Source organism: Eurosta solidaginis, chromosome X (genome assembly GCF_040869045.1).
Source record: "Eurosta solidaginis isolate ZX-2024a chromosome X, ASM4086904v1, whole genome shotgun sequence".
Taxonomy (NCBI): domain Eukaryota; kingdom Metazoa; phylum Arthropoda; class Insecta; order Diptera; family Tephritidae; genus Eurosta; species Eurosta solidaginis.
Genome location: NC_090324.1, coordinates 180,008,446 through 180,080,534, shown reverse-complemented (window position 1 = coordinate 180,080,534; position 72,089 = coordinate 180,008,446). Strand labels below are relative to the sequence as shown.

Here is a 72,089-nt window from a genome sequence, read left to right as displayed (position 1 = left end):
ACAGATCTACATACCTTAACGGATTTTAAGATAAATATAAAATAAACAAGTAAGGAAGGCTAAGTTCGGGTGTAACCGAACATTACATACTCAGTTGAGAGCTATGGAGACAAAATAAGGAAAATCACCATGTAGGAAAATGAACCCAGGGTAACCCTGGAATGTGGTTGTATGACATGTGTATCAAATGGAAGGTATTAAAGAGTATTTTAAGAAAGAGTAGGCCATAGTTCTATGGATGGACGCCATTTAGGGATATCGCCATAAAGGTGGACCAGGGCTGACTCTAGAATTTGTTTGTACGATATGGGTACCAAATGAAAGGTGTTACTGAGCATTTTAAGAGGGAGTGGGCCTTAGGTCTATCAGTGGACGCCTTTTCGAGATATCGCCATTAAAGTGGACCAGGGGTGACTCTAGAATGTGTTTGTACGATATGGGTATCAAATGAAAGGTGGTAATGAGTATTTTAAAAGGGAGTAATCCTTAGTTCTATAGGTGGACGCCTTTTCGAGAAATCGCCATAAAGGTGGACCAGGGGTGACTCTAGAATATGTTTGTACGATATGGGTATCAAATGAAAGCTGTTAATGAGTATTTTGAAAAGGAGTGATCCCTAGTTCCATAGGTGGACGCCGTTTCGAGATATCGTCATAAAGGTGGACCAGGGGTGTCTCTAGAATGTGTTTGTACGATATGGGAATCAAATGAAAGGTGTTACTGAGCATTTTAAGAGGGAGTGGGCATTAGGTCTATAGGTGGACGCCTTTTCGAGATATCGCCATTAGGGTGGGCCAGGGGTGACTCTAGAATGTTTGTACGATATGGGTATCAAACGAAAAGTGTTACTGAACATTTTAAGAGGGAGTGGGCATTAGGTCTATAGGTGGACGCCTTTTCAAAATGTGGCGATTAGGGTGGGCCAGGGGTGACTCTAGAATGTGTTTGTATGATATGGGTATCAAATGAAAGATGGTAATGAGTATTTTGAAAAGGAGTGATCCCTAGTTCCATAGGTGGACGCCGTTTCGAGATATCGTCATAAAGGTGGACCAGGGGTGTCTCTAGAATGTGTTTGTACGATATGGGAATCAAATGAAAGGTGTTACTGAGCATTTTAAGAGGGAGTGGGCATTAGGTCTATAGGTGGACGCCTTTTCGAGATATCGCCATTAGGGTGGGCCAGGGGTGACTCTAGAATGTTTGTACTATATGGGTATCAAATGAAAGGTGTTACTGAGCATTTTAAGAGAGTGGGCATTAGGTCTATAGGTGGACGCCTTTTCGAGATATCGCCATTAGGGTGGGCCAGGGGTGACTCTAGAATGTTTGTACGATATGGGTATCAAACGAAAGGTGTTACTGAGCATTTTAAGAGAGTGGGCATTAGGTCTATAGGTGGACGCCTTTTCGAGATATCGCCATTAGGGTGGGCCAGGGGTGACTCTAGAATGTTTGTACTATATGGGTATCAAATGAAAGGTGTTACTGAGCATTTTAAGAGAGAGTGGGCATTAGGTCTATAGGTGGCCGCCTTTTCGATATATCGCCATTAGGGTGGGCCAGGGGTGACTCTAGAATATGTTTGTACGATATGGATATCAAATGAAAGGTGGTAATGAGTATTTTAAAAGGGAGTAATCCTTGGTTCTATAGGTGAACGCCTTTTCGAGAAATCGCCATAAAGGTGGACCAGGGGTGACTCTAGAATATGTTTGTACGATATGGGTATCAAATGAAAGCTGTTAATGAGTATTTTGAAAAGGAGTGATCCCTAGTTCCATAGGTGGACGCCGTTTCGAGATATCGTCATAAAGGTGGACCAGGGGTGTCTCTAGAATGTGTTTGTACGATATGGGAATCAAATGAAAGGTGTTACTGAGCATTTTAAGAGGGAGTGGGCATTAGGTCTATAGGTGGACGCCTTTTCGAGATATCGCCATTAGGGTGGGCCAGGGGTGACTCTAGAATGTTTGTACGATATGGGTATCAAACGAAAGGTGTTACTGAGCATTTTAAGAGAGTGGGCATTAGGTCTATAGGTGGACGCCTTTTCGAGATATCGCCATTAGGGTGGGCCAGGGGTGACTCTAGAATATGTTTGTACGATATGGATATCAAATGAAAGGTGGTAATGAGTATTTTAAAAGGGAGTAATCCTTGGTTCTATAGGTGAACGCCTTTTCGAGAAATCGCCATAAAGGTGGACCAGGGGTAACTCTAGAATATGTTTGTACGATATGGATATCAAATGAAAGGTGGTAATGAGTATTTTAAAAGGGAGTAATCCTTAGTTCTATAGGTGAACGCCTTTTCGAGAAATCGCCATAAAGGTGGACCAGGGGTGACTCTAGAATATGTTTGTACGATATGGATATCAAATGAAAGGTGGTAATGAGTATTTTAAAAGGGAGTAATCCTTGGTTCTATAGGTGAACGCCTTTTCGAGAAATCGCCATAAAGGTGGACCAGGGGTGACTCTAGAATATGTTTGTACGATATGGGTATCAAATGAAAGCTGTTAATGAGTATTTTGAAAAGGAGTGATCCCTAGTTCCATAGGTGGACGCCGTTTCGAGATATCGTCATAAAGGTGGACCAGGGGTGTCTCTAGAATGTGTTTGTACGATATGGGAATCAAATGAAAGGTGTTACTGAGCATTTTAAGAGGGAGTGGGTATTAGGTCTATAGGTGGACGCCTTTTCGAGATATCGCCATTAGGGTGGGCCAGGGGTGACTCTAGAATGTTTGTACTATATGGGTATCAAATGAAAGGTGTTACTGAGCATTTTAAGAGAGAGTGGGCATTAGGTCTATAGGTGGCCGCCTTTTCGATATATCGCCATTAGGGTGGGCCAGGGGTGACTCTAGAATGTTTGTACGGTATGGGTATCAAACGAAAGGTGTTACTGAGCATTTTAAGAGAGTGGGCATTAGGTCTATAGGTGGACGCCTTTTCGAGATATCGCCATTAGGGTGGGCCAGGGGTGACTCTAGAATGTTTGTACGATATGGGTATCAAACGAAAGGTGTTACTGAGCATTTTAAGAGGGAGTGGGCATTAGGTCTATAGGTGGACGCTTTTTCGAGATATCGCCATTAGGGTGGACCAAGGGTGACTCTAGAATATTTGTACTATATGGGTATCAAACGAAAAATGTTACTGAGCATTTTAAGAGGGAATGGGCATTAGGTCTATAGGTGGACGCCTTTTCAAAATGTCGCCATTAGGGTGGGCCAGGGGTGACTCTAGAATGTGTTTGTATGATATGGGTATCAAATGAAAGATGGTAATGAGTATTTTAAAAGGGAGTAATCCTTAGTTTTATAGGTGGACGCCTTTTCGAGATATCGCCATAAAGGTGGGTGTCTCTAGAATGTGTTTGTACGATATGGGAATCAAATGAAAGGTGTTACTGAGCATTTTAAGAGGGAGTGGGCATTAGGTCTATAGGTGTACGCTTTTTCGAGATATCGCCATTAGGGTGGACCAAGGGTGACTCTAGAATGTTTGTACTATATGGGTATCAAATGAAAGGTGTTACTGAGCATTTTAAGAGAGAGTGGGCATTAGGTCTATAGGTGGCCGCCTTTTCGATATATCGCCATTAGGGTGGGCCAGGGGTGACTCTAGAATGTTTGTACGGTATGGGTATCAAACGAAAGGTGTTACTGAGCATTTTAAGAGAGTGGGCATTAGGTCTATAGGTGGACGCCTTTTCGAGATATCGCCATTAGGGTGGGCCAGGGGTGACTCTAGAATGTTTGTACGATATGGGTATCAAACGAAAGGTGTTACTGAGCATTTTAAGAGGGAGTGGGCATTAGGTCTATAGGTGGACGCCTTTTCGAGATATCGCCATTAGGGTGGGCCAGGGGTGACTCTAGAATGTTTGTACGGTATGGGTATCAAACGAAAGGTGTTACTGAGCATTTTAAGAGGGAGTGGGCATTAGGTCTATAGGTGGACGCCTTTTCGAGATATCGCCATTAGGGTGGGCCAGGGGTGACTCTAGAATGTTTGTACGGTATGGGTATCAAACGAAAGGTGTTACTGAGCATTTTAAGAGGGAGTGGGCATTAGGTCTATAGGTGGACGCTTTTTCGAGATATCGCCATAAAGGTGGACCAAGGGTGACTCTAGAATGTTTGTACTATATGGGTATCAAATGAAAGGTTTTACTGAGCATTTTAAGAGGGCGTGGGCAATAGGTCTATAGGTGGACGCCTTTTCGAGTTATCGCCATTAGGGTGGGCCAGGGGTGACTCTAGAATGTGTTTGTACGATATGGATATCAAATTAAAGGTATTAATGAGGGTTTTAAAAGCGAGTGACCCTTATGTGTATATGTGAAGGCGTTCTCGCGACATCGACCAAAATGTGGACCAGGTGATCCAGAAAATCATCTGTCGGGTACTGCTAATTTATTTATATATGCAATACCACTAACAGTATTCCTGCCAAGATTCCAAGGGCTGTTAATTTCGCCCTGTAGAACTTTTTCATTTTCTTCTACTTAATATGGTAGGTGTCACACCCATTTTACAAAGTTTTTTCCAAAGTTATATTTTGCGTCAATAAACCAATCCAGTTACCATGTTTCATCCCTTTTTTCGTATTTGGTATAGAATTATGGCATTTTTTTCATTTTTCGTAATTTTCGATATCGATAAAGTGGGCGTGGTTAGGGTCGGATTTCGGCCATTTTTTATACCAAGATAAAGTGAGTTCAGGTAAGTACGTGGGCTAAGTTTAGTAAAGATGTATTGGTTTTTGCTCAAGTTATTGTGTTAACGGCCGAGCGGAAGGACAGACGGTGGACTGTGTATAAAAACTGGGCGCGGCTTCCACCGATTTCGCCCATTTTCACAGAGAACAGTTACCGTCATAGAATCTATGCCCCTACCAAATTTGAGAAGGATTGGTGAATTTTTGTTCGACTTATGGCATTAAAAGTATTCTAGACCAACTAAATGAAAATGGGCGGAGCCACGCCCATTTTGAAATTTTCTTTTATTTTTGTATTTTGTTGCATCATATCATTACTGGATTTGAATTTTGACTTAGTTTACTTATATACAGTAAAGATATTAAATTTTTTGTTAAAATTTGAATTAAAAAAATTTTTTTTTTAAAAAGTGGGCGTGTTCTTCATCCAATTTTGCTAATTTTTATTTAGCACATATATAGTAATAGTAGTAATGTTCCCGCCAAATGTCATCATGATATCTTCAACGACTGCCAAATTACAGCTTGCAAAACTTTTAAATTACCTTCTTGTAAAAGTGGGCGTTGCCACGCCCATTGTCCAAAATCTTACTAATTTTCTATTCTGCGTCATAACGTCAACCCATCTACCAAGTTTCATCGCTTTAACCGCCTTTGGCAATGAATTATCGCATTTTTTCGGTTTTTCGAAATTTTCGATATCGAAATAGTGGGCGTGGTTATAGTCCGATATCGTTCATTTTAAATAGCGATCTGAGATGAGTGCCCAGGAATCTACACACCAAATTTCATCAAGATACCTCAAAATTTACTCAAGTTATCGTGTTAACGGACAGACGGACGGACGGACGGACATGGCTCAATCACATTTTTTTTTTCGATACTGATGATTTTGATATATATCTATCTCGATTCCTTTATACCTGTACAACCAACCGTTATCCAATCAAAGTTAATATACTCTGTGAGCTCTGCTCAACTGAGTATAAAAACAGGTAGGTACTTTGTGTGAGGATGCAAAGTTTCAGGTTTTTTGTGGTCTGCGTGTAAAAACTATGACTACGAATCGCGTATTTCAACAATATATGACGTAAGCGTAACTATTTGATTAAATTTGATGAATTTTGAAGCTTCTAGCCGTAAAAAGGGGGCAAAAATTAGAGTTTATATGGGGTATATAATATATATACCACCGATCTCTATGATTTTTTCAGACAACAATATATGCTATATACGTAAGCATATAGTGAAATTTGAAGCGTCTAGCTGTTAAAAAGAGGCAGAAATTGCGCAAAGTTTCTTAACTGAACAATCGGTTGTATGAGATATATACTATATATACCACCGATCTCAATGATTTTTTCAGACAACAATATATGCTATACACGTAAGTATTTGGTGAAATTTGAAGCTTCTAGCTGTTAAAATGGGGAAGAAATTGCGCAAAGTTTCTTATCTGAACAATCGGATGTATAGGATGTTACGTGCGGTATTTTTGCCAGGCGGACGCATGTTCTCCCGATTGCCTCACCATCGTGTTGCATGCCCCAGTCGTCGCGCAGGTATGCTTGCTTTAAGCTCGAGCTAGCTCGCCGGACTACGGGGTGGTTCTTGCGACTCTGAGCCATACCAACCGCACCATACAAGAAAAAAAAATACATACCCGATACTCTCCATGTGCACTCTAGGGATACCACGCTGCCCGGGACAACCCCTCTTGGCCAGAGATGGCGATTGGCCAGCCATTCACAACCCACCCTTCCATGGTCGGCAATGGCTAATGATATTGCTGCCGACCCCAATATGAACGCCCGTATCTGCCCCCTTAAAATTCACCCCCCCCCCCCTTACTGTCCACATGTCCGTCCGTCTCCCCCACATCTAAAAGAATATCGTCACCAAATCTGCAAAATTAACAATTCATGTTTATTATATTAATATGTTATATAAATACGTATGCAATCATATGTAGCCATGATTGCGAGACAAAAACTCACAACTAATTAACCTTAAAAATTATGTACCTAAATATCCCATCCCTTGCCCATGACCATGCATGTGTGCATATATATATATACTTGGGGTATGTATGGTGTGGGATCTATGGCAATACTAGCCGCTCTTTATACGAGTCTTGATACGCACCTTAACTGGTGCAACCGACACCTATTCCCCACGCCCTCCACCTTATACATAGGTCATGCACTTGGGTGCCTTACCGTCAGGCACCACCTCTATTTCGTCGGAATCTTACGTTCTACAATATAAATTTAATCTGAGGTCTAATTCAGTTCAGTCTGTTATTATATTCTATGAGCTACTCGGCTGATATAAATCTTCGACCGGTTCATCCGGGTTTAGCTTAGGTGTACATAAATGCTTAACATATCAACTACTTTGACCTAAGAGTATATAAACGTTTGATTCCTAGCTCCTGTACATATTCTCGATTGTTTATATTTGATTCAATTCAATTTTCATTTCTGGTTATATGGGTTATCCACAAACTTACAAACGTATATATATGATACCAACATTTGGCGTTATCGGGATCTTCTGCTGAGTGCAGTAACTGCTATATCCACACATTGTCAGGAATACATGCGAACGTCGGTTCGCCCTCCCCAAGAAATAAAACACAACGCAAAAGAAACCGGATCGGGTTAGGTTCCTCTAGGAGAACATCCGACGAATAGATCAAATTCCCACCCAGTCCTACAAGACGTCTTGTATCAGGGAATACTCTCAGGGTAATTGGATAACCCCGCGGTGGCGAATTATTACTCTCTCTCGGACCCCTTCCTATAATGGTTATTCACTCAGACTTGAATTATGAATGGGTATTTCGAGGACAAACCTACGTTATTTGCGGTGCTACCAAACACTCCCCGAAATTCACCACCAAATATATGGCTGTGTACAAACGTATATGTGTTTCTACCCGTTACTAAATATATGCCTAAACTAGGAAAACCTGTAACCCGTCCGACCAGAGTACTGCTTTATTAATTGGATGTAGTCCTGCATCTATATTGTGCTCAGACGAATGCTACTGAGGCTTCCTTAAGTGGTTGTGCCGCTTTTGTGTATGGCCCTAGATGCCCGGTGGTGTTACGCTCTTATTTCGGTCCGGATAGGCGACCCTTTGCCTCCCGCCTTTTCGCCCAACAATGTACTCGTAGGTGCCGTGGTTGATTCACCAACCGCGTGGCCCGATCGTCCTGGCGACACGGCGGCTGTTTCGCGCGGCTGGGACAGACTGCAGCTCTTTCCAACGCCGCTGACGAATGTCGCACACTCTACAAAAATGTAAGTGTTGATGCAGGATGGCACAAAAAAAAATTGCAGTGCCGACACGTATAGGCCGTGCTGAAGACGGTGGAATCTGCCCCCAAGCAATTGCCAAACTCAGTGGCCAGTCGGGCGATGTGAATCTTATTTTGCGATCACTAGGTCGCTTCCAAACCGTAAGTGGTGACCCGATAAACTTTGGTGGGAAGAAATTTTGCTGGTTTTGTTCGTTCTTGTATTGAGCGTGTGTATTCGCCTCCGCTGCTGTTGATTAAAAGGGAAGTTGGCCGCGGAAATTGCGCCGATAAGCGTGCAACTGACGTTTGTCATTTGCTGACATGACACGGACATGAGGTTGCCAGACTTATGTCCCGATCCGTCGCACAGGGTGACCGCAACAGGGCGAGCGCTGCTGCCGGCTCCGCTTGGCTAAGCGTTCGAAGGGCTGGTCGCCTTATCTCCGTTCTCTTATCGCCGTATGTCTTTGGCGTGGTAAACCCCTACGGAATGACCTGCTACGTCGCCCAGCTCATATAATGCGTTCCCCCTGACTGCTAGCACCGTGGATCGAAGATACTTTGGAGCCAGCTTAGCATTAAATCCATCCGCCGCGTTGCTGAGCTTGAAGTTCCTCCTATACACAATGTCCCCTTCCCGATATTTAACTAGCCTAGCTCGTGTGTTGTACGTCTGTTGTCCTTTTCTGTATGCCTCCTCCAAATTGCGGATCAGTCTCTCCCGCATGAGCCATGAACGATCATCTCTGTGTAGGATCTCCATATCGCTCTCTCTCAAGGCCCCCAATCGCCGAAGAATTTCGTAGGTGCAGCCATGTTGGACCATTGTCTGGCCAAAAACCGCCTTGTATGGCTCGATACCGATGGCCTCGTGTACGGCGCTTCGTAATGCGAAGGCTGCATGGGAAACGTGCTGGTCCCATCTGGACTGACTGCCTCCCGCGATGTATGATCTTATCGTGGCCAGTAACGACCGGTTAACTCTTTCGGACGCGTTCGACTGTGGGGCATATGCGGCCGTCTTGACATGGTTTACACCGTAGGTTTTGAGGAACCCTGCGAACGAGTCGGCGACAAATTGCCTCCCATTATCGGAATGCAGGGTCTCATGCACTCCGAACACATGAAAAACCTCTTCTTCTAAATATTTGATCACCTCCGACGCCGTGGCCTGTCGCATTGGCTTAATAAATATAAACTTAGTTAAATGATCGAGTACTACGAACACCACCGTGTTTCCAGTCTGAGATCGTGGATAAGGTCCACAAAAGTCCACGTAAAGCCGTTGAAAGGGTCTTTCGGACTGAAATCGATTTACCATAGGTGGTCTTTGAGATAGATTCGGGGCTTTCGAGCATTTGCAGACCTCACAGCGCGCTACAAAGTTACGGACTGCCCCCACCATGCCAGGCCAGAAATATTTGGAGCGCAGCCTATGCAACGTTTTTGCTATACCGCCGTGACCGGCCGACCGATCGTCGTGTGCCTTTTCGATGAGTCCTAACGTAAGTCCCTCCGGTATCCATATCCCCCATGCAGACTCCTCTATCTCTTCTGCGCACCTCGGGCAGATTATCTTATACACCACGCCGTCCACCATCCGTAAATCAGGTAGTCGTTCAGCATTCTGCCCCACGTGTCGTTTCAGCGCTTCATACGTTTCGCTTGAAAACTCTGGTGACGCGACATTGACCTCCATTGTGCGGTCCGGCTCGTCAATCTGCGCCATGTGCATTCGGCTCAAGGTATCGGGAACGACATTCTGCACCCCCTTCCTATGCTCCACCTCAAAATTGAATGCTTGAAGTTTCAAACTCCATCTGGCCAAACGTCCGGAAAGGTCTTTCTGACTCATGAGCCACTTTAGACTCATGTGATCTGTGATGATGGTAAATGGTAACCCTTCTACATACGCGCGAAACTTTTTCACACTCACCACTGCGGAAAGGCATTCCAATTCCGTTATAGTATAGTTGCGCTGAGCCGAATTTAATTTTTGCGACATGAATGCAATGGGTCGCTCATTTCCTTCGTTGTCCCGCTGGAATAGGACGCTCCCGATACCCTGAGTCGACGCATCACACTGTATATAAAAGTGCTTAGAAAAATCTGGGTTCACTAGCACGTCGGTGGATGTGAGGGCTTCTTTCAGCTTGTCGAACGCTGCAGTTGCTTCTTCAGACATGACGAACGTCTTCGATTTACGTAGACACTCAGTCATGGGTGCCGCAATTGTAGAAAAGTTTGGTATAAAACGCCTATACCACCCGCACATGCCCAGAAATCTCCGAAGATGTTTTATGGTTACTGGTACTGGGAATTCGACTATGGACCGAACTTTTTCGGGGTCGGTCTTCAGCTCACCTTGTCCAACAACAAACCCTAGATATTTTAATTCTTTCTGGCAAAACTTTGACTTCTTTAGATTTATGGTTAAGCCAGCGTTAGCGAGACACTCTGCCACTTCCGCCAGGTGAACTATGTGAGACTGAAAATCCGGAGAGCAAACCAACAGGTCGTCGATATACACGAAAACATTTTCCCTTAGGCGCGCCGGTATAACTTTGTCCATCAGTCTGCATAGTCGCTGCGGCGCATTGCAAAAGCCGAATGGCATTACCTTAAATTGGTAAAGCGGCCGCCCTGGAACTGTGAACGCGGTCTTTTCTCTAGAGGATTGCTCTAGCGGAATCTGCCAGAAGGCGTCTTTGAGATCAATCCCCGATATAAAATGTGTTTCTCGCAGCCGTGCTAGGATCCCTTCCACATGTGGAGTTGGGTATGCGTCTTTCTTGGTGCGTTCATTAAGCTTCCTCATATCCACGCACAGGCGCTTTTTCCCGGGCTTTTCCACTAAAACAATCGGCGAACTCCAAGCACTGTTGCTCTCTTCGATTACATCTAGTTCCAGCATACGGTCGATTTCTTCGTATGCGTACTTTTGTTTAACTGGCGACATGGGGTAGTGGCGTTGTTTAATCGGTATTGTTTCATCTGATACTTCGATCGTGTGCTCAATGAGGTGCGTTCTCCCAAGTCCTAATTCAGCGAATGATGGGAAAAGCTTTTTGATGCGCTCCAGTTCTCGGCATTGGTCGACTGACAACTCAAGTTGCCCTGGGTATCCAGTTCTGAGATCACCATCCGTGCCACTCCGAAGGCGTCCCAGAAGTCGATACCCAGATACAGTTCTTGCTTCAGACTCGGGACCAAATAGAGCGTAATTGCCTTAGTTTTGCCTCTCCACATTACGGTCACGTCAATCTTGCCCACGACTGCTTGTGTTTTCCCATCCGCTGTTTTCAATCGCTCATTCAACTTGTGCATCTTATTCCCCATTTTTTCCTCCCAAACGCGCGCCACTGACCCCAGACAGCTTATTCGACGCGCCGCTATCCAGCAACCCTTGCATTCGGATTCCCTCGATGTCCACTTGAGTGTATGGCCGATTATCAACCGAGTCGCGAATAACCGATTCCTCTATTGACCGCGTTTCACTTCGCCGCTTCCGTGCACGCCGGCGTAACTCCGCAATCTTCCGCTACTTCCTACATGGCCCTCGTTCCGTATTCGCCTTCGCCGCGCTTAGCTCCCTATTCTTGGCTTCCATGTCCTTTGAGTCTCCAAAAATTCTTTTCCGCGCCGCGTCATATCGGGCTTGCCGCTCCTGCAGCGTTAGGTGTGGTATCGGTCCGCGCACTGGCTTTGTTTGTCTATTTGTCAAAAATTGGTTTGACTGATTGCCAGAATGTCGTTCGTCTTGGTTGGTTAGATCCGGTATGTCAAAATTGGTTAGTTCTCCGGGGTCTGTTGACGTTGGCAGGGCTCCCCGGTTTTCCCGCCACCCTCTAAGTTTTTCGGTTGGCATTCTGCACATAACTGCCTACTGGGTTGATTACATTTATAGCATATCATGCTGTGTAATCGCCCATCACAGCTAACCGCGTCGCCCTTCCTTACCGTCGGGCCTTCCCGCTCCGTGCCCCCGTCTCCCATGGATTCCCTTCGCGCCGGCTTATCCCTCGCTGGTCGGTGGAAAGCCTCTAATGTTTCCTGCGGATCTTCACTTTGATCGCCCTCCAGTTCATCCACCGCCTTCCTGCGCTGAGGCTTGACTTCGAATTCGGCTAGATGTTTTTCCGCTCTGCGACACTCTTTTCGCAGCTCTTCCAGTGACGTAATTTGGCAGCCAAATATTAGATTTTTGATTCGGGGTCTTAAATTCCTGCGCATGAGGTTCACTAGACTCAACTCCGGAAGCCGCGTCCTCATGGTAAGCTCTAGACCTCGGACTTCAGCGTAGTACTCCTCGAACTTTTCATTATATCCTTGCTTACGTTCGTTCATAGCTTGGCGGATCTCTTCGTCGCAGTCCGCCCGGCGGAAGTGCTCTACCATCGCTGCTCGAAACGCTTGAAAATCGACCACGCAGTCGTCTGGGTGCTCCTCGGTATACAACCAATACCACTCCTGCGCTTGACCCTCGAGCAGTAAGTGGAAATTGGCATACAAATCTTGCGACGATATACAGTGCTTTCTCCGCAGGGTGTCCACGTGAAATAAGAATCGCTCGATTGGAATCGCCTTGGACCCACCGTCGAACTTTATATGCCAGTCGCGTATCGCTTTTGTCGCGCCCCTTTCATACCGCGCGCCGCCCGATTCCCCCCGTCGCTCTGCTGCTCCTAACACTAATTTGTAATTCGCGCTTCCTCTGCGCTCGCTCCTTGTCTGATCCATTTCGTTTGCGCTCGTATTCCGCCTCCTCTCGCCAGGCGTCGCGTCCAGCAACCAGTCCCCGCTCTGCATCCCTGAGCGCGCGTGCGCGTCTGTGTCTTCTAACACCGAGAGTCTTCCCGCCAGGCTGCTCATTTCCTTTTTCAGCGTACGCACCAAACCTTTGACCGCCTCCGTGGTAGAGCGGCTTACCTCTAATTGATGTTGCACAAACATCAATTCAAACTTTTCCATGAAATCGTCGCTTAGACCGCTGGTTGCCGCTACTTTGGGAATGTGCGCGTCAATTGTTCCGGCCTCTGGTGACTGCGATCCTGATTGGGGCGCGTCCGCCTCTTTGTCATCGCTATCGTCGTTCTCGTCGCCATGGTTCCCGCGGTCATGGTTACGCGGTTCGTGCAGGTTCGCGTTTCCCTCTTCGTTGCGTTCACCATCGCGACTGTGTCTGTCGTCATTGTCGTCGGCTTGTTGCTCCGCGTTCTGCTGGCCAACGTGGCCTTCTCCTGGTGACATATTGGAATCGTTGTCTTCGCCGTCCGCGGTCTTCTTTCCGCTTCTAAGTCCGTGCCTTTTGGGTGGTTCAGACATCTACCGCGTTACACAGATTCCGGAATAAATCAAGTTTTGCTACAACTGATTATCGAAGATGCGCGCGCGTCTAGCTATCGAGCGCTGTGTTAGAAATTGCTTCTTAACGTGTCACCGAAGACCGTAGTTGATCCAACTGCGACCGCAACCTTTGACGCTCGAAGATCCCTGACCCTCAACTCCGAGCGTCCGCACCCGATTCTATTAACCCGCGGTTCTAGCGCGTTCCAAGGTATCACTACACCCCGTAAGCTGCGTAAGCACTAGATGAAATGTGTGAACTGGTGTTATGTTCCTAGCTGTCTTATCCTCGGATAGTCGAGGGATAATACTGACGATGCGTACGCCAATGCTAATCAAACCGACTCGCAGTCGGGTAAGTCAAAATATGTCTTATAAAAAGGTAACAAAAAAATTTCGTTATTCGTTTACGATTCGCCAAGCTTCACTTCCGAGAGTGATAAAAAAAATGTATACCCAATGGCGTTCAGCCTAGCTCGGCATCAAATCGGATAATCAAAAAACCAAAAAAAAAAAAAAAAATCCAGAATCTCACAATAATTTCCTGCTTCCGAGACGTTAGGCCTTGTCGAAAATATGGAAAAAATTGAAATAGACGTGGTTTATAGAAGTGGTTAAATGTAACACCTACATACGATTAGATGAATCAAACGCAACTGATTAAATAAAAAAAATGATAATAAACATCGTGACTCATCTAGTAGATGTGGGGTCTGTCCACCCTAATGTCGTCCGTTGATGTCTGTCCCCCCCTAAAATGACTCTGTCAACCCCTTTCTCGGCTGCTAGCACAATCAGATGGCTTCTAAATGACCAACTGAGATACCTAATCAGCTCACCCCAAACCAATTAAAATCCCGCCCGAACACTTTCGTCTACTACTTCTCGATTGGCAAAACGAGCTGCCCGGAATGGGACTCCTGGTGAGTGGTATTTGTCCTCTGACCCTATTGCCCAGTACCTACAACGCCCAAGACAAGCTGCCCGATAACAGAACACCATTCATCATACCCCCCGATATTGGCACTATTGACCGGCTATACCCAAGCCTGATCAAGATCCCAATGCATCGCATTATAAAAAAAATCTAAATTGAACCAATTGTAGTTATTAATTCCCCCAAAATATACCTGAAATCCTGGGGCGAAACCCATTCAAATCCCTTGGGCAAACCTGTATACCCCCAGAGTGTGTCCGACAAAAAAAAAACTCTATTTAAAGCCCACAAGGCTGTGGGCCCCACGTTCGGGCGCCATTTTCTGTTACGTGCGGTATTTTTGCCAGGCGGACGCATGCTCTCCCGATTGCCTCACCATCGTGTTGCATGCCCCAGTCGTCGCGCAGGTATGCTTGCTTTAAGCTCGAGCTAGCTCGCCGGACTACGGGGTGGTTCTTGTGACTCTGAGCCATACCAACCGCACCATACAAGAAAAAAAAATACATACCTGATACTCTCCATGTTCACTCTAGGGATACCACGCTGCCCGGGACAACCCCTCTTGGCCAGAGATGGCGATTGGCCAGCCATTCACAACCCACCCTTCCATGGTCGGCAATGGCTAATGATATTGCTGCCGACCCCAATATGAACGCCCGTATCTGCCCCCTTAAAATTCACCCCCCCTTACTGTCCACATGTCCGTCCGTCTCCCCCACATCTAAAAGAATATCGTCACCAAATCTGCAAAATTAACAATTCATGTTTATTATATTAATATGTTATATAAATACGTATGCAATCATATGTAGCCATGATTGCGAGACAAAAACTCACAACTAATTAACCTTAAAAATTATGTACCTAAATATCCCATCCCTTGCCCATGACCATGCATGCGTGCATATATATATATACTTGGGGTATGTATGGTGTGGGATCTATGGCAATGCTAGCCGCTCTTTATACGAGTCTTGATACGCACCTTAACTGGTGCAACCGACACCTATTCCCCACGCCCTCCACCTTATACATAGGTCATGCACTTGGGTGCCTTACCGTCAGGCACCACCTCTATTTCGTCGGAATCTTACGTTCTACAATATAAATTTAATCTGAGGTCTAATTCAGTTCAGTCTGTTATTATATTCTATGAGCTACTCGGCTTATATAAATCTTCGACCGGTTCATCCGGGTTTAGCTTAGGTGTACATAAATGTTTAACATATCAACTACTTTGACCTAAGAGTATATAAACGTTTGATTCCTAGCTCCTGTACTTATTCTCGATTGTTTATATTTGATTCAATTCAATTTTCATTTCTGGGTATATGGGTTATCCACAAACTTACAAACGTATATATATGATACCAACATTTGGCGTTATCGGGATCTTCTGCTGAGTGCAGTCACTGCTATATCCACACATTGTCAGGAATACATGCGAACGTCGGTTCGCCCTCCCCAAGAAATAAAACACAACGCAAAAGAAACCGGAACGGGTTAGGTTCCTCTAGGAGAACATCCGACAAATAGATCAAATTCCCACCCAGTCCTACAAGACGTCTTGTATCAGGGAATACTCTCAGTGTAATTGGATAACCCCGCGGTGGCGAATTATTACTCTCTCTCGGACCCCTTCCTATAATGGTTATTCACTCAGACTTGAATTATGAATGGGTATTTCGAGGACAAACCTACGTTATTTGCGGTGCTACCAAACACTCCCCGAAATTCACCACCAAATATATGGCTGTGTACAAACGTATATGTGTTTCTACCCGTTACTAAATATATGCTTAAACTAGGAAAACCTGTAACCCGTCCGACCAGAGTACTGCTTTATTAATTGGATGTAGTCCTGCATCTATATTGTGCTCAGACGAATGCTACTGAGGCTTCCTTAAGTGGTTGTGCCGCTTTTGTGTATGGCCCTAGATGGCCGGTGGTGTTACGCTCTTATTTCGGTCCGGATAGGCGACCCTTTGCCTCCCGCCTTTTCGCCCAACAATGTACTCGTAGGTGCCGTGGTTGATTCACCAACCGCGTGGCCCGATCGTCCTGGCGACACGGCGGCTGTTTCGCGCGGCTGGGACAGACTGCAGCTCTTTCCAACGCCGCTGACGAATGTCGCACACTCTACAAAAATGTAAGTGTTGATGCAGGATGGCACAAAAAAAAAATTGCAGTGCCGACACGTATAGGCCGTGCTGAAGACGGTGGAATCTGCCCCCAAGCAATTGCCAAACTCAGTGGCCAGTCGGGCGATGTGATACTTATTTTGCGATCACTAGGTCGCTTCCAAACCGTAAGTGGTGACCCGATAAACTTTGGTGGGAAGAAATTTTCCTGGTTTTGTTCGTTCTTGTATTGAGCGTGTGTGTTCGCCTCCGCTGCTGTCGATTAAAAGGGAAGTTGGCCGCGGAAATTGCGCCGATAAGCGTGCAACTGACGTTTGTCATTTGCTGACATGACACGGACATGAGGTTGCCAGACTTATGTCCCGATCCGTCGCACAGGGTGACCGCAACAAGGATATATACTATATATACCACCGGTATCCATGATTTTCTCACACAACAATATATGCTATACACGTAAGCATTTGGTGAAATTTGAACATATCTAAACGATTTTTAAGATAAATATAAAATAAAAAATAGGTAGGTACTTTGTGTGAGGATCCAAAGTTTCAGGTTTTTTGTGGTCTGCGTGTAAAAACTATGACTACGAATCACGTATTTCAACAATATATGACGTAAGCGTAACTATTTGATGAAATTTGATGAATTTTGAAGCTTCTAGCCGTAAAAAGGGGGCAAAAATTAGAGTTTATATGGGGTATATAATATATATACCACCGATCTCTATGATTTTTTCAGACAACAATATATGCTATATACGTAAGCATATGGTGAAATTTGAAGCGTCTAGCTATTAAAAAGGGGCAGAAATTGCGCACAGTTTCTTATCTGAACAATCGGTTGTATGAGATATATACTATATACCACCGATCTCAATGATTTTTTCAGACAACAAAAATGCTATACACGTAAGCATTTGGTGAAATTTGAACATATCTAAACGATTTTTAAGATAAATATAAAATAAAAAATAGGTAGGTAATCTGTGTGAGGATGCAAATCTTCACGTTTTTTGTGGTCTGCATGTAAAAACTATGAGTACGAATCACGTCTTTCAAAAATATATGACGTAAACGTAACTATTTGATGAAATTTGATGAATTTTGAAGCTTCTAGCCGTAAAAAAGGGGCAAAAATGACAGTTTATATGAAGTATATAATATATATACCACCGATCTCTATGATTTTTTCAGACAACAATATATGCTATATACGTAAGCATTTTGTGAAATTTGAAACTTGCAGCTGTTAAAACGGGGCAGAAATTGCGCAAAGTTTCTTATCTGAACAATCGGTTGTATGAGATATATACTATATATACAACCGATCTCTATGATTTTTTCAGACAACAATATATGCTATATACGTAAGCAATCGGTGAAACTTGAAGCTTATAGCTGTTAAAATGGGGTAGAAATTGCGTAAAGTTTCTTATCTGAACAATCGGTTGTATGAGATATATACTATATATACAACCGATCTCTATGATATTTTCAGACAACAATATATGCTATATACGTAAGCAATCGGTGAAATTTGAAGCTTAAAGCTGTTAAAATGGGGTAGAAATGGCGAAAAGTTTCTTATCTGAACAATCGGTTGTATGAGATATATACTATATATACAACCGATCTCTATGATTTTTGCAGACAACAATATATGCTATATATGTACGTAAGCAATCGGTGAAATTTGAAGCTTATAGCTGTTAAAATGGGGTAGAAATTGCGAAAAGTTTCTTATCTGAACAATCGGTTGTATGAGATATATACTATATATACAACCGATCTCTATGATTTTTGCAGACAACAATATATGCTATATATGTACGTAAGCAATCGGTGAAATTTGAAGCTTATAGCTGTTAAAATGGGGTGGAAATTGCGAAAAGTTTCTTATCTGAACAATCGGTTGTATGAGATATATACTATATATACAACCGATCTTTATGATTTTTTCAGACAACAATATATGCTATATCCGTAAGCATTCGTTGAAATTTGAAGCCTCTAGCTCTTAAAATAGGGCAGTAATTACGAAAAGTTCCTTATCTGAACAATCGGTTGTGGGGGATATATACTATATATACGACCGATCTCATCAATTTATTCAGGCAACAATACGTGCAATATACGAAAGTATATGGTGAAGTTTGAAGCTTCACTCTGTTAAATTGGGTAAGATATTACAAAAATCCTCTTTTTCTGAAAAATCGGTTGTATGGAGGATATATGCTATAGTGGTCCGATCCGGTCGGTTCCGACAAATGTCTAATCGGACACCCAAATACACCCGCTCACCAAATTTTATCAAGATATCTCAAAAATTGAGGGACTAGTTTGCATACAAACAGACAGACGGACAGACGGACATGGCTAAATCAACTCAGCTCTTCAACCTGATTATTTCGGTATACTTAATGGTGGGTCTATCTATTTTCCTTTAAGGACTTACAATTTTCGGTTTCGTGACGAAATTAATATACCATTTCATTTTCATGAAAGGTATAAAAATAGGTAGGTCATTTGTGTGAGGATGCAAAGCTTCACGTTTTTTGTGGTCTGCATGTAAAAACTATGAGTACGAATCACGTCTTTCAAAAATATATGGCGTAAACGTAACTATTTGATGAAATTTGATGAATTTTGAAGCTTCTAGCCGTAAAAAAGGGGCAAAAATGACAGTTTATATGAAGTATATAATATATATACCACCGATCTCTACGCTTTTTTCAGACAACAATATATGCTATATACGTAAGCATTTTGTGAAATTTGAAGCTTGCAGCTAGGCATGCTTAACCAACGAACCGATATCATTTCGTTACGATAATTAACGTTAATATACGAAACAAAGTCATTTCGTTTCGTTTATTAACGTTAAGAACGTCAAATTAACGAAATGATTTTGTTTCGTTTTCTGCCATATCAAAACGAAATCAAATCGTTTATGTTGATTATTAATTTCAAACTATGCTGGCAAAGCTGATTGATGGCGGAGTCATTAAAGGTGATAGCATTAGCCAAGCTGATTGCAACTTTTCTCATGAATTTTGACAGTACGAACATTTCTCAGAGTATTTTTGACATTACCACCAACGAATTACACAAACAAATTACATGGAGTTTGTGTGTATATCCGCTCACTGTTACCACCTTATACTAGGTTCAAACACACACCAAATTGGCAATTTATACTCTTTGGGCAATTTATTACGCAATTTGTCATATAATAAATTGTAATAATAAATTTCGAATTTAAAAAAAATTGCGTAATAAATTGTTTCAACCTGCAAATGCAACATTGTAAAGTGTGTTTATTGACTATATTTAAACGTCACTTACGCATGGCTGAACTATATGGTTGGCTCATTTCATCAGCTGATTTTATGTCTTTCATTTCACTGGAGTAGGGACTGTCAAAAGAAGATGGCAAAATCAAAATGAAAACAAAACACTGAACACATTTTCTTACAACACACAAAAATTTCAAAGTTTTATGTTTTCATTCCATTCTATTCACCTAATACCAACACACACATTTTGACAGTCTCAACAAAGATATGTTGTTACTGTAGAGATGAGCCAACCAGCTATCAAATTACTATTGTGTAAGCTAAATAGAGTTGTATGAACACCACTCAATTTAAATCGAAATAGCCTCAATTTATTTTTCTGTTTGAACATAGTATTACGGCTTCACCATGGCTATAGCATTGCCAGCACAATTCAAACATAAAGTATCACGTTTTTGTTAACGTTTTTCACGTTAACGAAAGCTTTTCGTTTCGGTTAAAAACGAGATACAATTTATCTTGATAATTTCTTTATCGATAATATTTCGAAGTGTTTCAATGGAAACGGTGGAAATTTTTTGATAAACGATTAGCTTAACGTTAAGGTGCATCCCTGCTTGCAGCTGTTAAAACGGGGCAGAAATTGCGCAAAGTTTCTTATCTGAACAATCGGTTGTATGAGATATATACTATATATACAACCGATCTCTATGATTTTTTCAGACAACAATATATGCTATATACGTAAGCAATCGGTGAAATTTGAAGCTTATAGCTGTTAAGATGGGGTAGAAATTGCGTAAAGTTTCTTATCTGAACAATCGGTTGTATGAGATATATACTATATATACAACCGATCTCTATGATTTCTTCAGACAACAATATATGCTATATACGTAAGCAATCGGTGAAATTTGAAGCTTATAGCTGTTAAAATGGGGTAGAAATTGCGAAAAGTTTCTTATCTGAACAATCGGTTGTATGAGATATATACTATATATACAACCGATCTCTATGATTTTTGCAGACAACAATATATGCTATATATGTTCGTAAGCAATCGGTGAAATTTGAAGCTTCTAGCTGTTAAAATGGGGCTAAAATTTGCGAAAATATATATATATATATATACTATATATATATACTATATATACCACCAAATATATACTATATATACCACCGATCTTTATGATTTTTTCATACAACAATATATGCTATATACGTAAGCATTCGTTGAAATGTGAAGCCTCTAGCTCTTAAAATAGGGCAGTAATTACCAAAAGTTCCTTATCTGAACAATCGGTTGTGGGGGATATATACTATATATACGACCGATCTCATCAATTTTTTCAGGCAACAATACGTGCAATATACGAAAGTATATGGTGAAGTTTAAAGCTTCAATCTGTTAAATTGGGTAAGATATTACAAAAATCCTCTTTTTCTGAAAAATCGGTTGTATGGAGGATATATGCTATAGAGGTCCGATCCGGTCGGTTCCGACAAATGTCTAATCGGACACCCAAATACACCAGCTCACCAAATTTTATCAATATATCTCAAAAATTGAGGGACTAGTTTGCATACAAACAGACAGACGGACAGACGGACATGGCTAAATCAACTCAGCTCTTCAACCTGATTATTTTGGTATGCTTAATGGTGGGTCTATCTATTTTCTTTTAAGGACTTACAATTTTCGGTTTCGTGACGAAATTAATATACCATTTCATTTTCATGAAAGGTATAAAAATAGGTAGGTAATCTGTGTGAGGATGCAAAGCTTCACGTTTTTTGTGGTCTGCATGTAAAAACTATGAGTACGAATCACGTCTTTCAAAAATATATGACGTAAACGTAACTATTTGATGAATTTTGATGAATTTTGAAGCTTCTAGCCGTAAAAAAGGGGCAAAAATGACAGTTTATATGAAGTATATAATATATATACCACCGATCTCTATGATTTTTTCAGACAACAATATATGCTATATACGTAAGCGGTTTGTGAAATTTGAAGCTTGCAGCTGTTAAAACGGGGCAGAGATTGCGCAAAGTTTCTTATCTGAACAATCGGTTGTATGAGATATATACTATATATACAACCGATCGCTATAATTTTTTCAGACAACAATATATGCTATATACGTAAGCAATCGGTGAAATTTGAAGCTTATAGCTGTTAAAATGGGGTAGAAATTGCGTAAAGTTTCTTATCTGAACAATCGGTTGTATGAGATATATACTATATATACAACCGATCTCTGTGCTTTTTTCAGACAACAATATATGCTATATACGTAAGCAATCGGTGAAATTTGAAGCTTATAGCTGTTAAAATGGGGTAGAAATTGCGAAAAGTTTCTTATCTGAACAATCGGTTGTATGAGATATATACTATATATACAACCGATCTCTATGATTTTTGCAGAAAACAATATATGCTATATATGTACGTAAGCAATCGGTGAAATTTGAAGCTTATAGCTGTTAAAATGGGGTAGAAATTGCGTAAAGTTTCTTATCTGAACAATCGGTTGTATGAGATATATACTATATATACAACCGATCTCTGTGCTTTTTTCAGACAACAATATATGCTATATACGTAAGCAATCGGTGAAATTTGAAGCTTATAGCTGTTAAAATGGGGTAGAAATTGCGTAAAGTTTCTTATCTGAACAATCGGTTGTATGAGATATATACTATATATACAACCGATCTCTGTGCTTTTTTCAGACAACAATATATGCTATATACGTAAGCAATCGGTGAAATTTGAAGCTTATAGCTGTTAAAATGGGGTAGAAATTGCAATAAGTTTCTTATCTGAACAATCGGTTGTATGAGATATATACTATATATACAACCGATCTCTATGATTTTTTCATACAACAATATATGCTATATACGTAAGTATTCGGTGAAATTTGAAGCTTCTAGTTGTTAAAATGGGGCTAAAATTTGTGAAAATATATATATATATATACATATATATACTATATATACCACCGATCTTTATGATTTTTTCAGACAACAATATATGCTATATACGTAAGCAATCGGTGAAATTTGAAGCTTATAGCTGTTAAAATGGTGTAGAAATCGCGAAAAGTTTCTTATCTGAACAATCGTTTGTATGAGATATATACTATATATACAACCGATCTCTATGATTTTTGCAGACAACAATATATGCTATATATGTACGTAAGCAATCGGTGAAATTTGAAGCTTGCAGCTGTTAAAACGGGGCAGATATTGCGCAAAGTTTCTTATCTGAACAATCGGTTTTATGAGATATATACTATATATACAACCGATCTCTATGATTTTTTCAGACAACAATATATGCTATATACGTAAGCAATCGGTGAAATTTGAAGCTTATAGCTGTTAAAATGGTGTAGAAATCGCGAAAAGTTTCTTATCTGTACAATCGGTTGTATGAGATATATACTATATATACAACCGATCTCTATGATTTTTGCAGACAACAATATATGCTATATATGTACGTAAGCAATCGGTGAAATTTGAAGCTTATAGCTGTTAAAATGGTGTAGAAATCGCGAAAAGTTTCTTATCTGAACAATCGGTTGTATGAGATATATACTATATATACAACCGATCTCTATGATTTTTTCAGACAACAATATACGCTATATACGTTAGCAATCGGTGAAATTTGAAGCTTATAGCTGTTAAAATGGTGTAGAAATCGCGAAAAGTTTCTTATCTGAACAATCGGTTGTATGAGATATATACTATATATACAACCGATCTCTATGATTTTTTCAGACAACAATATATTCTATATACGTAAGTATTCGGTGAAATTTGAAGCTTCTAGCTGTTAAAATGGGGCTAAAATTTGCGAAAATATATATATATATATAATATATATATCACCATATATATACTATATATACCACCGATATTTATGATTTTATCAGACAACAATATATGCTATATACGTAAGCATTCGTTGAAATTTGAAGCCACTAGCTCTTAAAATAGGGCAGTAATTACGAAAAGTTCCTTATCTGAACAATCGGTTGTGGGGGATATATACTATATATACGACCGATCTCATCAATTTTTTCAGGCAACAATACGTGCAATATACGAAAGTATATGGTGAAGTTTGAAGCTTCAATCTCTTAAATTGGGTAAGATATTACAAAAATCCTCTTTTTCTGAAAAATCGGTTGTATGGAGGATATATGCTATAGTGGTCCGGTCAGGTCGGTTCCGACAAATGTCTAATCGGACACCCAAATACACCCGCTCACCAAATTTTATCAAGATATCTCAAAAATTGAGGGACTAGTTTGCATACAAACAGACAGACGGACAGACGGACATGGCTAAATCAACTCAGCTCTTCAACCTGATTATTTCGGTATACTTAATGGTGGGTCTATCTATTTTCCTTTAAGGACTTACAATTTTCGGTTTCGTGACGAAATTAATATACCATTTAATTTTCATGAAAGGTATAAAAATAGGTAGGTAATCTGTGTGAGGATGCAAAGCTTCACGTTTTTTGTGGTCTGCATGTAAAAACTCTGAGTACGAATCACGTCTTTCAAAAATATATGACGTAAACGTAACTATTTGATGAAATTTGATGAATTTTGAAGCTTCTAGCCGTAAAAAGGGGCAAAAATTACAGTTTATATGAAGTATATAATATATATACCACCGATCTCTATGATTTTTTCAGACAACAATATATGCTATATACGTAAGCATTTTGTGAAATTTGAAGCTTGCAGCTGTTAAAACGGGGCAGAAATTGCGCAAAGTTTCTTATCTGAACAATCGGTTGTATGAGATATATACTATATATACAACCGATCTCTATGATTTTTTCAGACAACAATATATGCTATATACGTAAGCAATCGGTGAAATTTGAAGCTTATAGCTGTTAAAATGGGGTAGAAATTGCGTAAAGTTTTTTATCTGAACAATCGGTTGTATGAGATATATACTATATATACAACCGATCTCTATGATTTTTTCAGACAACAATATATGCTATATACGTAAGCAATCGGTGAAATTTGAAGCTTATAGCTGTTAAAATGGGGTAGAAATTGCGAAAAGTTTCTTATCTGAACAATCGGTTGTATGAGATATATACTATATATACAACCGATCTCTATGATTTTTGCAGACAACAATATATGCTATATATGTACGTAAGCAATCGGTGAAATTTGAAGCTTATAGCTGTTAAAATGGGGTAGAAATTGCGAAAAGTTTCTTATCTGAACAATCGGTTGTATGAGATATATACTATATATACAACCGATCTCTATGATTTTTTCAGACAACAATATATGCTATATACGTAAGTATTCGGTGAAATTTGAAGCTTCTAGCTGTTAAAATGGGGCTAAAATTTGCGAAAATATGTATATATATATATATATATATATATATATATATACTATATATATACTATATATACCACCATATATATACTATATATACCACCGATCTTTATGATTTTTTCAGAGAACAATATATACTATATACGTAAGCATTCGTTGAAATTTGAAGCCTCTAGCTCTTAAAATAGGGCAGTAATTACGAAAAGTTCCTTATCTGAAAACTCGGTTGTGGGGGATATATACTATATATACGACCGATCAAATCAATTTTTTCAGGCAACAATACGTGCAATATACGAAAGTATATGTTGAAGTTTGAAGCTTCAATCTGTTAAATTGGGTAAGATATTACAAAAATCCTCTTTTTCTGAAAAATCGGTTGTATGGAGGATATATGCTGTAGTGGTCCGATCCGGTCGGTTCCGTCAAATGTGTAATCGGACACCCAAATACACCCGCTCACAAAATTTTATCAAGATATCTCAAAAATTGAGGGACTAGTTTGCATACAAACAGACAGACGGACAGACGGACATGGCTAAATCAACTCAGCTCTTCAACCTGATTATTTCGGTATACTTAATGGTGGGTTTATTTATTTTCCTTTAAGGACTTACAATTTTCGGTTTCGTGACGAAATTAATATACCATTTCATTTTCATGAAAGGTATAAAAATAGGTAGGTAATCTGTGTGAGGATGCAAAGCTTCACGTTTTTTGTGGTCTGCATGTAAAAACCATGAGTACGAATCACGTCTTTCAAAAATATATGACGTAAACGTAACTATTTGATGAAATTTGATGAATTTTGAAGCTTCTAGCCGTAAAAAAGGGGCAAAAATGACAGTTTATATGAAGTATATAATATATATACCACCGATCTCTACGCTTTTTTCAGACAACAATATATGCTATATACGTAAGCATTTTGTGAAATTTGAAGCTTGCAGCTGTTAAAACGGGGCAGAAATTGCGCAAAGTTTCTTATCTGAACAATCGGTTGTATGAGATATATACTATATATACAACCGATCTCTATGATTTTTTCAGACAACAATATATGCTATATACGTAAGCAATCGGTGAAATTTGAAGCTTACAGCTGTTAAAATGGGGTAGAAATTGCGTAAAGTTTCTTATCTGAACAATCGGTTGTATGAGATATATACTATATATACAACCGATCTCTATGATTTTTTCAGACAACAATATATGCTATATACGTAAGCAATCGGTGAAATTTGAAGTTTATAGCTGTTAAAATGGGGTAGAAATTGCGAAAAGTTTCTTATCTGAACAATCGGTTGTATGAGATATATACTATATATACAACCGATCTCTATGATTTTTGCAGACAACAATATATGCTATATACGTATGTAAGCAATCGGTGAAATTTGAAGCTTATAGCTGTTAAAATGGGGTAGGAATTGCGAAAAGTTTCTTATCTGAACAATCGGTTGTATGAGATATATACTATATATACAACCGATCTCTATGATTTTTTCAGATAACAATATATGCTATATACGTAAGTATTCGGTGAAATTTGAAGCTTCTAGCTGTTAAAATGGGGCTAAAATTTGCGAAAATATATATATATATACTATATATACCACCATATATATACTATATATACCACCGATCTTTATGATTTTTTCAGACAACAATATATGCTATATATGTAAGCATTCGTTGAAATTTGAAGCCTCTAGCTCTTAAAATTGGGCAGTAATTACGAAAAGTTCCTTATCTGAACAATCGGTTGTGGAGGATATATACTATATATACGACCGATCTCATCAATTTTTTCAGGCAACAATACGTGCAATATACGAAAGTATATGGTGAAGTTTGAAGCTTCAATTTGTTAAATTGGGTAAGATATTACAAAAATCCTCTTTTTCTGAAAAATCGGTTGTATGGAGGATATATGCTATAGTGGTCCGATCCGGTCGGTTCCGACAAATGTCTAATCGGACACCCAAATAAACCCGCTCACCAAATTTTATCAAGATATCTCAAAAATTGAGGGACTAGTTTGCATACAAACAGACAGACGGACAGACGGACTGGCTAAATCAACTCAGCTCTTCAACCTGATTATTTCGGTATACTTAATGGTGGGTCTATCTATTTTCCTTTAAGGACTTACAATTTTCGGTTTCGTGACGAAATTAATATACCATTTCATTTTCATTAAAGGTATAAAAATAGGTAGGTAATCTGTGTGAGGATGCAAAGCTTCACGTTTTTTGTGGTCTGCATGTAAAAACTATGAGTACGAATCACGTCTTTCAAAAATATGTGACGTAAACGTAACTATTTGATGAAATTTGATGCATTTTGAAGCTTCTAGCCGTAAAAAAGGGGCAAAAATGACATTTTTTATATGAAGTATATAATATATATACCACCGATCTCTATGATTTTTTTAGACAACAATATATGCTATATACGTAAGCGTTTTGTAAAATTTGAAGCTTGCAGCTGTTAAAACGGGGCAGAAATTGCGCAAAGTTTCTTATCTGAACAATCGGTTGTATGAGATATATACTATATATACAACCGATCTCTATGATTTTTCAGACAACAATATATGCTATATACGTAAGCAATCGGTGAAATTTGAAGCTTATAGCTGTTGAAATGGGGTATAAATTGCGAAAAGTTTCTTATCTGAACAATCGGTTGTATGAGATATATACTATATATACAACAGATCTCTATGTTTTTTGCAGACAACAATATATGCTATATATGTACGTAAGCAATCGGTGAAATTTGAAGCTTATAGCTGTTAAAATGGGGTAGAAATTGCGAAAAGTTTCTTATTTGAACAATCGGTTGTATGAAATATATACTATATATACAACCGATCTCTATGATTTTTTCAGACAACAATATATGCTATATACGTAAGTATTCGGTGAAATTTGAAGCTTCTAGCTGTTAAAATGGGGCTAAAATTTCCGAAAAAATATATATATATATACTATATATATATACTATATATACCACCATATATATACTATATATACCACCGATCTTTATGATTTTTTCAGACAACAATATATGCTATATACGTAAGCATTCGTTGAAATTTGAAGCCTCTAGCTCTTAAAATAGGTCAGTAATTACGAAAAGTCCCTTATCTGAACAATCGGTTGTGGGGGATATATACTATATATACGACCGATCTCATCAATTTTTTCAGGCAACAATACGTGCAATATACGAAAGTATATGGTTAAGTTTGAAGCTTCAATCTGTTAAATTGGGTAAGATATTACAAAAATCCTCTTTTTCTGAAAAATCGGTTGTATGGAGGATATATGCTATAGTGGTCCGAACCGTTCGGTTCCGACAAATGTCTAATCGGACACCCAAATACACCCGCTCACCAAATTTTATCAAGATATCTCAAAAATTGAGGGACTAGTTTGCATACAAACAGACAGACGGACAGACGGACAGACGGACATGGCTAAATCAACTCAGCTCTTCAACCTGACTATTTCGGTATACTTAATGGTGGGTCTATCTATTTTCCTTTAAGAACTTACAATTTTCGGTTTCGTGACGAAATTAATATACCATTTCATTTTCATGAAAGGTATAAAAATAGGTAGGTAATCTGTGTGAGGATGCAAAGCTTCATGTTTTTTGTGGTCTACATGTAAAAACTATGAGTACGAATCACGTCTTTCAAAAATATATGACGTAAACGTAACTATTTGATGAAATTTGATGAATTTTGAAGCTTCTAGCCGTAAAAAAGGGGCAAAAGTGACAGTTTATATGAAGTATATAATATATATACCACCGATCTGTATGATTTTTTCAGACAACAATATATGCTATATACGTAAGCATTTTGTGAAATTTGAAGCTTGCAGCTGTTAAAACGGGGCAGAAATTGCGCAAAGTTTCTTATCTGAACAATCGGTTATATGAGATATATACTATATATACAACCGATCTCTATGATTTTTTCAGACAACATTATATGCTATATACGTAAGCAATCGGTGAAATTTGAAGCTTATAGCTGTTAAAATGGGGTAGAAGTTGCGTAAAGTTTCTTATCTGAACAATCGGTTGTATGAGATATATACTATATATACAACCGATCTCTATGATTTTTGCAGACAACAATATATGCTATATATGTACGTAAGCAATCGGTGAAATTTGAAGCTTATAGCTGTTAAAATGGGGTAGAAATTGCGAAAAGTTTCTTATCTGAACAATCGGTTGTATGAGATATATACTATATATACAAACCGATCTGTATGATTTTTTCAGACAACAATATATGCTATATACGTAAGCAATCGGTGAAATTTGAAGCTTATAGCTGTTAAAATGGGGTAGAAATTGCGTAAAGTTTCTTATCTGAATAATCGGTTGTATGAGATATATACTATATATACAACCGATCTCTATGATTTTGTCAGACAACAATATATGCCATATACGTAAGCAATCGGTGAAATTTGAAGCTTATAGCTGTTAAAATGGGGTAGAAATTGCGAAAAGTTTCTTATCTGAACAATCGGTTGTATGAGATATATACTATATATACAACCGATCTCTATGATTTTTGCAGACAACAATATATGCTATATATGTACGTAAGCAATCGGTGAAATTTGAAGCTTATAGCTGTTAAAATGGGGTAGAAATTGCGAAAAGTTTCTTATCTGAACAATCGGTTGTATGAGATATATACTATATATACAACCGATCTCTATGATTTTTTCAGACAACAATATATGCTATATACGTAAGTATTCGGTGAAATTTGAAGCTTCTAGATGTTAAAATGGGGCTTAAATTTGGGAATATATATATATATATATACTATATATATATACTATATATACCACCGATCTTTATGATTTTTTCAGACAACAATATATGCTATATACGTAAGCATTCGTTGAAGTTTGAAGCCTCTAGCTCTTAAAATAGCGCTAAAATTTGCGAAAATATATATATATATATACTATATATACCACCTTATATATACTATATATACAACCGATCTCTATGATTTTGTCAGACAACAATATATGCTATATACGTAAGCAATCGGTGAAATTTGAAGCTTATAGCTGTTAAAATGGGATAGAAATTGCGAAAAGTTTCTTATCTGAACAATCGGTTGTATGAGATATATACTATATATACAACCGATCTCTATGATTTTTGCAGACAACAATATATGCTATATATGTACGTAAGCAATCGGTGAAATTTGAAGCTTATAGCTGTTAAAATGGGGTAGAAATTGCGAAAAGTGTCTTATCTGAACAATCGGTTGTATGAGATATATACTATATATACAACCGATCTCTATGATTTTGTCAGACAACAATATATGCTATATACGTAAGCAATCGGTGAAATTTGAAGCTTATAGCTGTTAAAATGGGGTAGAAATTGCGAAAAGTTTCTTATCTGAACAATCGGTTGTATGAGATATATACTATATATACAACCGATTCTATGATTTTTTCAGACAACAATATATGCTATATACGTAAGCATATAGTGAAATTTGAAGCGTCTAGCTGTTAAAAAGGGGCAGAAATTGCGCAAAGTTTCTTAACTGAACAATCGGCTGTATGAGATATATACTATATATACAACCAATCTGTATGATTTTTTCAGACAACAATATATGCTATATACGTAAGCAATCAGTGAAATTTGAAGCTTATAGCTGTTAAAATGGGGTAGAAATTGCGAAAAGTTTCTTATCTGAACAATCGGTTGTATGAGATATATACTATATTACAACCGATTCTATGATTTTTTCAGACAATAATATATGCTATATACGTAAGCATATAGTGAAATTTGAAGCTTCTAGCTGTTAAAATGGGGCCGATCGTAAAAAAAATATATATATACTATATATATATACTATATATACCATCATATATATATTATATATATCACCGATCTCTATGATTTTTTGACACAACAATACATACTATATACGTAAACAATCGGTGAAATTTGAAGCTTATAACTGTTAAAATGGGGTAGAAATTGCGAAAAGTTTCTTATCTGAACAACCGGTTGTATGAGATACATATATACTATATATACAACCGATTCTATGATTTTTTCAGACAACAATATATGCTATATACGTAAGCATATAGTGAAATTTGAAGCGTCTAGCTGTTAAAAAGGGGCAGAAATTGCGCAAAGTTTCTTAACTGAACAATCGGCTGTATGAGATATACAACCAATCTGTATGATTTTTTCAGACAACAATATATGCTATATACGTAAGCAATCAGTGAAATTTGAAGCTTATAGCTGTTAAAATGGGGTAGAAATTGCGAAAAGTTTCTTATCTGAACAATCGGTTGTATGAGATATATACTATATATACAACCGATTCTATGATTTTTTCAGACAATAATATATGCTATATACGTAAGCATATAGTGAAATTTGAAGCGTCTAGCTGTTAAAAAGGGGCAGAAATTGCGCAAAGTTTCTTAACTGAACAATCGGCTGTATGAGATATATACTATATATACCACCGATCTCAGTGATTTTTTCAGACAACAATATATGCTATACACGTAAGCATTTTGTGAAATTTGAAGTTTCTAGCTGTTAAAATGGGAAAGAAATTGCGCAAAGTTTCTTAGCTGAACAATCGGTTGTATGGGATATATACTATATATACCACCGGTATCTATGATTTTCTCAGACAACAATATATGCTATACACGTAAGCATTTGGTGAAATTTGAACATATCTAAACGATTTTTAAGATAAATATAAAATAAAAAATAGGTAGGTAATCTGTGTGAGGATGCAAAGCTTCACGTTTTTTGTGGTCTGCATGTAAAAACTATGACTACGAATCACGTATTTCAAAAATATATGACGCAAACGTAACTATTTGATGAAATTTGATGAATTTTGAAGCTTCTAGCCGTAAAAAAGGGGTCAAGATGACAGTTTATATGAAGTATATAATATATATACCACCAATCTCTATGATTTTTTCAGACAACAATATATGCTATATACGTAAGCATTTTGTGAAATTTGAAGCTTCTAGCTGTTAAAACGGGGCAGGAATTGCGCAAAGTTTCTTATCTGAACAATCGGTTGTATGAGATATATACTATGTGTACCACCGATCTCAATGATTTTTTCAGACATCAATATATGCTATAGGTACACGTAAGCATTTGGTGAAATTTGAAGCTTCTAGCTGTTAAAATGGGGCCGAAATCGAAAAAAAAATATATATACTATATATATTGTAACGATTTTACTTGCAAATCCTCTTATTTACAATCTTCTGCTAAGTTCGAATCACTAAATTTGCTACTCGCTGACTTAATAACCAAACTGATTGATAACTCAAATGAAACTAAACTATTGGCCGCCAGATCGCGTGCTTAATCAAACTGATTGATAGCTCAACTCAAACTGAATTACTTCTTACTCGCCTGCCCCGCTTTTATAGTTTACGCTGCATACTTCTAGGCTCTTCGATTTCCAGAAGTTACTAGTTAGTTCGGCTACAAAATCGCCAGCCACAACTACGTGCACAAATTATTGCGCTCTCTTGTGACAACTCAGATAAGATATATGCATGTGTTTGTGCATTGCCGCTCCGATGCTCGTATACGTACATATCTGTAGACGCAATTATTTATTCGTTTATGTAGATACATAATGATTGAATTATTTATGGGAATGTTTGTAGTTTACAGTCTCTCGAGCATACATAGGCGTATAAGTAAATGCATCTGTGTGTGACATCTTTCGGCTGCCTTATATATGTGTATACATGATTTGATTATTGACGTAAATACTGCTTATCGTGGCCTTGGCATCGCCTTAGTGATGGTATAATTTAGTGACGTTAATATCCGTGACAATATATACTATATATACCATCATATATATATTATATATATCAGCGATCTCTATGATTTTTTGACACAACAATACATACTATATATGTAAGCAATCTGTGAAATTTGAAGCTTATAACTGTTAAAATGGGGTAGAAATTGCGAAAAGTTTCTTATCTGAACAATCGGTTGTATGAGATACATACTATATATACAACCGATCTCTATGATTTTTTCAGACAACAATATATGCTATATACGTAAGCAATCAGGGAAATTTGAAGCTTATAGCTGTTAAAATGGAGTAGAAATTGCGAAAAGTTTCTTATCTGAAAAATCGGTTGTATGAGATATATACAATATATACAACCGATCTTTATGATTTTTTCAGACAACAATATATGCTATATACGTAAGCAATCGGTGAAATTTGAAGCTTATAGCTGTTAAAATGGGGTAGAAATTGCGAAAAGTTTCTTATCTGAACAATCGGTTGTATGAGATATATACTATATACAACCGATCTCTATGATTTTTTCAGACAACAATATATACTATATACGTAAATATTCGGTGAAATTTGAAGCTTCTAGCTGTTAAAATGGGGCTAAAATTTGCGAAATTATATATATATATATACTATATATATATACTATATATACCACCATATATATACTATATATACCACCGATCTTTATCATTTTTTCAGACAACAATATATGCTATATACGTAAGCATTCGTTGAAATTTGAAGCCTCTAGCTCTTAAAATAGGGCAGTAATTACGAAAAGTTCCTTATCTGAACAATCGGTTGTGGGGGATATGTACTATATATACGACCGATCTCATAAATTTTTTCAGGCAACAATATGTGCAATATACGAAAGTATATGGTGAAGTTTGAAGCTTCAATATGTTAAATTGGGTAAGATTTTACAAAAACCCTCTTTTTCTGAAAAATCGGTTGTATGGAGGATATATGATATAGTGGTCCGATCCGGTCGGTTCCGACAAATGTCTAATCGGACACCCAAATACACCCGCTCACCAAATTTTATCAAGATATCTCAAAAATTAAGGGACTAGTTTGCATACAAACAGACAGACGGACAGACGGACATGGCTAAATCAACTCAGCTCTTCAACCTGATTATTTCGGTATACTTAATGGTGGGTCTATCTATTTTCCTTTAAGGACTTACAATTTTCGGTTTCGTGACGAAATTAATATACCATTTCATTTTCATGAAAGGTATAAAAACAGTTAGGTACTTTGTGTGAGGATGCAAAGTTTCAGGTTTTTTGTGGTCTGCGTGTAAAAACTATGACTACGAATCACGTATTTCAACAATATATGACGTAAACGTAACTATTTGATGAAATTTGATGAATTTTGAAGCTTCTAGCCGTAAAAAAGGGGCAAAAATTAGAGACAATATGGGGTATATAATATATATACCACCGATCTCTATGATTTTTTCAGACAACAATATATGCTATATACGTAAGCATATAGTGAAATTTGAAGCGTCTAGCTGTTAAAAAGGAGCAGAAATTGCGCAAAGTTTCTTAACTGAACAATCGGTTGTATGAGATATATACTATATATACCACCGATCTCAATGATTTTTTCAAACAACAATATATGCTATACACGTAAGCATTTTGTGAAATTTGAAGCGTCTAGCTGTTAAAATGGGGAAGAACAATCGGTTGTATCTGATATATACTATATATACCACCGGTATCTATGATTTTCTCAGACAACAATATATGCTATACACGTAAGCATTTGGTGAAATTTGAACATATCTAAACGATTTTTAAGATAAATATAAAATAAAAAATAGGTAGGTAATCTGTGTGAGGATGCAAAGCTTCACGTTTTTTGTGGTCTGCATGTAAAAACTATGACTACGAATAACGTATTTCAAAAATATATGACGTAAACGTAACTATTTGATGAAATTTGATGAATTTTGAAGCTTCTAGCCGTAAAAAAGGGGTCAAAATGACAGTTTATATGAAGCATATAATATATATACCACCAATCTCTATGATTTTTTCAGACAAAAATATATGCTATATTCGTAAGCATTTTGTGAAATTTGAAGCTTCTAGCTGTTAAAACGGGGCAGAAATTGCCCAAAGTTTCTTATCTGAACAATCGGTTGTATGAGATATATACTATGTATACCACCGATCTCAATGTTTTTTCAGAGATCAATATATGCTATAGGTACACGTAAGCATTTGGTGAAATTTGAAGCTTCTAGCTGTTAAAATGGGGCCGAAATCGAAAAAAAAATATATATACTATATATATATACTATATATACCATCATATATATATTATATATATCAGCGATCTCTATGATTTTTTGACACAACAATACATGCTATATATGTAAGCAATCGGTGAAATTTGGAGCTTATAACTGTTAAAATGGGGTAGAAATTGCGAAAAGTTTCTTATCTGAACAACCGGTTGTATGAGATATATACTATATATACAACCGATTCTATGATTTTTTCAGACAACAATATATGCTATATACGTAAGCATATAGTGAAATTTGAAGCGTCTAGCTGTTAAAATGGGGTAGAAATTGCGAAAAGTTTCTTATCTGGACAATCTGTTGTATGAAATATATACTATATATACAACCGATCTCTATGATTTTTTCAGACAACAATATATGCTATATACGTAAGCGTTTTGTGAAATTTGAAGCTTGCAGCTGTTAAAACGGGGCAGAAATTGTGCAAAGTTTCTTATCTGAACAATCGGTTGTATGAGATATATACTATATATACAACCGATCTCTATGATTTTTTCAGACAACAATATATGCTATATACGTAAGCAATCGGTGAAATTTGAAGCTTATAGCTGTTAAAATGGTGTAGAAATTGCGAAAAGTTTCTTATCTGAACAATCGGTTGTATGAGATATATACTATATATACAACCGATCTCTATGATTTTTGCAGACAACAATATATGCTATATATGTAAGCAACCAGTGAAATTTGAAGCTTATAGCTGTTAAAATGGGGTAGAAATTGCGAAAAGTTTCTTATCTGAACAATCGGTTGTATGAGATATATACTATATATACAACCGATCTGTATGATTTTTTCAGACAACAATATATGCTATATACGTAAGCAACCAGTGAAATTTGAAGCTTATAGCTGTTATAATGATTATCTGGGGCATGGGACCGGTTAACTTGTTCACGGATGGGTCAAAGCTGGATGGAAAGGTTGGTGGGGGGGTCTTTTGTCAAGAGCTAAATTTAAGCCGCAAGTTTAAGTTGGCTGATCACTGCAGTGTATTCCAAGCGGAAATTGCTGCGATTAAGGATGCGGTGGATGGAATGCTATCCAGTGCTACCACGGTTAGGGAATATAACATCTACTCTGATAGCCAATCGGCTATCAAGGCCTTGAGCTCAACTACAGTGCGATCGAGGGTGGTCTGGGTGTGCCTGACCTCGCTTGCGATTGCATCGAATTATTTTACAATTAAGATTATCTGGGTCCCGGGCCATAGTGATATCCCGGGCAACTGTCAAGCGGATCTCTTAGCCCGCATCGGTACAACTGAACCGGATGAAGATGGCTGTAGGGACTTCGGGATCCCGCTGGTCACCTGTGGATTGCTCCTCCATAGCTGGGCCTCGAATCAGCTCAGCAAACGTTGGGCGGATACCACGTCTTGCAGGGTAGCAAGATCTTTCTGGCCGAAAGTGGATGGCAGGAGGTCTGCTGAAATAATTGGGTTCACTAAGGCTCACCTATCAATGATCATTGGGGTTTTGACAGGGCACTGTCCCATGGGTATCCATGCGGTACGTCTCAATATACTGGAAACTCCATCCTGCTGCAGCTGTATGGAGGATGATGAGGTGGAATCACCAAATCAATTTATGCTTGATTGTCCAGCTTTTGCCAGAATTAGGCGAAAGTACTTCGGTCGCGACTCACTTGGATCTCCCGAGGATATATCCAAAGTTGAGATCGGTATCATTCGGAGCTTTATCGTTGCTACCCAACGATTCTCTAAGTAGCTGGATCTAGGTCACCGTTATTTTTGGTGTATGTGGTATCACAACGGACTTTCGTATTGTCCAAGTGAGCTATCCTTATCAGGGCAGCTACCACCTAACCTATCCTATCCTAGCTGTTAAAATGGGGTAGAAATTGCGAAAAGTTTCTTATCTGAACAATGGGTTGTATGAGATATATACTATATATACAACCGATCATTATGATTTTTTCAGACAACAATGTATGCTATATACGTAAGCAATCGGTGAAATTTGAAGCTTATAGCTGTTAAAATGGGGTAGAAATTGCGAAAAGTTTCTTATCTGAACAATCGGTTGTATGAGATATATACTATATATACAACCGATCTTTATGATTTTTTCAGACAACAATGTATGCTATATACGTAAGCAATCGGTGAAATTTGAAGCTTATAGCTGTTAAAATGGGGTAGAAATTGCGAAAAGTTTCTTATCTGAACAATCGGTTGCATGAGATATATACTATATATACAACCGATCTTTATGATTTTTTCAGACAACAATGTATGCTATATACGTAAGCAATCGGTGAAATTTGAAGCTTATAGCTGTTAAAATGGGGTAGAAATTGCGAAAAGTTTCTTATCTGAACAATCGGTTGTATGAGATATATACTATATATACAACCGATCTCTATGATTTTTTCAGACAACAATATATGCTATATACGTAAATATTCGGTGAAATTTGAAGCTTCTATCTGTTAAAATGGGGCTAAAATTTGCGAAAATATATATATATATATATACTATATATACCACCATATATATACTATATATACCACCGATCTCAATGATTTTTTCAGACAACAATATATGCTATATACGTAAGCATTCGTTGAAATTTGAAGCCTCTAGCTCTTAAAATAGGGCAGTAATTACGAAAAGTTCCTTATCTGAACAATCGGTTGTGGGGGATACATACTATATATACGACCGATCTCATAAATTTTTTCAGGCAACAATATTTGCAATATACGAAAGTATATGGTGAAGTTTGAAGCTTCAATCTGTTAAATTGGGTAAGATATTACAAAAATCCTCTTTTTCTGAAAAATCGGTTGTATGGAGGATATATGCCATAGTGGTCCGATCCGGTCGGTTCCGACAAATGTCTAATCGGACACCCAAATACACCCGCTCACCAAATTTTATCAAGATATCTCAAAAATTGAGGGACTAGTTTGCATACAACAGACAGACGGACAGACGGACATGGCTAAATCAACTCAGCTCTTCAACCTGATTATTTCGGTATACTTAATGGTGGGTCTATCTATTTTCCTTTAAGGACTTACAAGTTTCGGTTTCGTGACGAAATTAATATACCATTTCATTTTCATGAAAGGTATAAAAATAGGTAGGTAATCTGTGTGAGGATGCAAAGATTCACGCTTTTTGTGGTCTGCATGTAAAAACTATGACTACGAATCACGTATTTCAAAAATATATCACGTAAACGTAACTATTTGATGAAATTTGATGAATTTTGAAGCTTCTAGCCGTAAAAAAGGGGTCAAAATGACAGTTTATATGAAGTATATAATATATATACCACTGTTCGGCCTGAGTGCGTCGTAAACCGGCAGTGGGTAGGCGCACACGGGTCGGTCTCGGGTGGCAGTTCACTCCAATGGAATAAAAGAAAAAAAAAAACACAAGAGGATTTTCCTCGTTATAATGGGTGAACTTTATTAGATGAAAGTAAAATAACGTGGGTATAATATTACCTGAATATGGTGTGTTGAACACAGTGGAGATCACTGGCGGCAGATGTTAGCTGGTTGGCTGTTGAAATCAAAGAGGCCGGTTGTATAGCAAGCTACAACCGTTGTCCCGCAAAATCCTCCGTATTGGACGGGAAAGGCACCCACACATCAACCCCGACATGCATATGCATGAGTGCTGACAAAAAACACACATACACGTATATGTACATGCATGCACATGCATGTGGCGGTGATGGTGTGGGTGGTTACAAATTAATTCGATTATCGAGTATCGATTCGCAAGGTTGCATTGGGGGGATCGCAGACAGATGCGGAAAAAGTTAGGCATCCTGCCTAAACAAGCCGGCCCCCCTTGCGATACGCAACATCGTTTTCCGCCAATGACCTCCGCTGAAGCAAGAAAAATGAATATAAGACTTACACACTAAACTTAATCTAAATGAGGAGTTTGTCTGACGACGCAAAATGGCCGGGAATTCTTTCCGACTTGCTTCGCATGCCACCTGAGCTAAGATGAAAAAATTAGCGGTTATGAACAGTTATAAGTGGATATTTCTTGCCATTGAATTATACATAAATATAGAAATTCAGAATGTAATATGTGTATAGTCGATGGCCAGTAAGGCTGGACGAAGAGGCCGAGGTCTCCGTTCCAGAGTGGCACCATTTTTTGTTATTCTTTGGTTTTTGTCGTTCCGGATGGAGAGGCCGAGGTCTCCATTCCAGATTTGCGGTTTTTTTTTGTTGGTTGGACCTAGAGGCAGAGGTCTCCGTTCCAGACTGGAGGGTTTTGAGGTTTTTCTGGGCTGGACGAAGAGGCCGAGGTCTCCATTCCAGCGTCTAACTTGTCGTATCGCTCTCAAGGCAACTGTGGCATTTTATGGATGTACCGGGGCGAGCGGCCGTGAGGTTGGTTGGGTGAAGCGGAGGTGGTTTATTGCAAAAGCAGAGATGCGTTATTTACGTTCACCTGACATACATTTGCAGATAGGCGAAGCGTTCACCGCGACGCGTTCTATCTGCACGTACCATTATGCTAAATGTAACATGCAACCCTGTATTTTGTCGTTGCACTAGTGCCGTAGAAAAGTTGATTTTATCTAATTTCGGGACTTTTTCATTTCGGGACTCTTTAATTTCGGGACTCGGATTGTTTTTGTACCGAAACCGTAATTATGACCGTTTGTGATGTTTGTTGTTGAAAACAACAAGTCCTGCCCTCCAGCCAGGGAAACAAATCGACGGCAAAAAATCAAAAAAAAAAAATTTTTTTGTGGTTTTTTTGTTTGTGAATGAGAGCATAATTATTTTTAAATGGGGGTTTCGTCTTTATTTTTGTGCGTAAGTATTTTGTTGAGACTGCCCGAAGCGTCAGTAACGATCCCGATTTTGTTTCTCTTGCGGGTTTTCGGTACCAGCGTGCATCAGTTGACGCAGCACTAAAGAAAAACAGGCAAATATATATACATAAGTTGGTATAAGTATATGGACAGTCAGTGCACGGACCTTACCGCATTGGTACATTTTCTAACTTTTCTGACCCATTTTCATTTTCTACTACTAATACCACCGAGGCCCAAAATCTACCAATATTTCAGTATTTTCGCTTTGAAAACGAATACTGCGATCATTTTTAAGTATTTAATTACCGAGCCTGCCCAACCAACATTAGGAGGTGATACTGAACAAATCAGTAAATTTTGAAAAATTTGTGAACAAATTTAAACAAGAAATAAATTTTTTGATGAGATTAATGTAGTAACTGAGCACGCGAATATTTTCTGCGCTATTTTGATCATTTTTTTTTTTTTTGAATATTTTTGAACGAAAATAAAAAGTTTAACGTAAACGATAACAAGCCAAAATCGGTTATTTTGTGGCAGTACTTTGGGTACATTGGTAAAATCTACCACTACCAACATTTACATTATTTAACGTCCGCGCACTGGTATAAGCATTCCAGCTGCAAAACAAAAACGAAAAAAATCCTCGAGAACATTTATACATACTTATGTATAGAATGTGAAATTCCTAAGAATTGAAAACAAACGGGACTAAAATCGAACGATTTTTCCCGTTGGTATATTCTTTTACTACGGCGCGTGGCCGTAGTACGACGTTATAACTGCCTTCAAGACAATTATGGCTGCGCATGGTGGTGAAGTCATTTGTGAAGTTGTCTCTGCATAACCATTAGACTCCTCACAGAACAAACAAATGGAATCAGCTCTTAAGGCATTCCTGAAAGGTAATCACTAGTTGAAAATTACATCTCGCGTACATACGAGCATTATTGGGGGTTTAATTGTTTCTATTGGCGACAAAATATGTGGATATGAGCATCGCTACACAAGTAAAATTGTATACTGATGTAATTACTTCATCAGCTTAAGGTAAAAAGTAAAATGAGAGTAGAAAAAATTCGAATTGAAAATAAAAATGGCAGCAATGTGGAAATCTAATGAGAAGAATCTCGAAAACTGCTTTTCTTATAAAAAAATTGCAACAATTTGTTCAAAAAATATAAGAAAAGGTTACGGTGCTTTCGTATATATTGTTAAATATATAAATAATCGTGCCTGAACGGTTCTATTGAGTTTTTTTTTTTTGGTTAAAACTTGATCAAGTTTTTTTTCTTTACACTTTTGTTCCCCAATCAAATATTCATCATTCAGTACCTTACAAAGTCCTTGAGTGCGGCGCAATTTTCAATGGCGAACAACAATAGAATTTCGCTAAAGTCGAGTGGTTGGTGGTCGGCGGTTCCGCTGGAGGTAGCGGTGGCGGTAGTAGTTCATATTTTTGTTCAACTGGAGCAGCTGCAACAAATCAGTCAAATAATTCCACAGCAAATGCTAATGATACAGCTGATCCTAATAGGCAGGCCACGAAAGCGACTGTACTTGAGAGAAATGCGGCAATGTTTAATAACGAATTAATGTCAGATGTGAAATTTGTTGTTGGTGGAGAGTTTGCAGATTGTGTGCAAACAATACCGGCGCATAAGTATATTCTAGCCACGGGTATCTCAGTGTTCTCTGCTATGTTTGATGGTAGGCTAGCGGAAAATAAACAAGAAATAAAGTGCCTGATGTGGAGCCATCAGCGTTTTTAACGTTGTTAAGATACCTATATTGAGATGAGATTCAATTGGAACCTATTGGCCACATTGTATGCGGCTAAAAAATATACTGTACCACATTTAGCACGCGCATGCGTCAATTATTTAGAAGTTAAATTGACGGCAAAAAAACGCCTGTCTACTTCTCAGTCAATCGCGTCTATTCGAAGAGTCCGAATTGATGCAGCGTTGCTGGGAAGTACTCGATGCACAAGCCGAAAGCCAATTAAATCGGAAGATTTTGTCGCCATCGATCTCAAAACTTTTGAATCGATATTGTCGCGTGAGACGCTCAACTGCAAGGAGATACCCCTCTTTGAGGCAGCGCTCAGTTGGGCTCTAAAATGCTTGCCAAAAAATGGGCATTGATGTGTCTGCACGAAATAAACGTAGGATGTTGGACAAGCATTGCATTTAATAAGTATGCCAACAATGACGTTGGAAGAGTTCGCTAATGGCGGTGCACAGACAGGCATATTAACATCACAAGAAACTATTGATATATTTTTATATTTTACTGCAAAATCTAAACCGCATTTAAGTTTTCCAACACGCGCACGTGCTGGCCTCAAGACACAAGTATGTCATCGTTTTCAATCGTGCGCATGTCGTTCAAATCAGTGGCCGTGGACGATGTGATTCAATACAATTCTCAGTGGATCGTAGAATTTTCATTGTTGGCTTTGGCTTGTATGGTTCCTCAACTGGTGCTGCTAATTATAATGCTAAAATCGAACTTAAACGTCTGGGGCGTACACTCGCCGAAAATGATACCAAATTTTTCTCGGATGGCTCAAGCAATACCTTCCATGTATTCTTTGAACATCCCATACAAATTGAACCCGAATGTGACTATACCGCCTTTGTAATACTTGATGGTAATGAGTTAAGTTTCTTCGGGAGGGGGGCCTTGTCTGAGGTGTGCATGGGCGATGTAACATTCCAGTTTCAATGTTCATCCGAAAGCACTAATGGTACTGGCGTACAAGTTGGTCAAATACCTGAACTGATAGTTTATGGCCCAACCACAATGACCGGCCTGAATTCGCCAACTAATTCACTATGTGCTACACCAAATGGTGGCGCTGGCGCCAGTGGCTTATCGAGCAGCGGTGGCGGCTTGCTCGAACGGTTTGACTTAGTCGAGCCAAAAGTACTTTGGTAGGTTGATAATTTTTATTAATGGCTTTGCTAGAATCACACTATCATTATCAGTCTAGCATTGAGGAATCGGTTGTTGTCAATTGTGCTACATAAGGTCCGAACGTGGCTTGCTATGTTGGAGAATTATCACTTAACACCGCAAGCTGTACACCTGTATAAGGGTGGTGACTTTACGCTTAACCCCCGACGAAATTGGAAAGTACGAGGACGTCTACGCCCGCTGATATAGGTCATGATGGTCCCGTCTTTGATGCTACGGGATATTCCTGTGCGCGGATGGAGGAATTAGGACGAAATAGGACTCGGATGATCATTACGAGAGAAAAAAAGGGGAGCAATAGAGCCTACGATTTTACTGGTAACACATTGGGTAAGACAGAGCTTCACTTAAAATATAAATCATTTGAGTTAACTGTAATCAGTTTTAGGACAATAATTCCCATTGCGCTAACGTGAAGATAATTTTACACGGAGCAAATTGTTATTTGCTCAAACAGATGAAGTGCGGGACGAAAAGAAACAACCTTTGCGAACACTAAGGGTAGTACTAATACAAATAACCGAAGAATGTGTGCTGGAAGATATTTGAACTAAACTAAACGAAGACTATAATAAAAAGAGAGTGAGTAAGAATTTGAATTTCTATTTCGATATGCATTTTATATAGCGGGTTTCTTCATAAATAAATGCTGTTAAATTCAATATGTCTACATACATAGATAAATGCGAAGGCATACAATCGTTTGGTTTAATGCATCATTAACAGCATGAATTATAAAAACCATCTTTTATTTTATGCGACAGTAGTCGTGCTTGTGGTGGCACTACACTGAACATCCACTATATTATTCTTCTGCTACGCTTTGCTTTAGTTGTTCAGCAGATTCAGACGGACTAATTGCGTCTCAATAAAAGAGTTCACACATGTTGTAGCTGTCTGTGATATTAATGTCGGATGTGACATTTCCCTTGACCAGCGTCTCATTGTTTAATACGGCACTGATTTGGCTATCCCAATGGATTGCTTCTTCTGCACAAGCTTCAATTGGTTCACCATTGATAATAGTAACAATAAGACTGTCTTCATTGCCATTTTCCACATCTCCTTCAATAGATGTTTTAATGTCTGATCCATTACCATTTCCCCCGTTGGTTATAACCTTTATATCTTCCTCACAATGTTCTTTTGTAATTTTTCCAGCCCCTTTCGCATCCATTTCCATGATTTTCTCTTGTAGTTTTCGGTTATAAGATTAAAAGGCGAACCGTTTCGAGGGCTTCATGCTTATTTTGACACAATTTGTAAACAATCATCAAGATCTTCTAAGCTTGAAGTCTATTTGAGAAAACTCTTTATGAAACTCACATTACGGTTACTTTGTTTGTTGAGGTATAAACGCTTAGACTGTGTACTATAACCTACCAAAAATTTTTTAGGAAATGAATAATTAACGCTTTGACAAATTTAATGACGTGAAGGCATGTCACCTAACATCTCTAAAACCAACGCAATGCGATCGAAATGATGTGTATTTGAAACAGTGGTGTACATCGTCTCCTTCGCTGGATGTGCGGTGCGACGGAGGTCACTATTATTATTCCGTACAACATCCGTAGCGAAGAAAAACGCTTCGGGGTAGCACCACGTTAGGCTCACTTAAAGTAGGCTCCCAATCCACTGTCTTCCAGCGCTACACCCCGCGTGGATGGCTTGAAACCAGTATTCTTGTGTTTCAGGGAGCGTAGCTCCTGTTGAGACTTGAGATTTTGCTAAACTCGGTTGGCCTCGTGCCTATGGCCGAGTGCGTAGGTATTCTGTGGCAGATAGAGGATCTGCGTTAGGGCTGTTCTAGTATCCTCGTTATGGGATAACGAGTGAATGGGGATGGTGTCCTCGCTCGGGGGAGCGAGTCGATTGTGGGATATTTTCTGGTATCCTAGCTCCGGGTCAGCGGGTGAATTTGGGTTTGACTGTAAAAAATTAAAATTAAGTGTTTTGTGGCAGATGGGCGATCTGCATTAGGATTGTTGGTTTGCCTCGTTCCGTGTGAACGAGAGCTGGGTTTGATTTTTTTGAAAGTAGGGATATGGAGGAACGGAAGGATTGTTAGGAGCTCGTCACCTTCTCGCAATCCGTATCTTCCGGTGGAAGAAGGATCAGTTTGACCAAAGGTCGTCTGACTTGCGCCTTCTCGGTTTTGAGGTCCACTACGCGTACTCAGGCATCTTCGCCGGGGTGTACGTTGACAACTCGATCTAACCTCCATTCGTTGGGAGATAAGTTGTCCTCTTTGAGGACAGCGAGATCTCTCACTTTTATATTCTGTCTGGGAAGCTTCCACTTCACTCGTTTGTGAAGTCCGGATAGATATTCGGTTTTCCATCGCATGCAGTAAGTGTGATGGAGGGCTTTGAGTTTCTGCCACCGATTGATCATCGAGGCAGAGCTCTCACTAGCATCCGGTTTTGGGGGAGCCAGTAGGTGGCTTCCCGTGAGGAAATGGCCTGGGGTAAGCGGCTCTAGGTCCGTTGGGTCGTTGGATGACGGGCTGAGTGGCTGCGAGTTCAGGCAGGCCTCGATGCGGCACAAGAGTGTATGAAATTCCTCGAAGGTGAATTTGTGTGGTGAGGCTATCTTTTTGAAATGGCTTTTGAAGCTTTTCACTCCAGCCTCCCACAGCCCTCCCATATGAGGAGCGCCCGCAGGGATGAAATGCCAAGTGAGTGATTGGTGGCTGTACTTCGAGACAGCATTGTCTCGGGCTTGTGAAATGAAAGTTTTGAATTCCGATCGTAGGGATCGTGAAGCTCCGACAAAGTTTGTCCCGTTGTCGGAGTATACGTTTTTGGGACATCCGCGTCTAGATATAAAACGGACAAAAGCCGCAAGGAATGATGGGGTGCTGAGGTCAGTAGTGGCCTCCAGGTGAATCGCTCGTGTGGAAAAACACACTAAAAGGCAGACATAGCCTTTGGATAGTCCGCACCCTCTACCGCGGTAACTTTTGATGTCGAAGGGTCCGGCGAAGTCGACTCCAGTATTCGTGAATGCACGGCTGAAGGTCGTGCGTTCGCGAGGGAGAATACCCATAAGTTGGGTCTGAGCACGCTTTCGGTGTATAGTGCAAACTTTGCAATTATGAATGGTTGTCCTAATCATGGTTTTGATGTTAGGTATCCAGTATTGGGTGCGTATCAGACGTAACATGAGTTGGTTTTCCCCATTCAGACTTTGTTGATGAAACATTAGGACTGTCAGACGGGATAACCGGCAGTTGTATGGGAGGAGGATTGGGTGGCGTTCATTAACGGCTAAGTCCTTTGACGCCCCGAGTAGCCCTCCTACCTGAATGATGCCATGTTGGTCTAGATAGGGATTAAGTGAGAGTATTGCACTTTTCCCTGCAATTGGTTTTCCGGCCTTTAAATCACTATATTCGGAACTAAGTGTTGTTTCTGATAGATTTTAATTAAGAGTTGGGTTACTGATTTGATCTCATCAGGAGAGATTAAAGGTGACTTGACCTGAAATGATTTTTTTGTTTTGTGGTGAGTTCTTCGGTAGAACCTCATAACGTATGAGAGCACCCGTAAAGCCCTAGGTAGGTCTGAAAAGCGTTGGAGAACATCGGTAGTATTTACTGTTGTTGTTGCGCAGGTCTTCGCCCTCTTTTCCTCTACGGAGGTGATGTAGTCACTTTCTTGTGCTGGCCATTGGGAAGGGTCTTCTTGCAGCCAAGAAGGTCCCTGCCACCACAACGAATTGTTGACCAATATAGATGCAGGTAATCCTCTGCTACCTAAATCTGCTGGGCTAGATTCTGAGTTTACATGCAACCAGTCCTTATTTCCGACCATGTCGATGATCTTGGTGATCCGATGTGCGACGAAAGTGGACCAGGAACACGGCGGTTTCCTTATCCATGCGAGGACGATAGTTGAGTCCGTCCAAAGGTGCACTTTCACTGATCCCAACTTGAGGTTCCTGAAAATTGATTCGGTGATTTCCGCTAACAGCACGGCTCCGCAAATTCTAATCGTGGAAGAGAAAAGGTTTTCACTGGGGCTACTCGGGTTTTAGCTAGAAGCAGGTTTGTCCAGATGTCATTATCCGTTTTTACGCGCATGTAAACGGCTGCTGCATAAGCCTTCTCGGATGCGTCACAAAATCCATGGATCTCGATGTCGGTTCCTGGTGAAAAGTTGACCCATCTAGGTATCCGGATTTTATCGATTTCATGGTATTGGTCGGTGAAGGTTTTCGATCGTTCCAGCGTACTGGTAGCTACTGGTTCGTCCCAAGCGGTGCCTTCCAACCAAATACTCTTCATGAGTATTTTTGCCACAATGACCATTGGTGCCAGCCATCCCAAGGGATCGAAAAGTTTGGCGATTGCTGATAGTATCGCTTTCTTCGTAATGTTTTCCGGGTTGTCCAGCGTCCCTGCTTTAAAATAAAATAAATCGGAGAGGGCATTCCATCGAATGCCTAACGCTTTAACTGAACTGGTATCTTCGAATGGCAGGAAGTTTTCATTGAGTAGGTCTGCTTTGGGGATGTCCCTTAGAATGCCCTCTGAATTGGATGTCCATTTGCGAAGTGGAAAGCCCGCTGAGTGTAGGACTTGACGAATTTCATCTCTGGGTTTAATAGTCGATGTGATCGTATGTCCACCCGCTAACACGTCATCTACATACATGTATTCTCGTAGTATGTTAGCCGCTGTAGGGTGTGAACTTGCGACGTCGTCTGCTAGTTGTAGGAGCGTTCTAATCGCGAGATATGGTGCGCAGTTCACTCCGAAGGTAACCGTCTTTAATTCGTAGAGACTAATAGGGTCATTCGGGGAAGTGCGATACACAATGCGTTGAAATTTGGTGTGATTTTCGTTCACCCAAATTTGTCGATACATCTTTTCGATGTCGCTATTGAAGACAAAACGGTATAGTCTCCAACGTAAGATAAGGATGGGTAGATCGGCTTGTAGAACTGGGCCTGGGAGGAGAATATCGTTTAGGCTATTGCCGTTGGCCGTAGGGCTCGAGGCATTGAATACTACGCGTACCTTTGTAGTGGTACTTTCTGCTTTAATAATGGCGTGGTGGGGCAGGAAGTAATGATCCGAATCGTCGGATGGGATATTCTTTTTTAATTTTCTCATATGTCTGAGCCTTTCATATTCTGACAACTCTCGAACATATTCTTTAGCTAAAACTGGGTTTTTTATTAGCCGCCCCTCATTTTGGAAGAATTGAGAGCATGCGCGTTTCAGGGACGGTCCTAGATTAATGTTATTAGGGTAATCCTTCCTGAATGGTAATGATACGGTGTATGTTCCATCTTCATTCCGTTTCGTTGTTTCCTTAAATAATTGTTCGCAGTACCTTTCCTCTTCATTTAATATTTTATTTTTGGGTAGATTTTCATTATCCGCTCATTATAATTTGGGGATATATGTCTCCGCCAAGTATGACGTCTACGTCTTCGTTGGCGTAGAACCTCTTGTCTGCCAAAACCAAGTCTGGGAATGCCTGCATAGTCATTGCGTTGATATGGCAGGATGGAAGATTCCCAGTGAGTTTCGCTAGAACTAGTACGGGTGTAGTCAGGCTGAAGCAGGGATCCACTGGTGAACGTAATTCGATGTTGGATGCTTTTTTCACCTGAGCTGACACCGCATTTGTGATGCCTGAAACATGGGCATGCATTTTCCTCGCTGGCAAATTGATTCTGCGTTTCAGTCTTTCAGTTATAAAGGAACATTCAGACCCAGAATCAATTAATGCCCGCGCGGAGAAGTCGGTACCATTATGGTGAATGTGTACGCGAGCAGTTCCTAATAGCACACCTGTGCTGGAATTGGCATGGCAGGATTTGACATTCTGGTTCGTAGAGGAAGGTGATTGTCCCGATTCCTGTCTTTTCCGTGCCTGTACCGAAGTTGATGGGGTATTATCCGCATCTTTGGAAGGGTTGCGCACCGCCGGTTGCTGAAGTTTGTCCGCATGCAGGAGCGTGTGGTGACGAGAGTGGCATTTGGAACAGTTGTACGAACTGGTGCACCTCGTCACTGTGTGTCCTGGGGATAAACAATTCAGGCAGCCATTTGTGGATTTGACGAATTTAATCCTTTCTACCGGGTTTAAGTCGCAAAAACGTGAACAGTTGCGTAATCTGTGCTCCGTAGATTTGCACATTTTACACATTGCTTTTGTTGTTTGTTTGGTTACTTTTGTTTGAAAAGCACCAAGTCTTTCTGTAGGGGTTTCTGTCGACTGGCGCGACGTGTTTGACTTTTGCACTTTAGACGTGGCATTCCCTGTAAAACCAGACACGGTTTCAAGTGTCTGGAAACGATTTGACAAGAATTTGTCCATATCCTCCCACTTGGATATGTCCGTCTTGTGGTCAATGCTCTGCTCCCATAGAGCCAACGTATTCTCAGGTAATTTTGTCGAACATAAATAAGTAATAATCGCATCCCAATTTGAAACATCGATCTGATGTGTTTTTAAGGATGCCAAACAATTATTTATGTCGCGCTGTAAGGTTTTGATTGAGCTGCCGCACTCGCTATCTATTTTTTTTAGATTAAATAAAATTTGTAGTTGTGAGTTCACGAGAATCCGTTTATTCTCGTATCTCTCACATAGGTTTTTCCAGGCTGTTTCGAAGCCTTCATTTGTCAAAGGACATTTCTTGACAATGTCCTTTTCCTCACCTTGGGTTTTTTGGTTAAGGCGGAATAACTTTTCTACCGGGCTTAAGCGACTGTTATTTTTATAGATGGCCGTGAACAGGTCACGAAACGTTGGCCAAGATAGGTAGTCGCCCTTGAGTACCTCAGTATCGCAAGCTCGCAGGCGGATACTGTATTCGCGCGCGCGTTCTCCCTCAGGTTTGACTGCCCTATCTTTTTCCTCCTTCAATTTGGCTTGAAGTTCAGCCATGTTCGACATGCATCTCAAGAATACGGCATATGCCGCTTTATGCTTGATCTTTACCGCTGCAATTTTCTTTGCGTGGAGCGTATCAGAGCCAAGCAACTCCTCTAGGGCGTTCTCTGTTTTTTCCCACTTGGCTTGCAACTCTTTTTGCTGTATTGCAAGAGTGTGTACAGTGTGCAGAGCCGCATTGATATCATTAAAATCGGCCTCGAATTCGATTACTCGATCGGCCAATCTAATGTAGGAATCCATGTTCATGGTTGAAAAATTTGTGGACAAATTGAGTGTGGAATGTAAATTTGTATGAACCTGTTCGAATCACCCAACCAACAACTATTAAATTACACGCAAAATTTTAGTTATTACTCCTAATTTGTTTATTTTGTCTGACTTTGCGGAGTATTTGTGCTGTAAAACAGGGAGTAGGGGGGAGCAACACCAATGTGTACTGTGTAAAGTAAAGGAGGGGCCACTCGCCACTTCAACCTTCAATGTTATTATAAAATAAGTGCGCGCGTTGATATAAACTCGACAAAAAGTGTGAAACCGTGAAATAAATCTTATGCAACAAAGAACAAGACTTTGTAACAAGGTTAATTAAAGAAATTGGTGAAAATAATAGTGACGCAAAAGAAATTGAATTTTGCCGCAGTCGAATGGCGTGAATTTTTTTTGTGAAAGTGAGGTTATGTGCACCTCTTCCCTGTGCTGTGTCTGGAGAGCCTTACCGCTTGTGGGGGGACAGGCCAGATAGTCACAAGGAATTTAAGACAACGTTAATGTGCCGCGTTTGCACTTAATTTGTTTTTCGACACTAATAAATCATTCACACTTTTCGCTGTTAATCACAGTCACTACGCGTGTGGCACTTGGAATATATTTCTTAGACGGTTTTATTTATTTTTTATAACCAAAAAAAAACAAATTGTGGCAAGAAATATTGCACTTACGTTGTGGCTGTTTGCTGTTCTGGTGATGATGTGGCAAGATGACTTGTGGTGTTGCTGATGGCTTAAGCTGGCTGTCGCTTGCTCAGTGTTTTGCACGTTTTGATATCAAATACAACCTTTTAGTTTTGGTTTTGTATAGCTGTTGGTGGCAAAAATTTTCGGGCTAATTATGTTGGATTGTATTGTTAAGGTGCTGTTTCCAATTCCTGGTGAGATAGGACCAAATGTTCGGCCTGAGTGCGTCGTAAACCGGCAGTGGGTAGGCGCACACGGGTCGGTCTCGGGTGGCAGTTCACTCCAATGGAATAAAAGAAAAAAAACACAAGAGGATTTTCCTCGTTATAATGGGTGAACTTTATTAGATGAAAGTAAAATAACGTGGGAATAATATTACCTGAATATGGTGTGTTGAACACAGTGGAGATCACTGGCGGCAGATGTTAGCTGGTTGGCTGTTGAAATCAAAGAGGCCGGTTGTATAGCAAGCTACAACCGTTGACCCGCAAAATCCTCCGTTTTGGAGCGGAAAGGCACCCACACATCAACCCCGACATGCATATGCATGAGTGCTGACAAAAAACACACATACACGTACATGTACATGCATGCACATGCATGTGGCGGTGATGGTGTGGGTGGTTACAAATTAATTCGAGTATCGATTCGCAGGGTTGCATTGGGGGATCGCAGACAGATGCGGAAAAAGTTAGGCATCCTGCCTAAACACCACCGATCTCTATAATTTTTTTCAGACAACAATATATGCTATATACGTAAGCATTTTGTGAAATTTGAAGCTTCTAGCTGTTAAAACGGGGCAGAAATTGCGCAAAGTTTCTTATCTGAACAATCGGTTGTATGAGATATATACTATGTATACCACCGATCTCAATGATTTTTTCAGACATCAATATATGCTATACACGTAAAAATTTGGTGAAATTTGAAGCTTCTAGCTGTTAAAATGGGGCCGAAATCGTAAAAAAATATATATATACTATATATATATACTATATATACCATCATATATATATTATATATATCACCGATCTCTATGATTTTTTGACACAACAATACATACTATATACGTAAGCAATCGGTGAAATTTGAAACTTATAACTGTTAAAATGGGGTAGAAATTGCGAAAAGTTTCTTATCTGAACAATCGGTTGTATGAGATATATACTATATATACAACCGATCTGTATGATTTTTTCAGACAACAATATATGCTATATACGTAAGCAATCAGTGAAATTTGAAGCTTATAGCTGTTAAAATGGGGTAGAAATTGCGAAAAGTTTCTTATCTGAACAATCGGTTGTATGAGATATATACTATATATACAACCGATCTCTATGATTTTTTCAGACAACAATATATGCTATATACGTAAATATTCGGTGAAATTTGAAGCTTCTAGCTGTTAAAATGGGGCTAAAATTTGCGAAAAAATATATATATATACTATATATACCACCATATATATACTATATATACCACCGATCTTTATGATTTATTCAGACAACAATATATGCTATATACGTAAGCATTCGTTGAAATTTGAAGCCTCTAGCTCTTAAAATAGGGCAGTAATTACGAAAAGTTCCTTATCTGAACAATCGGTTGTGGGGGATATATACTATATATACGACCGATCTCATAAATTTTTTCAGGCAACAATATGTGCGATATTCGAAAGTATATCGTGTAGTTTGAAGCTTCAATCTGTTAAATTGGGTAAGATATTACAAAAATCCTCTTTTTCTGAAAAATCGGTTGTATGGAGGATATATGCTATAGTGGTCCGATCCGGTCGGTTCCGACAAATGTCTAATCGGACACGCAAATACACCCGCTCACCAAATTTTATCAAGATATCTCAAAAATTGAGGGACTAGTTTGCATACAAACAGACAGACGGACAGACGGACATGGCTAAATCAACTCAGCTCTTCAACCTGATTATTTCGGTATACTTAATGGTGGGTCTATCTATTTTCCTTTAAGGACTTACAATTTTCGGTTTCGTGACGAAATTAATATACCATTTCATTTTCATGAAAGGTATAAAAATCAATCACTTTCGGCCGTTTGGTGTGCAATTTAAAGGTACAACTGTTGGGAGATGATGAGGCTGACCGAAAAACGAAAGTACCTCTGGCCTTGCTGGCTGCTCTTGGACTAGAGCTTGGTTACTAACGAAGCATATACGAAAGGATACAAAAGTCACAGATTGCTCGTCACTCACGGCAACCTTATCCACAGGGGAAATTGCTAAAAGTTCTCTTTTCAACAAAAGGTGAAAATTTTCATTTGTATCCTTCTATAGGTTACCGTGCCAGCAAGCCCAGCTGATTCGCTGAACACTCTGCCTTATTGATTGACTGGTGGTGGAACACGTTCCAAAGGACTCTCTCCTCAAGCGGTGGACTGGATCCGAAAGGAGGTAAACAGATCCCCTAATTGGATACTTCGGGTTGCCCGCCGAAAAAACAAACGGTTGCGTTCCGCAGTTGGTTAGAATTCAATTGTGGCTTAATTTTCGTCGTTTCAGTGAACTCAAGGCAAATGCCTCTCAACTTTTATTGGCAGTCAGGCAATTTGTGCCTGTAGGTAAAACAGTAATTTTAGAAACAGGTCAAGATCCTTGCGTATGGGGCTGCGATTACCAATAGGCATTAGTTGGAAGTATACAGCTGAACATTTTCAATAGCCCCTGAATTGGAAAACTGCCAAACGCTGGTATATCTATATATTCACAGAAGAAGGATGTAACTGTTGTCCTCAGTTTAACCCTTGAATAAAGTACATCGTATAGTGTATTCAGTGATTGTGTGCATTCTTGTTTGGCCAGTTCTTTGTTTTGTTTTTTTTTTTTTGTGCGACGACGATTTAAAACGTATGTACCAGTTTTTCAATGGGTCCATAAATTTGGTCAGCCGTGGCATCACAGTATACAAAGGTCACTGTTTCCTTTCCTCGGCTGGAAATTCTGCTAAAGGCTCTTTAAAGCGCGCAATATCTAATCTAATCTAATCTCTCCTTGAGACGTTAATTTTTGGCTCGCACAACTGGTGGATGAAGTAGAATTCTGGCACCCAATGAGTTTGTGAGCTACACACTAACAAGTTACTTGGCATGTGCTTTACACGTACCCCCCAAGGTGGTACAGCTTTATATATCCAGGGGGTTTTGTAACGCCAACGCATGAGTAACTATGCTCAACTTGTTTCCAGCCTCTTTAAATTCCTTGACACTGCGACAATTCAAAGAGATGTCAGAATCTGAACATTATCCAACCAGACGGCATTCCGCCTATGTAGAACGAAAAGATTGGGAACCGCTGAGGATAGTGTTGGTGAAGAACTTCTTGATTGCGCCTTTCTCTGTCTTTTATACGGCGCTGTTTTTCCGCCTTTTGCATGTATTTGGTGTGTTTCCGCATCAATGGAGAGTAATCGTGAAAACTACTTTTATGCTGTCAACTAAACCATATACTATATCCGCAATATCTGCGACGTAAAGCTAAGCTAAATAGCAGCGATGCCCAGGCGATTCAACAAAAGGAACTAATCACTCAGCCCCTTAAATAAAACCCAAACAAAGAATATAGTCGCCACGTGAGAATATAAACTTCATATGCGAGGTAGAGGAATTTGGTGCATCAGGTTCAGATGGAGTTGTAGCATCCGAAATATCCAATGAGTACTTTGACTTTCCAGTTAAATAACCCGCATCAACCTTTGATGCTGTATGTGTTTGCAACGAAAAATTGCTGAAGAATGATAAGATATATACATATACATATGTACATGATGACAGAAGATATTCAAACTTTTATTTGATATACCTACATATTTTACACTACATATGCATTAATAGTATTATCGACTCTGGAAGCTTTTGAATTATAAGAAATATGTTTACATATAGATATTTGTTTCGAATTAAAATTGCAAATCACAGAAATTAGCATTACACAAACAATTTAATGTGGGGAAAAAAACAACGTTAGTTCCAATGAGGCAAATTGTGCCCCTTTTTTGAAATTTGATACAAATAGTATAAATTTGTTGGAGAACTTGGTAGCTACTCGGCGAAAACCAAATTGTTGCATATAATTCTCTTTCCGTCGGTTATCGCCCCTTACCACATTAAAGATAGGCACTTGCACATGACATGTGGCAAGTCGCCTAACGCATTCGTTTGGACGGGGCACCAGTCATTCAAGTGATACATCGGCAAAAACTATTAATATGAAAAATGCACAACGAAGAAGACTTCATTAGGTAGCGGTGGTATCGAGGCTTGTTTTCCAATGATGACCGAGCCTTGACACTCCCATATTGAAAATCTGGACGGGTTGCTTTCAAATCCCCTTCAGCGAAAGATGTAGGAGAAAGGCACCTTTAGTAGTACATCAGTAGTGATAATAAATTTGTAAATGCCAAAAGTTTTTGGGGAAATAATTCATTTTCTACTAAATATTTCATGAATTGATAAAGTCATGTTGGTTTGGTCATTCTTTCAGAAATTGTTTGAAGAATGCTGCACCATCTCAAAATTTGTTGCCAAAACTCCCTATATGAGGATAAGTCCAATGCATTTTGTCATAACAGGGAGTTAATGTAAATCATTCTGAGGTGACGCGTTCTCCAATCTAACTCTAATATAGAGCGGCCCTGCGACAAATCCTGAATTGGGAAATTTTGGACAAATATTTTGAGACAGCACGATTTGAACAGGCAGCCGACACGGGGTGATACGCCACTCAGCCGCCGTAATAAACTGACAAAAAACAAAAAATAGAGAAAATGGCTTATTGTCTTAGAACTTTATATTCCTACCTTAACTTGGACAGAAGAGTCCATCTTTTGTGCGATTCTGCTAAACAGAGAGTATTCACCCTTTTATTCAGAAATTTCTGAAAGCTCTTGTCCGTTTAAGTCATCATGCAGGTGTTCGAGAGATTAATGTTTCGAACATGCGGAACGAACCAGTTAACATGCTCAATGAGTGCATTTCGTTATGGTATCTCCATTTTTTACTAATGAGATATTTTTTGTTCTACGTGAATCATGTACTAGTCGAGTTTTTTGACGTTGAACGATGAATTTTGATTTGGCTTAGGTTTCGTATGTTCATATGTTTACGAAAGTCCACGATTACATGGTTTCCGTACTTTTCATAAACCCTCTTGTGACCGAATCATGGACTCCACTAAGCAAAGTTCTGTAAGACGATGTTAACCCATATTTAGAATATGGCTGTCCCTACTCATTAAGTAAAATTCTCTTGGCCTCGTGCTTTTGGCCGAGTGCATTTATGTTCACTGGCAGACAGTGGATCAGCGTTAGGGTTCTGGTGTCCTCGTTCTGGGATAACGAGTGAGTTGGGGTTGTTTCTTGTTCCTTCGCTCGGGGTGAGCGAGTGAATTTGGGTTGGTTTTGTAAAAAATTAAGAAATAAGTGTTTGGTGGCAGATGGGCGGGCGTTAGTTCTAATGAGGCAAATTGTGCCCCTTTTGTTGAAAGTAGGGATATGGAGGGACGGAGAGATTGTTAGGAGGAGCTCTTAGCCTTCTCCCAATCCATCTCTTCCGTTGGAAGAAGGATCAGTTTGACCAAATGTCGTCTGACTTGACCCTTCTCGGTTTTGAGGTCGACTACGCGTACTCGGTCATCTTCGCCGGGGTGTATGTTGACAACTCGACCTAACCTCCATTCGTTTAGAGATAAGTTGTCCTCTTTGAGAACAGCGAGATCTCCCACTTTTATATTTTGTTTGGGATGCTTCCACTTCACTCGTTTTGAAGTTCGGATAGATATTCCACCGTCCATCGTTTGCAGAAAGTGTGATGGAGGGCTTTCAGTTTCTGCCACGGATTGAACATTGAGGCAGAGCTCTCACTAACATCTGGTTCTGGCGGAGCCAGTAGGTGGCTGCCCGTGAGGAAATGCCCTGGGGTGAGCGGCTCTAGGTCCGTCGGGTCGTTGGATGCCGGGCTGAGCGGGCGCGATTTCAGGCATGCCTCGCTGCGGCATAATAGTGTATGGAATTCCTCGAATGTGAATTTGTGTGGGGAGGCTATCTTTTTGAAGTGGCTTTTGAAGTTTTTCACTCCAGCCTCCCACAGCCCTCCCATATGGGGAGCGTCCGCAGGGATGAAATGCCACGTGAGTGACTGGTGGCTGTATTTGGAGACAGCATTCTCTCGCGCTTGTGAGATGAAAGTCTTGAATTCTGATCGTAAGGATCGTGACGCTCCGACAAAGTTCGTACCGTTGTTGGAGTACATATTTTTTGGGCATCCGCGCCTAGATATGAAACGGGCAAATTCCGCAAGAAATGATGGTGTGCTGAGGTCAGTAGTAGCCTCCAGGTGAATTGTTCGTGTGGAAAAATACACGAAAAGGCAGATATAGTCTTTGGAGAGTCGGCACCCTCTGCCGCGGTAACTTTTAATGTCGAAAGGTCCGACGAATTCGACTCCAGTATTCGTGAATGCACGGCTGAATGTCGTGCGTTCACGAGGGAGAATACCCATAAGCTGGGCCTGAGCCCGTTTCCGATGTATGGTGCAAACCTTGCAATTGTGAATTATTGCCCTAATCATGATTTTTACATTAGGTATCCAGTACTGGGTACGTATCATATGTAACATGAGTTGGTTTTCCCCATGCAGACTTTGTTGATGAAACATTAGGACTGTCAGACGGGATAACCTGCAGTTGTATGGGAGGAGGATAGGGTGGCGTTCATTAAAGGCTAAGTCCTTTGACGCCCCGAGTCGCCCTCCTACCCGAATGATGCCATACAGGTCTAAGTAGGGATTAAGTGAGAGTATCATACTTTTCCCTGCAATTGGTTTTCCGGCCTTCAAATCCTTATATTCTGAGCTGTAATGTTGTTTCTGATAGATCTTAATGACAAGTTGAGTTACTGATTTGATCTCATCAGGGGAGATTAAAGGTGACTTGACCTGAAATGATTTTTATACCTTTCATGAAAATGAAATGGTATATTAATTTCGTCACGAAACCGAAAATTGTAAGTCCTTAAAGGAAAAAAGATAGACCCACCATTAAGTATACCGAAATAATCAGGTTGAAGAGCTGAGTTGATTTAGCCATGTCCGTCTGTCCGTCTGTCCGTCTGTCTGTTTGTATGCAAACTAGTCCCTCAATTTTTGAGATATCTTGATAAAATTTGGTGAGCGGGTGTATTTGGGTGTCCGATTAGACATTTGTCGGAACCGACCGGATCGGACCACTATAGCATATATCCTCCATACAACCGATTTTTCAGAAAAAGGGTGTTTTTGTAATATCTTACCCAATTTAACAGATTGAAGCTTCAAACTTCACCATATACTTTCGTATATTGCACATATTGTTGCCTGAAAAAATTGATGAGATTGGTCGTATATATAGTATATATCCCCCACAACCGATTGTTCAGATAAGGAACTTTTCGTAATTTCTACCCTATTTTAACAGCTATGAGCTTCAAGTTTCACCGATTGCTTACGTATATAGCATATATTGTTGTCTGAAAAAATCATAGAGATCGGTTGTATATATAGTATATATCTCATACAACCGATTGTTCAGATAAGAAACTTTTCGCAATTTCTACCCCATTTTAACAGCTATAAGCTTAAAATTTCACCGATTGCCTACGTATATAGCATATTATGTTGTCTGAAAAAATCATAGAGATCGGGTGTATATATAGTATATATCTCACACAACCGATTGTTCAGATAAGAAACTTTTCGCAATTTCTACCCCATTTTAACAGATAGAAGCTTCAAATTTCAGCAAATGCTTAAGTATATAGCATATATTGTTGTCTGAAAAAATCATAGAGATCGGTTGTATATATAGTATATATCTCATACAACCGATTGTTCAGATAAGAAACTTTGCGCAATTTCTGCCCCGTTTTAACAGCTAGAAGCTTCAAATTTCACAAAATGCTTACGTATATAGCATATATTGTTGTCTGAAAAAATCATAGAGATCGGTGGTATATATATTATATACTTCATATAAACTCTCATTTTTGCCCCTTTTTTACGGCTAGAAGCTTCAAAATTCATCAAATTTCATCAAATAGTTACGTTTACGTCATATATTTTTGAAATACGTGATTCGTAGTCATACTTTTTACATGCAGACCACAAAAAACGCGAAGCTTTGCATCCTCACACAGATTACCTACCTATTTTTTATTTTATATTTATCTTAAAAATCGTTTAGATATGTTCAAATTTCACTAAATACTTACGTGTATAGCATATATTGTTGTCTGAGAAAATCATAGATACCGGTGGTATATATAGTATATATCCCATACAACCGATTGTTCAGATAAGAAACTTTGCGCAATTTCTTCCCCATTTTAACAGCTAGAAGCTTCAACTTTCACCAAATGCTTACGTGTATAGCATATATTGTTGTCTGAAAAAATCATTGAGATCGATGGTATATATAGTATATATCTCATACAACCGATTGTTCAGTTAAGAAACTTTGCGCAATTTCTGCCCCTTTTTAACAGCTAGACGCTTCAAATTTCACCATATGCTTACGTATATAGCATATATTGTTGTCTGAAAAAATCATAGAGATCGGTGGTATATATATTATATACTTCATATAAACTGTCATTTTTGCCCCTTTTTTAGGGCTAGAATCTTCAAAATTCATCAAATTTCATCAAATAGTTACGTTTACGTCATATATTTTTGAAATACGTGATTCGTAGTCATAGTTTTTACATGCAGACCACAAAAAACGTGAAGCTTTGCATCCTCACACAGATTACCTACCTATTTTTTATTTTATATTTATCTTAAAAATTGTTTAGATATGTTCAAATTTCACTAAATGCTTACGTGTATAGCATATATTGTTGTCTGAGAAAATCATAGATACCGGTGGTATATATAGTATATATCCCATACAACCGATTGTTCAGATAAGAAACTTTGCGCAATTTCTTCCCCATTTTAACAGCTAGAAGCTTCAAATTTCACCAAATGCTTACGTGTATAGCATATATTGTTGTCTGAAAAAATCATAGAGATCGGTGGTATATACATATATTATATACCCCATATAAACTCAATTTTTGCCCCCTTTTTACGGCTAGAAGCTTCAAAATTCATCAAATTTCATCAAATAGTTACGTTTACGTCATATATTGTTGAAATACGTGATTCGCAGTCATAGTTTTTACACGCAGACCACAAAAAACCAGAAACTTTGCATCCTCACACAAAGTACCTACCTGTTTTTAATTTTATATTTATCTTAAAAATCGTTAAGGTATGCAGATCTGTTCACTATATATTTCTTATCTTATACATCCGATTATTCGGAGATTACGAACGGGATAAGATTATTGTTCAGCCCCATTCATGAAAGGTATGAAGTCTTCGGCACAGCCGAAGACAGTCCCGTTCTTACTTGTTTTGTTTTGGGGTGAGTTCTTCGGTAGAACCTCGTAACGAATGATAACACCCGTAAAGCCCTAGGTAGGTCGGAAAAGCCAAATACTCTGCATGAGTATTTTTGCCAGAATGACCATTGGCGCAAGCCAGCCTAACGGTTCGAAAAGTTTGGCTATAGCGGATAGGATTGCTCGTTTGGTGATGTTTTTTGCCATTTTCTAGGGTTCCTGCTTTGAAATAAAATACGTCTGAGTGAGCGTTCCATCGTATTCCCAGGGCTTTTACCGAACTAGCTTCTTCGAACGCTAAGAAATCCTCGCTGAGCAAATCCGTTTTGGGGATGTCCATTAGAATTTCCTTACAATTTGAAATCCACTTGCGTAATGGCAAGCCAGCTGATGTAAGGCTTCGCGAATCTCGTTTCTTGCTTTGATGGTTGACGCTATTGTGCGTCCTCCAGATAAAACATCATCTAAGTACATACTCTCTCTTAGTATGCTAGCCGCTGTAGGGTGTGAATTTGCTACGTGGTCAGCCAGTTGTAGGAGCGTTCTTATCGCGAGATATGGAGCGCAATTCACTGCAAAGGTAACCGTCATTAATTCGTAAAGACTAATAGGGTCATTCGGGGAAGTGCGATGCACAATACGTTGAAATTTGGTGTGATTTTCGTTCACCCAAATTTGTCGATACATCTTTTCGATATCGCTATTGAAGAAGAAGCGGTATAGACTCCATCGTAGGATTAGTATGGGTAAATCGGCTTGCAAAACTGGGCTTGGAAGGAGAATATCGTTTAAGATATTACCGTTGGCCGTAAGGCTCGAGGCACTAAATACTACGCGTACCTTTGTAGTGGTACTTTCTGCTTTAATAACGGCGTGGTGGGGCAGGAAGTAATGATCCGAATCGTCGGATGGGATATTCCTTTTTAATTTTCTCATATGTCCGAGCATTTCATATTCTGACAACACTCGAACATATTCTTTACCTAAATCTAGGTTTTTTATTAGTCGCCCCTCATTACGGAAGAATTGAGAGCATGCGCGTTTCAGGGACGATCTTAAATTAATGTTATTAGGGTAATCCTGCCTGAATGGTAGTGATACGGTGTATATTCAATCTTCATCACGTTTCGTTGTTTCTTTAAATAATTTTTCGCAATACCTTTCTTCATCATTTAATATTTTATTTTTGGGCACATTTTCTACCTCCCAGAAAGCTTTCTGTTGATTGTCCAACGCAACCTCGTTGTAGAAGGACATGATGCTCTTCGTTGGATTCGGTGCTTCGATACGACCGGTTAGTATCCAACCGAACACTGTCTCTTGGGCCAGAAGTGTGTTAAGCACGTTTTTCTTAAGGCCACTTAATATGATTTGGGGATATATGTCTCCGCCAAGTATGAGGTCTACGTCTTCGTTGACGTAGAACCTCTTGTCTGCCGAAATCAAGTCTGGGAATGCCTGCATAGTCATTGCGTTGATATGGCAGGATGGAAGATTCCCAGTGAGTTTCGCTAGAACTAGTACGGGTGTAGTCAGGCTGAAGCAGGGATTCACTGGTGAACGTAATTCGATGTTGCATGCCTCTTTCACCTGAGCTGACACCGCATTTGTGATGCCTGAAACCTGGGCATGCATTTTCCTCGCTGGCAAATTGATTCTGCGTTTCAGTCTTTCAGTTATAAAGGAACATTCAGACCCAGAATCAATTAATGCCCGCGCGGAGAAGTCGGTGCCCTTATGGTGAATGTGTACGCGAGCAGTTCTTAATAGCACACCTGTGCTGGAATTGGCATCGCAGGATTTGACATTCTGGTTCGTACAGGAAGGTGGTTGTCCCGACTCCTGTCTTTTCCGTGCCTGTGTCGAAGTTGATGGGGTATTATCCACATCTTTGAAAGGCTTGCGCACCGCCGGTTGCAGGAGCGTGTGGTGACGAGAGTGGCATTTGGAACAGTTGTACGAACTGATGCACCTCGTCACTGTGTGTCCTGGGGATAAACAGTTCAGGCAGCCATTTGTGGATTTAACGAATTTAATCCTTTCTACCAGGGGTAAATCGCAAAAGCGTGAACAGTTGCGTAATCTGTGCTCCGTAGATTTGCACATTTTACACATTGATTTTGTTGTTTGCTTGGATAATTTTGTTTGAAAAGCACCAAGTCTTTTCGCAGGGGTATCTGTCGATTGTCGCGACGTATTTGATTTTTGCACTTTAGAAGTGGCATTCCCTGTAAAACCATACACGGTTAGAAGTGTCTGAAAACGATTTGACAAGAATTTGTACATATCCTCCCACTTGGATATGTCCGTTTTGTGGTCATTGCTCTGCTCCCATAGAGCCAACGTATTTTCAGATAATTTTGTCGAACATAAGTAAGTAATAATCGCATCCTAATTTGAAACATCAATCTGATGGGTTTTTAAGGATGCTAAAGAATTATTCATGTCGCGCTGTAAGGTTTTGATTGAGCTGCCGCACTCGCTATCTTTTTTAGATTAAACAAAATTTGTAGTTGTGAGTTTACGAGAATCCGTTTATTCTCGTATCTCTCACATAGGTTTTTCCAGGCTGTTCCGAAGCCTTCATTTGTCAAAGGACATTTCTTCACAATGCCCTTTGCCTCACCTTGAGTTTTTTGGCTAAGGTGGAACAACTTTTCTACAGGGCTTAAACGACTGTTATTTTTATAGATGGCCGTGAACAGGTCACGAAACGTTGGCCAAGATGGGTAGTCGCCCTTGAATACCTCAGTATCGCAAGCTGGCAGGCGGATGCTGTGTTCACGCACGCGTTCTCCTTCAGGACAAGCCTCCCTATCTTTTTCCTGCTTTAATTTGGCTTGTAGTTCAGCCATGTTCGACATGCATCGCAAGAATACGGCATATGCCGCTTTATGTTTGATCTTGACCGCTGCAATTTTCTTTGCGTCGAGCGTGTCAGAGCCAAGCAACTCCTCGAGGGCGGTCTCTGCTTTTTCCCACTTAGCTTGCAACTCTTTTTGCTGTATTGCAAGAGTGTGTATTGTGTGCAGAGCCGCACTTATGTCGTTAAAGTCGACCTCGAACTCGATTATTCGATCGGCCAACCTGATGTAAGATTCCATGTTCATGGATGAAAAATTTCTGGACAAATTGAGTGAGGAATATAAATTTGTATGAACCTGTGCGAATCACCCAACCAACAACTATTAAATTACGCAAAATTTTAGTTATTACTTTTAATTTGTTTATTTTTGTCTGACGTTGCAGATTATTTTTGTGCCATAAAACAGCGAGCAGGGGGGGACCGTGTGAAGTAAAGGGGGGGCCACTCGCCACTTCAACGTTCAGTTTTATTATAAAATAAGTGCGCGCGTTGATATTTTAGACCTAAAAGTATGAAACTTATATACATATACTAGCAGACCCGGCAGACGTTGTTTTGCCCTAAATTTGTATATCTGCATACATTTTAATAAGCTTTTTCCGTCTAACTCTCCCTCGCCCCTCTACACTATTCCCTAATCTTTGTATTCACTCCTCCCTCCGTATTTTTCGCTTCATCTATCTCCATCTTCGTCTCATTCTATCTCTTTCTCAGTCTCCTTCTCCTTCTCTCTTTTCTCTTCTCTCAAGTTTTTCTCATTCTTCTTCATATCTTATTGCCAGTCCCAGAGGGTGGTATGTATTTTGTTCCAGTCCCATTCCGAGTCTCAGTCCCAGTCCCACTCCGAGTCTCAGTCTCAGTCCCAGTCCTAATCCCAGTCCCAGTCCGTCTCTGGTCTACTTCCCGGAAAAAAACATCGGAAAAACTAATATAGGCAAATTTATATACCAAATTCAAGCAAATCGGATAGGACGTATGTAAATAGATATGCAGGTATTATTAATTCATGTCTTTATTTCGGCTTCGCATGCATATTTATCAGTTTTGCCAGGTTGATGCGACTAAATCGAATATCACAATGAAAATTACTTAAAAGCTCTCAGAAACAGCTTTCATTTGATATCCAAAATACAAACACATTCTAGGGGTGGCCGGGTCCACGTTTTGGCCTATATCTCGAGACCCTAGTCACCAATAGGTATGAAAACTACCCTGTACTAAAGCACTCATCAACAGCTTTCATTTGATATCCATATTGTAGAAACACATTCTAGGGGTGCCCGGGGCCACGTTCGGGCCTATATCTCGAGTCCCTAGTCACTGATATGTATGAAAACTACCCTGTACTAAAGCCCTCATCAACAGCTTTCATTTGATATCCATATTGTATAAACACATTCTAGGGGTGCCCGGGTCCACGTTTTGGCCTATATCTCGGGACCCTAGTCACCAATAGGTATGAATACTACCCTGTACTAAAGCACTCATCAGCAGCTTTCATTTGATATCCATATTGTATAAACACATTCTAGGGGCGCCCGGGTCCACTTTTTGTCCCATTTCTCGAGACCCTAGTCACCAATATGTATCCTGGTCCACTTCCCGGAAGAAAAATTATCCAACATTTTATTCTAGATATAACGCTACCTACACACAAAATTTCAGGCAAATCGAGCCATATATACGACAGTTTAGAATAAATCGGTCCCTGGTCCACTTCCCGAAAAAAAACTTTTTGCAAACACTCTCCGGGTTCCTATTAAGTTATCCTAAAAATTTCATGGTAATCTTTCTAACCGTTCTCGAGTTATGGAGTGATAATCAAAATGTACACTTCTTTTTATATATATAGATGGACCGGATAACTTAAAAAGCAGACTTTAAAATAATTAAAAATTTAAACCTTGGTAATGAAAAATCCAAGGAAACCGTAACGCTCAGTAAGTTAAACTCACGTATAGCACGGGCAACAGGAGCATTACAGGCATAATTAGTTTTAAGATTATCACCATAAAAGGGATAGAAATTTCGGAGAGAACGTTGAGGAACATTAAATCGAAACCGCTCCAGCAAGTACGGGCAGTCAATAAACCCATTAATAATGTTATAAGCGAAACTTAAGCAGATAATAGATCTACGATCCAACAAGGTCTTAAGGTTTAATATCAAGAGACGAGAAGAATAAGAAGGCATAGGTTCAGAGAAGTTTAAAGGTCGAAGAGCATATTTAAGAAAGATCTTCTGTATAAGCTCTATTCTATTTACAGCTGTCTGCTGGCTTGTATAAAATCGGAATAATTTAAGTTAAGACAATAAACGTTTTTAGAAGAAAAACTGTGAGCTGAATCAGTTAGTAATTTGTCTAGTCCTCCCTCAGTGTTCGCTCCTGAGGGGCTTCCCTGTTTAAAGTCCGGACACTTGCATTTCTACCTTTATTATTGGAAGTGTTAGAACCGTTATTATTGCTAGTACGACTATTGCTGCTATTATTATTATTATTAGGCTGATTCCGATTTCCGCCTCCGGAACGGAAATTTTTCCTTTGATTGCCGCGATTGAAGTTGTTGTCATAGTTACTGTTACTAAAGGATGGTCTATTTTGTCTATAATTGTTAAAGTTACGACTTTGATTTTGGAAATTTCGACCTCGGTTATTACTTTAAAAATTTCTGAAAGGCTCGAATTTATATGACAATGAGAAGTACCAAATAGCTCTTACATATCATAATACATTGAGGCAGATTTATAGCAATGCGAAGGATAGAATCTTACAGTACGAGAAATCTGACGTGGTTTACCGAATACCATGCAACGGCGACGGATCCAACGTATGCGAGAAGGTATATGTAGGGACAACTAAATTAAAATTAAAGACAAGGATTTCCGCTCATAAATCAAATATTAAAATTGTAATTCTAAAATAAGACGGCCTTAACAGCCCATTGTAAGGATACAGGGCACTGTCCAGATTTTGTAAATGTCGTTATACTGGACAAAGAGAAAAATAACAATAAAAGATATTTTTTGGAAATGCTACATATTACGAACACCCCTAATGACAAGAAAGTGAATTTCAACAAGTAAGGAAGGTTAAGTTCGGGTGTAACCGAACATTACATACTCAGTTGAGAGCTATGGTGGCAACATAAGGGAAAATAACCATGTAGGAAAATGAACCGAGGGTAACCCTGGAAAGTGTTTGTATGACATGTGTATCAAATGAAAGGTATTAAAGAGTATTTTAAGAGGGAGTGGGCCATAGTTCTATAGGTGGACACCATTTAAGGATATCGCCATAAAGGTGAATCAGGGTTGACTCTAGAATTTGTTTGTACGATATGGGTATCAAATGAAAGGTGTTAATGAGTATTTTAAAAGGGAGTGTTCTTTAGTTCCATAGGTGGACGCCTTTTCGAGATATTGGCATAAAGGTGGACCAGGGGTGACTCTAGAATGCGTTTGTACAATATGGGTTTCAAACGAAAGGTGTTAATGAGTATTTTAAAAGGGAGTGGGCCTTGGTTCTACAGGTGGACGCCTTTTCGAGATATCGGCATAAAGGTGGACCAGGGGTGACTCTAGAATTTGTTTGTACGATATGGGTATCAAATGAAAGGTGTTAATAAGTATTTTAAAAGGGAGTAATCCTTAGTTTCATAGGTGGACGCCGTTTCGATATAACGCCATAAAGGTGACCAGGGGCGACCCTAGAATTTGTTTGTACGATATGGGTATGTCACTCTAGAATGCGTTTGTACAGTATGGGTATCAAACGAAAGGTGTTAATGAGTATTTTAAAAGGGAGTGGGCCTTAGTTCTATAAGTGGACGCCTTCTCGAGATATAGCCATAAAGGTGGACCAGGGGTGACTCTAGAATGTGTTTGTACGATATGGGTATCAAATGAAAGGTGTTAATGAGTATTTTAAAAGGGAGTGATCTTTAGTTCCATAGGTGGACGCCTTTTCGAGATATTGGCATAAAGGTGGACCAGGGGTGACTCTAGAATGCGTTTGTACAATATGGGTATCAAACGAAAGGTGTTAATGAGTATTTTAAAAGGGAGTGGGCCTTGGTTCTACAGGTGGACGCCTTTTCGAAATATCGCCATAAAGGTGGACCAGGGGTGCCCCTAGAATGTGTTTGTACGATATGGGTATCAAATTAAAGGTATTAATGAGGATTTTAAAAGGGAGTGGTGGTAGTTGTATAGGTGGTCGCTTTTTCGAGATATCGGCATAAAGGTGGACCAGGGGTGACTCTAGAATGTGTTTGTACGATATGGGTATCAAATGAAAGGTGTTAATGAGTATTTTAAAAGGGAGTGATCTTTAGTTCCATAGGTGGACGCCTTTTCGAGATATTGGCATAAAGGTGGACCAGCGGTGACTCTAGAATTTGTTTGTGCGATATGGGTATCAAATGAAAGGTGTTAATGAGTATTTTAAAAGGGAGTGATCTTTAGTTCCATAGGTGGACGCCTTTTCGAGATATTGGCATAAAGGTGGACCAGGGGTGACTCTAGAATTTGTTTGTGCGATATGGGTATCAAATGAAAGGTGTTAATGAGTATTTTAAAAGGGAGTGATCCTTATTTCCATAGGTGGACGCCGTTTCGAGATATCGCCATAAAGGTGGACCAGGGGTGACTCTAGAATGCGTTTGTACAATATGGGTATCAAACGAAAGGTGTTAATTAGTATTTCAAAAGGGCGTGGGGATTAGTTCTATAGGTGGCCGCCTTTTCGAGATATCGGCATAAAGGTGGACCAGGGGTGACCCTAGAATTTGCTTGTACGATATGGGTATCAAATGAAAGGGCTTAGTGAGCATTTTAAAAGGGAGTTCTATAGGTGAACGCCTTTTCGAGATATCGCCATAAAGGTGGACCAGGGGTGACTCTAGAATGTGTTTGTACGATATGGGTATCAAATTAAAGGTATTAATGAGGGTTTTAAAAGGGAGTGGTGGTAGTTGTATAGGTGATCGCCTTTTCGAGATATCGGCATAAAGGTGGACTAGGGGTGACTCTAGAATGTGTTTGTACGATATGGGTATCAAATGAAAGCCGTTAATGAGTATTTTAAAAGGGAGTGATCCTTAGTTCCATAGGTGGACGCCGTTTCGAGATATCGCCATAAAGGTGGACCAGGGGTGACCCTAGAATTTGTTTGTACGATATGGGTATCAAATGAAAGGGGTTAATGAGCATTTTAAAAGGGAGTGGGCCTTAGTTCTATAGGTGAACGCCTTTTCGAGATATCGCCATAAAGGTGGACCAGGGGTGACTCTAGAATGCGTTTGTACAATATGGGTATAAAACGAAAGGTGTTAATTACTATTTCAAAAGGGCGTGGGGCTTAGTGCTATAGGTGGTCGCCTTTTCGAGATATCGGCATAAAGGTGGACCAGGGGCGACTCTAGAATTTGTTTGTACAATATGGTTATCAAACGAAAGGTGTTAATTAGTATTTCAAAAGGGCGTGGGACTTAGTGCTATAGGTGGTCGCCTTTTCGAGATATCGGCATAAAGGTTGACCAGGGGTGACTCTAGAATTTGTTTGTACGATATGGGTATCAAATGAAAGGTGTTAATAAGTATTTTAAAAGGGAGTAATACTTAGTTCCATAGGTGGACGCCGTTTCGATATAACGCCATAAAAGTGGACCAGGGGTGACCATAGAATTTGTTTGTACTATATGGGTATGTACTCTAGAATGCGTTTGTACAATATGGATATCAAACGAAAGGTGTTAATGAGTATTTCAAAAGGGCGTGGAGCTTAGTTCTATAGGTGGACGCCTTTTCGAGATATCGCCATAAAGGTGGACCAGGGGTGACTCTAGAATGTGTTTGTACGATATGGGTATCAAATTAAAGGTATTAATGAGGGTTTTAAAAGGGAGTGGTGGTAGTTGTATAGGTGGTCGCCTTTTCGAGATATCGGCATAAAGGTGGACCAGGGGTGACTCTAGAATTTGTTTGTACGATATGGGTATCAAATGAAAGGTGTTAATGAGTATTTTAAAAGGGAGTGATCCTTAGTTCCATAGGTGGACGCCGTTTCGAGATATCGCCATAAAGGTGGACCAGGGGTGACCCTAGAATTTGTTTGTACGATATGGGTATCAAATGAAAGGGGTTAATGAGCATTTTAAAAGGGAGTGGGCCTTAGTTCTATAGGTGAGCGCCTTTTCGAGATATCGCCATAAAGGTGGACCAGGGGTGACTCTAGAATGCGTTTGTACAATATGGGTATCAAACGAAAGGTGTTAATTAGTATTTCAAAAGGGCGTGGGGCTTAGTGCCATAAGTGGTCGCCTTTTCGAGATATCGGCATAAAGGTGGACCAGGGGTGACTCTAGAATTTGTTTGTACGATATGGGTATCAAATGAAAGGTGTTAATAAGTATTTTAAAAGGGAGTAATCCTTAGTTTCATAGGTGGACGCCGTTTCGATATAACGCCATAAAGGTGGACCAGGGGCGACCCTAGAATTTGTTTGTACGATATGGGTATGTGACTCTAGAATGCGTTTGTACAGTATGGGTATCAAACGAAAGGTATTAATGAGTATTTTAAAAGGGAGTGGGCCTTAGTTCTATAAGTGGACGCCTTCTCGAGATATAGCCATAAAGGTGGACCAGGGGTGACTCTAGAATATGTTTGTACGATATGGTTATCAAATGAAAGGTGTTAATAAGTATTTTAAAAGGGAGTGATCCTTAGTTCCATAGGTGGACGCCGTTTCGAGATATCGCCATAAAGGTGGACCAGAGGTGACCCTAGAATTTGTTTGTACGATATGGGTATCAAATGAAAGGGGTTAATGAGCATTTTAAAAGGGAGCGGGCCTTAGTTCTATAGGTGAACGCCTTTTCGAGATATCGCCATAAAGTTGGACCAGGGGTGACTCTAGAATGCGTTTGTACAATATGGGTATCAAACGAAAGGTGTTAATGAGTATTTTAAAATGGCGTGGGGCTTAGTTCTATAGGTGGACGCCTTTTCGAGATATCGCCATAAAGGTGGACCTAGGGTGACTGTAGAATGTGTTTGTACGATATGGGTATCAAATAAAGGTATTAATGAGGCTTTTAGAAGGGAGTGGTTGTACTTGTATATGTGAAGGCATTTTCCAGATATCGACCAAAATGTGGACCAGGGTGACCCAGAACATCATCTGTTGGATACCGCTAATTTATTTATATATATAATACCACGAACAGTATTCCTGCCAAGATTTCAAGGGTTTTTTATTTCGCCCTGCAGAACTTTTTCATTTCATTCTACTTAATATGGGAGGTGTCACAACCATCTTACAAAGTTATTTTCTAAAGATATATTTTGCGTCAATAAACTAATCCAAATACCATGTTTCATCTCTTTTTTCGTATTTGGTATAGAATTATGGCATTTTTTTCGTTTTTTCGTAATTTTCGATATCAAAAAAGTGGGCGTGGTCATAGTCCGATTTCGGCCATTTTTTATACCAATACAAAGTGAGTTTAGATAAGTACGTGAGCTGAGTTTAATAAAGATATTTCGATTTTTGCTCACGTTATCGTGTTAACGGCCGAGCGGAAGGACAGACTGTCGACTGTGTATAAAAACTGTGCGTGGCTTCAACCGATATCGCCCTTTTTCACAGAAATAAATTACTGTCCCAGAATCTAAGCCCCTACCAAATTTCACAAGGATTGGTAAATTTTTGTTCGACTTATGGCATTAAAAGTATCCCAGACAAATTAGATGAGAAAGGGCGGAGCCACGCCCATTTTGAAATTTTCTTTTATTTTTCCATTTTGTTGCACCATATCATTACTGGAGTTGAATGTTGACGTAATTTACTTATATACTGTAAAGATATTAAATTTTTTGTTAAAATTTTACTTAAAAAAATTTTTTTTTAAGTGGGCGTGGTCGTTCTCCGATTTTGCTAATTTTTATTAAGCATACATATAGTAATAGGGGTAACGTTGCTGCCAAATTTCATCATGATATCTTCAACGACTGCCAAATTACAGCTTACAAAACTTTTAAATTACCTTATTTTAAAAGTGGGCGGTGCCACACCCATTGTCCAAAATTTTACTAATTTTCTATTCTGCGTCATAAGTTCAACTCACCTACCAAGTTTCATCGCTTTATTCGTCTTTGGCAATGAATTATCGCACTTTTTCTGTTTTTCGTAATTTTCGAATTCGAAAAAAAGGGTATAACCACGCCCGATATTGTTCATTTTAAATAGCGATCTAAGATGAGTGCTCAGGAACCTACATACCAAATTTTATTAAGATACCTCAAAATTTACTCAAGTTATCGTGTTAACGGACGGACGGACATGGCTCAATCAAATTTTTTTTCGATCCTGATGATATATCTATCTCGATTCCTTTATACCTGTACAACCAACCGTTATCCAATCAAAGTTAATATAGCTGTGAGCTCTGCTCAACTCAACTCAGTATAAAAATGATACAGATTTATGTGCTCATGTTTATAGGAATTTGGTTATCAAACAACAACAACGTTCATCGAAATCAGCAGCAGCCAACAATGTTCCCGCTAATAGCTAATAAGCAATGAATATACATACATACGTACATATGTATACAAATATTTCTGTTCTTATTGTCAGTTGTTCCTTACATTGTTGTTAGTACATATTT

At 39.4% G+C, this 72,089-nt stretch overlaps 1 pseudogene; it reads left to right on the top strand.

The window, feature by feature from the left end:
* The first annotated feature begins 13,700 nt into the window (after positions 1 to 13,700).
* On the top strand, positions 13,701 to 43,184 carry LOC137235300 (BTB/POZ domain-containing protein 6-B pseudogene; annotated as a pseudogene).
* Positions 43,185 to 72,089: the final 28,905 nt, after the last annotated feature.